Source organism: Sceloporus occidentalis, unplaced genomic scaffold (assembly GCF_023333645.1).
Source record: "Sceloporus occidentalis isolate IW3139 unplaced genomic scaffold, rSceOcc1.0.p SCAF_25, whole genome shotgun sequence".
In the NCBI taxonomy this organism is placed as follows: domain Eukaryota; kingdom Metazoa; phylum Chordata; class Lepidosauria; order Squamata; family Phrynosomatidae; genus Sceloporus; species Sceloporus occidentalis.
The window spans coordinates 1,608,063-1,671,451 of record NW_028317005.1 but is presented as its reverse complement, the minus strand read 5'-3'; the positions used below and the strand labels follow the sequence as shown (position 1 = coordinate 1,671,451).

Here is a 63,389-nt window from a genome sequence, read left to right as displayed (position 1 = left end):
TGCCCCCAGGCTTGCCACTCTGCCCCCAGAAATGCCTTATACCTTCCTATATGCCACTGTGCCCCATGATATGCCTTTTAACCCCCTATATGCCCCTCTGCCCCATGATATGCCTTATACCCCTATATGCCACTCCGGCATATAGGGGGTTAAAAGGCATATCATGGGACTGAGTGGCATATAGGGGGTTAAAATGCATTTCTGGAGGTATATATATATATATATATATATATAACTGCTAACAGCAATCACACTCCTATCAAGCCAAGGCAGCCAGTACATGCTGGAACCTGGGGATGATAGTAGTGTGATTGCAGCCTCCCTATGCCATGCTACCACCACCACCACCCTTACACATCCATGCTATCACACACACTCATTCACAAACATTTAAATACTCATTCATTCCATTAATCACACATACTTCACACATTAATCACAAAAACCCTCCCCCACCCCCTTACCTGATCGGCAGATCTCCCACTCGCAGACTTCTGCAGGGGTCCGGCTGTGCGCAACTTCTCTGGCCCCGCCCCCAGAGGAAGGAGGGGGGAGGTAGAGTTATGTGAGGACTGTGCTAGCTTCCTGTTCTCCTGCTGCTAGTTGCAGAGACGCTGCTCGTGACCAAAGCATGGTAAGCAGCACGGCCCCAGCAGAATGAGGTCTGATTAGAAGATGACCTCGATTATAAGGCGAGGGGTATTTTTCAGAGCATTTGCTCTGGAAAAAACCTTGTCTTATAATCGAGCAAATACGGTATATCATATTATCATTTCAAAAGAAAGCCATAATTGTTCTGAAAAAACACCAATATATATTGGTGAATAAAATGAGTTAGTGGCAATCACAGTTGAATAGAGACATAGCAAAAGCACAAAAACTGCTCTGGTCATTTAGTGCAAACATGGTAAAAAAACCCAGTCCTGAAGGGGTTAAATCATATATGTCCAAAACAATTACACTGATTGACTTAACAATGTGTCCCCAATGGTCCCTGTTAAGATATATGACACATATGTAGCTTCTTTTCATACTTTGTTTTATACTTTGTTCTCTTGGTCATTTCAGGAGCATGAGGTTGCTCTTAAATGAATGCTCCAGTGTCCCTGGCAGCCCCTAAACAATGAGTGTATGAGAAAGTACCTTGTACATACTTTCATATACATTCATTTAACCTGCAAAATCACCTGGCCAAAACATGCAGGGTCATTGGAGGATTAGAGGATATAAATGACTCTGCCTCTTTTTGGTTTGAGCACCCTATTAAGAGAATTGAGCGAGGCATACAAAACCTACCCTCTTTCCTATCACATATATTTAATTGACGTAGAACTCCAGCCGTTTTAGTTTGGCTAAGTAATACCTGCAATTGGGTTCCTTAACATGGCAGGTAAGCTTGTGTGCTTTGGCCTGAAAATGCTGTCTTCAGTGATGTTGCTGGGCGTGCAGAGAAAGAGAGGTGCTGAAACGCTTCTCTTTCTCTGTGAATACATCTGCAATACTCTAGCTTCTTGTGGTACTTCTGCAAAGTCTGGATCAGTATATGGTGCTGGGAGTTAAGGTGTACCACCATCAGTGTCTGGTTCAGTATATAGTGATGGCACTGAGCACGTGCAAGAAGTTAATATACTGATACCTCCTGGTTTCAGGGGAGGTCTTAAATGAGACATTAATGCATTAAAAATACTAAAGAACGCATGTACTGATTTGCATAAGTTAAATTGAACTCCACTGTTAATTTTACATGAAAAAGGGTCTGGAGTGGTCTTTTAAATGTGACAGTCATTGTCATTGCATCTATCATGTCAATGGGGATCTATCCTGTCAATTGGGATTGGATGCATAATATGGTTTATTATAAGCCATAAAGTGCAAGGAAAGTGCTGCCATTCTGTTAAAGTATGGAAAATTATGGATTAATTTTTTGTAAAGAACGATTGTCACAAATCTAAGAAAATGTAAAATATATTAATACAATATTACAAACCTTGGTATGTTTTTTTCCTTACAGGTAGCGTGTAATACGTGTATGTATAAAATTCCGAGAACCTTTCTTGTAAAACCTGCTTTCCTTCACACCAGTCACCATGTAAGAACATTGTGAAGCCAAAGTCAATTTCTTGTTGGTCTTAAGTAAATTATTCATAGCACTCTGGAGAAAACCCCTGAAGTGTATATTCTCCTGTTCAACCTCCATGAGGTTGAAGTCATGTGATAAGAGCAACTGGGCAACCTAATAAGCATGGAGGTGCTTATGGGGCTCTTATTGAGAATCTGTTTAACAGAGGAACTAATGGTTTCCTAGGCCATAGAGGAATCACTGCAAATATTTATACTCTGCCTCTTCTTGGAACTACCATAATTCAATGGCTTGGAGAGAATACTTATTACTCATGAAGGGATAGTTTGCATGTCCTGCACAGGTCATTATTGATGCCTGGCAGATGAAATTGAAGTGGTCCTTTAGAGAACTTGGGGGCACATGTTATACAGGTTGAGTACCCCTAATTCAAAATGCTTGAGAACAGAAATATTTCAGATAAGGGATAATTTGGGATAACGGATCTGGTTTGCCGGTATCGGAGTATGGTGGGAGATATATTATCCCTACTCTCTGGCCAGTCGCACGACAGCATCATGGCAGAGAAGCGAAAGACGAGCTGGAGGCTCTACGGGACTGCAGGAGAGGTCAGACACCAGCACCAGCTTTCCTGTCCCTCCAGCCTTTAGTATCCCTTATCTGAGCTGCCTTTGTCTGGTTAAGACATTTTCGGAAAAGGAATACTCAACCTGTAATCAGACCAAATAACAGTGGCATTAACTACCTAACTTTTTTATCTATGATGTGTTTTCCCTGAGGTGTTTTCCTGTTGTCTGTGTTGATCATGACCCCAAGACCATAACTTAATGGATAAAATAGAGTACCACATTCCTAACCTCCTTCAGTTGTAGACTTACACTTATGTGAAGCTGAAGAAACACTCTACACCAAGTGTCTCCGCAGAGGAGTTCTCCTCCCTCTTACTTGTGTAACAATCTATCCTGATGGTAAAATACTGATTGAGGTTCATGGACTACCTGCCCAAGTAGCAACCAGTTCAATCAAGAAACTAAAAGTCATAAGAAAATATTCTATAAAGCTCAAAAGTTACTAACCAAACCAAGAAACAAGGCTGAAAACAGCAAAAAGCCTGGTGATGAATGGTGCCAAGTCCAAACGTACCAACTCCAACGTTTGTTTCGCTGCAATGAGCTTCGTCAGGGGGCCCCCTCTACATATAGCAATAACAAACGGTCTAAAGACTTGTTAAAGTGGTTCAGCAGTTAATGACAGATATGCACCAACATTTAGCCATCTTAATTTTAGAACCTTCCGCCTATATTCCACAAATATTAACAACATTTTGTTGTTTTTTTAACAGTTAATGTAACACTTCAACATTTATAATTCACTTACTAGTGATCTTCAGCTCCCCAGAAAAGCATGAACATATAAATAGCCCAATAATAAACTTCATGTATGAATCCGTGCACTGTATGCACGGAATAAATAGAAAGGATCGTCCGTGGATACAGAAATGTTTTAAAAAACCCAAAAGGTGCGTTTGATATCCTTGATTAACATGCTACTATATAAACAGAAGTGAGGCTTTAAATAAAACAAGGATGTTTTCATATACTGTACGTCTGTGCGAAACGTTTGGCGGGTGTACCCAGTCGGGGTACAGGTCGTTCCCGTCACAGGCCCCTTGTCATAGTCACTCAGATCCTTACACTTGCTTGTTTTTTCTGCTTCTAACATCAACTTTAAGGACCAAAGGCTCACTTGCTGCCTAATAAATGCCACCCAATGACCTGTCAGTGGTCATATTGCTATGGCTGTATATTATAGGAAGAGTCCCACAAACCTTACCCTGTGCCAGCAGGACCATGGGTGTTTTGACCCTAGCCTGCACATGGCTGTGTGGACAGGCAGGGATTAACAGGTTTGAGGATCCCGAGATGACACTTTCACTCAGTATATGAGATCATGCATACAGTTTTTTAACCAAATTAAATTACATGCATAATAACAGATTATGCTTACGTCCCGTCCTGCGCTGGGAGACCCTCAAAGCTATGCACTGCTTTTGCAATATGAGACGGGCTGCAGGTCTGAGCACCAGGCACCAAACACTGATCCGTGACAGAGTCTTTCTTAATGGCTGGAAGGGTCCCACTTTTAAATTTTTTAAAGTAATACATGAAAGCCGATGTAAGTATCTGTATACCTGATTATGCTCATTAACTATTGTTTAGCTGTGGTTAGTTTCAGGCAGTACACCTTATCCTGTTCTCAGGCTCCCACCATCCCAGGTTCAAGGACATGTTTGACTGTTTTCAGCCACACTGCATGGAAATCATTTTGATTTAAAGTTCTTGTTATTCTATAATACAGAGAATAACTGAAAAACAGCATATTAACCCTTTCCTCAACAATTAACCCTTCACAAAATAAGGCTTTCGTGACACTATTAACCCTTTCACGTCACAATTCTCTTCAGGGCACTATAATGGGTTACTGGCACCACTAGGTTGAATATGTCAGAGAGACTGGCGGAAAAAAAAAAAGAACATGACTGTCCCTTTATATGTACTGAAGTTCTGATACAGAAGAAAGTTACTTGTTTCTTATCTTGGAACATTCACACACACACACACACACGCACCAATTATTATAGCCCTGGCATTCAATTCAGTAAAAAGGATTTGTAGAAGGACTCAGGACAGGAATTCTGAATCAAAGCCTGTGCCTGTGCGTGAATGATGGCGTCAGAACTGAGAAAAAAACATTGAAAAAAATGAACATTTCTGTGAAACAGCAGATGAAGCCCAGAGGGGTGAAAGTCTCTAATTTACTGGAACACAAACACAGTATTTTAGCAAACTCCATGTCAAGGCTAAACTACTGTTCTGTGGCTGTAATGTCAGGTTTTCTTGGTTTTGTCTAAAAGCGTATAACTACTTTCATATCTGTCTTATTACAAACTGTTCTGAGAAAAAATATAGTGTGTTTAATTCTTACCATAATAGGCATCTTGTGGAATCTGGCACCAAGCAGACCACTGCTGGCTACTTGACAGATACAGACAAGAATGAATTCAGATAAACCCCTCCACAGGAAAATGTCTATAATGCATCTGTGTTTGCTGAGCTTGTAAACGTTTCTATCTCTGGAAAATGGATAAGTCTAGCAGGTGAAAGTACGCAACATATTGGAGGGTAGGCACACATAAGAAGGGGTTAAGTTCTCTAATCTTGCTAAAGAAACAAACGTATACGTAGAAACATTTTGCCCTGGTGCACCTACTTTTGAGGGTACAACTCCCATTACCCTCATCATCATTCTGAGAGTAATTGGAGTTGTAGTCCACAAAAGCACAATAGCTAATTTTATTATAAAAAATTAGCAATCGCTATAATTACCATCATTTAGAATATGAAAGTGTGCCATATTGAGATACAGAGCTTCATCCCTGAGGCACGCCTTGAACAAAATATCTAAAAATTACACATTGATAAAGGAACTTATAAGACATTTTAATAAATACATGTTGAATGCTAAGATCTATGATCAGCGATATTTCCTTTTTTAGTAGGGTGTGGACGATGGCCGAAGGAAGATTCCTGTATTATGAGTAATACTATATGTCTAGGATGAGTGATGACACCTGTGTTTACTATTGTGTGTGTACCTGTTTGGGAGTCCACCATGGCCTGAGGCAAAGTACAGTTCACATCACCAATGATGTGTAAGATTCTGTGAAAACCCCTCTATATATATGGGATGATGGGTGACTAGAGCTTTGGGGTTTATCCACTAAAGGTACAGTTAGTTAGGACAGTCTGGAGTAGAGTTGTGTTTTAGCTCCTTGACTTTACTATGTATTATGAAGGTCCAACCCCGTGGTCTTCTGCTGCAGGAATAGCTTGGCTAGCCCTGTATGAAGTAGAGTAGAACCAATAAGATTTCTTCAAAGTCTCTTTACTCATTGAATTATGCATCGTGTAGGGCCATCTCTGCCTTTCTTGCTGGAGAATTTGCCAGGGATGGCCCTTCATAATGACTTTTGAAATTAAAACCACAAGTCTTCTGTAAACTGTTCTTGTAACTCTTCTGAATAGACCGCATTGTACTTAAATGCAATTCCAAAATCACAATCAAGAAATAATGATATTTAGGCACAGGAAATTTGATCAGATATTGCTAAATATACCCCATGGATATGATTTAAGCCTAAACAAGAAATGACATCATGCTCCGGAAAGTTCCCCGTTAATGTACACAATGCAACAGCTTTCAGAGATTGGAGGGATGTCGTTGTATTTGGGTTAAAAATATTTGAGCAAATGCGTAGTCCCGTTCTCTTGACTAAAGCCGAGACATTGTTACATTATTTAAAAGATTATAAGCCCTTCAAAAAGATTAAGGCCTGTAGTTTTTTCCTCACTTTTGCACCGTCATATTCTACAGCACAGTACAAAGGGTAAACATAAACAAGAGATGAGGAGAGCGCCACTCAAATAAGTTTACAAGATGGAAGTCATGTCTCACAAAAGTAGTAACTAAAAGGCTTCTTAAAATTTCCTTCCTTGCTTTTAAGTAAACCTTTAGACCATAATATGATAGATCAGCCAAGGTTTATTTACTTGTTATTTTTAGCTTAGGTAATGGTTTATCTTGGCGCAACAGCAGTTTTACCCCCGTACTTTACAGTTACCTGATAGCTCCATATAGCCATCCCTATAAGCATACCTGGGAACATCCAGGCTCCAGCTACCCAGATGAGGTTTGTGGGGTTAGTGCCACAGGCAGGAGAATATTGTTGAAAGGAAAGTGGGTAGGAAGTGGGGCATGCCGTAAAGTCCCTCCCTCGACCCAGAGTTTCAGCGTGGTGACCCGGAGAAGCAGCACTTCATCCAGAGTCTTTGGGCGTAACTTGGAGAGTTCCCAGCTTTGCTCATAAGCGCTTATGTAGCGCAGTGAAGCTAAATAAAATATATATATACATCTTGTCCTAAAAAAAATAGTTTTCCTAAAGTAAAGTGTAAACGGTTTATAAGGTTGTCACTCAAACCTAACTACAGCAAAACTGCTCGTCTACCTGGGGCAAAAATGTGTCGCAATCCGACACTCAAAGGGTTAGGAAAAGACAATTATTGTATCGGAAATGTACAGTAAGCTTAGGGTTATTGTTAAGGAATTGCGGCCAGTAAAGAAAAATACACATTATGGGGAACATCAGATTTGTTGGGGCTCAAGTGCATTCTGGGTTCAAGAAAAGAAAGAGCCAGATACTGTAACCAGAGTAAGAGTGCACGATTTTAAAGGCAAGAGTGCTTGGAGTACTCAGAAGATTGTGGTTAGAAGTACTGTACAAAAATGTGAAAAATGTGTAGTTTCAAACATGGATTCAACTATAACGACATTATTTAAGGTTGAGTACTGGATGGCGTTCATTAATTAAATATATTACATCACATTATATAGAGCACCGGTAGAATATGTAGGAGAACAATTAGGAGAAACATAACATAGCCTAAAAATTGACAATATAAAAAAACGATAATAATTAACACACATTGAGACATAATGGTGCAGAAGGAGAAGAGGACCCTGTTATTGTGAGCTTACAATCTATAAAAAGCTGATGGGGATTGAGAAGGGAACGGAATCATTATGATTTATTACACACCTAAAATAGTTCATGCAGGACAGGGCCAAATGAACAAATGGTTAGGGATGAGCTAAAAACGGCTAGTGGGTAACCATGTTTTTTTTTTTAGAATTTGGGCTACGAGAGGATTTTTACATACAATTTGATGGCCACAGTTTCCCAGAATAATGTGCATGAAGGTCCTTGGGCAGCAATTCAATCGTGACTGGGTCCATGCTATGTTCCCTCAATGAGCTTCATACTTCCTTAGATTTTTGGACAGCTTGCGTTGATCTTTTTATTAAGTCTACGCGGCAAATGCATTTTTTTAAATCAACCTATCCCTAATGTTTTTTATGGCAGGAATTGCTCCTGGGCTGAATGTGGCCAGTCCACCCAGTAAGCAGATTCCTCCTGTCTTGTGACAACATTCAGAGATCACACACACTATACTTCAGAGAGTAATAGTTCTAAATATACTTTTCTTTACATGTTGCATAAACATTAAAAAAATAGGGTTGTTTGTAGATATCTTGCACAAAACAAACTGGGGAATATGAATGCATTGGTGCTATACAGATCTGTAGAAGCCAACATCATATTCTGAGATATATATAATGTAAGTGTATAGTTATATTGCTTTAACTTGTATCACTGCCCCCTTGGTTAAATGTCGGTTAATTGTCAAGGCTTTTGTTATGGTCAAGTATGTTTTTGGGCTATAGCTATAGATCTGTTTTTGGAGAGAACCACACTGTTCACTAAAACCTGACTGCTCACCTCTTGATGATGGGCTTGGTTTCTCCACAGAAACTTCCTAAATATTTACTGAAACAGATACTGGCATCGATTAATAAATCACATGGAATGTAATCAGCAAACACAACTGAGATCTTAATATGGTCTAAAATGTTTTCTTTACTTGGAAAGCCCTCCACTCAGCTGCTCAACCATATGTTCGTAGACTTATTCCTCACAACTGCCACCTTTGCTTGTCATCCACCCCCACTGCCCACTCGTGCTTTTAATGTCTTACTGCGCCTTAGTCCTGGAATGTCATCTCTGCCTATGTCAAGAATTTCTGTCATATATCTTTTAAACTAACCTGAAAAACAACCTCACAGGCGGTTGGCTTGAGTGATTGAGCTTTCTACAACCAACACCACATGCATATGATTTACTACTTTCCATTTAGTCTAAAACTCTTTGGGGCAAAGATGTCCTTCTGTGTATTAGCTGATGTACCATTGAACTTTATAATTTCCTCCTGTAAGAAACACAGTGTATATATATAATCGCAAAATACACTAAATGGACAAAAGTATTGGGACACCTGACCATTACGCCAACAGGAATGTCTATGCATTCTAAATACATAGACATTAATATGTAGTTGGTCTCCCTTTTGCAGCTATACATGCTTCCACACTTCTAGGAAGGCTTTCAAAAGGGTTTCTGTGGAAATGTTTGCCCACTCATCCAGTAGAGCATTTGTGAGGTCAGGCACTGATGTTGGACGAAAAGGCCTGGCTCACAATCTCCGTTCCAGTTCATCCCAAAGGTGTTTGATGGGGTTGAGGTCAGGGTTCTGTGCAGGTCAGTCAAGTTCTTTCATTTCAAACTCATCCAACCATGTATTTATGGACCTTACTTTGTGCACTGGGACACAGTCATGCTGGAATAGAAAAGGGTCTTCCCTTCAACATCAGCTGAATGCTTATTGTCCAACATCAGTGCCTGACCTCACAAACGCTCTACTGGATGAATGGGCAAAATCCCCATAGAAACACTCCAAAATCTTGTGGAAAGCCTCCCCAGAAGAGTGGAAGTTGGGGACCAGATAAATATTAATGTCTATGTAATTAGAATTCAGTGGCATCAAAGTCCCTGTTGGTGTAATGGTCAGGTGTCCCAATACTTTTGTCCATAAAGTGTACAAGCGCTGTGTACTGAAATAAGGAGCTACAACAATGCCTGAAAAAGCCATAACTTTCCCAGTGTGTGATGGCAAGTAGCATGTAAGGACTGTTGTCTTAAATAATCCAAGAGCTAAATGCAATATGCTTTGAAGCTGGAGAGGACTTCAATTACGTTCAGTGTGAACGGAATTAAAGTTAGAACAAAGCACTATTATTTTGAAATAAGTTTCAACAGTCCTGAAAAGTTTCATTGAACTTTTAACCCCAAGAATTTGAAGCAATAATCTGAAAAAAGAGACTGTTTTATGAGTGGGTCTGTTTACCTCATCCTTCCAAACAGCCCAGAGCCATGTGGCAAAATACCTATGAACACATCTGGAATACCGGAGGGATAAGCACACTTAGGAACACAGAGTCAGTGTAAAAACAATGCCTGTTTCGCAAATGCGAAAATAGTGAATGAAAAATAAATAAAAATGTGGTACTTGATAACCTGGCTCTTTCACTCTTTATATTCTATTCATGATGTCTAAGAGTTTGTGGATAACATACTATACAGTGTCGGCTGTAAACAACCGCATGGCTTGTCTAGTCTGCCCCTTTTTATATCTGTTTTTAATAATTAGTATTTTAGTATAGCTTTATACACTCCAAGATTTTCTGAATTCCTTTATTGTATTTGCCTGTACTACTTCCACTAGACCGCCTTCAGAACTGCTGGGGCCCGATGACCCTACCATCAGCCCGCCCAAAGCCTATCCCACTGTCCCACCCATCACTCAGCTGCACCCCTTATGAGAACAGGGGCAAGTATAGAATTAGTGGTGCCTGGGTGCAGTTTTTCTTCAAGTCCCCCCTTTAACTAATATGCATACTCACTTTAACACCCACTCACTCTACCACTGTACGCTTATATTCACACAATCTTTCTCCAGCTCCTCCGATCCCCTTCCCTAGGCTCACCCCTGACACTCTAACACCATACACTGACACCCACACACATGCTAACACCAAATGCTAACATACATACTCATGCTAACCCAATACACTTACACCCCCTACCACCATTCCATTACACACACATGCTGACATCAAATGCTCACAAACATTAACACCATACACTCATGCACAGGCATGCTAACTATGTACAGCAATACCACCCAATCACTGACTATAGCACTATACATACACAGTATATACATATAGTATATAGGGCCTTTGGAGACACAGCCCGCACCACCTGCCTAGTGGTACGTTAGTGAGCTGGTGCTAGCGGCTCACAGGGGCCTCCTTTACACCAGTATCTCTACTACCACAGGGTTATGTAAGGTTCTGCTGCTGAGGCTCTGCAAGGGGGTGCATCAGTATCGATTGTACCCCCCTGATGGCAGCAATGACTAGGCGTTCATACCAGGTACCTACTAGCCTTTCAGTAATGTTTTTTTTTTTTTTTTTTTAACATTTACCCCCATGCCCTCCACTTTATTTAAACCCTTGACATAATTGAATGTTGCTATCATGTCCCCAATTCCCTTTGCTCTTCTAGAGTGTACACTTTAAGGTTTCCAACCCTTCCCTGGAGAGAAAAACATTTCTCTACAGTTACTATATGCATTTTAAGAGCTAGCAGCAGTCAGCTTCCCCTACATGAAGCGCTCAACAGGGCCTATATAATGGGGAGAATTATTGACTCTCTCATCTCAGAATGCATGGGTTGGTCCTTTTTACTTCATAAATACATTAGAAAATACTCAGATACTTATTGATTCTTACATTCACTGTGTTCTCAGTTGTGATATTGTACCATGTACCATGCCCGATTGCAACACTGCATAACATGTCCTGTCCAACAGAGTTAGATAATAGAGTGGATTGCATGCAGTGTAAAGTGGGATTAGGAAGACAAGAGCCGGATGACAAACAAGCCATCAGCGGCTAAAGGCCATTTTTCCAAAAAGTTCTTTTCACATGTGCATTGCATTTACCTGCAAAGGAAGAAGCAAGCCAAATAATACATTAGATGCCTTCAAAAGGGTTCTGGATATGTTTTTTTAGAAAGACATGACATACAGGGCTATAAATAGAATTAACATTTTAGAGCTTCTTGATCCAAGGAGAAATGCGATTGCCTTTTGGAGTCAAGAAGGAATTTTTCCCCTGATGGCAGAATTTGAAGTGGCTTAATTAGTTGTTTTTTTTGCCTTCCTTTGCATCAAGAGTAGGAAGGTTAGGCAGAAGGGTTGAACTTGATGGACTTAGATCTTTTTTCAAACTTATGTACTATGTAACTATGTAAAAGAAATTAACCAAAGAAACATTTTTGAATATTTTCTCACAAGGATTCTATAAATAATGTCTCTATGCCTGGGTACCCAATCATGTTTTGAGAGAGTTGGGTTTATTCACTAAAGCTAGAGTTTGCAGGGGAGCTGAGCTTTTAGCTTCTTAACTACTCCTTGAATTATGAAAACGCCAACAATCTTCTCTTGCAAAATTAATGGCCCTCTACAATGCATAGCTCTCTTAAATGTCACCTCGCCAACCAAACTCTGCATTATGCAGGACCAGCTCGGACCTTCTAGCAGGAATGACTCTCCATAGTACATAATGAGATTGGTCAATTTAAACTCAGACCTTCCTGCAAACTCCCACTTTAGTGTATAATGTCTTCTCTTCTCTTATGGTTGACCATGCTGACTGGGACCTGCAAAAGCAGAAGAGGTTCAGGTTAATACGATCAGAGCCTTTCCTACTGAAAGGATATGTAGAAATTTGACAAATAGTGTCTGTGACAAGCTTTTGGTAGACAGAGATTAATGGGCCTTCACTAAAATGTCTGACACACACAGTTTAATCACCCCTACCCCTGTCAGTTTATTGTGTAGAAGGGGAGGTTATCTAGCCCCTTAAAACTTACTCTAATGTATCCATTTTCACAGCAGTACTTGACACACTTAGATTGTATAGAAGTTTTAATGATTTTACAACTTTTTTTATACGTATATACCAGCACGATTATAATCAATCTAGACTTAAGGTCTAAAACCATGTTTCTTATTTGTATCAAAATAAATTAATATCTGAGAGTGACCGATTAACCATATACAACTTCATAAGTGTGATGCCCAAAACCAAAAATGTATATTTGAAAGTGGCAGACCTGAGATTATCTCCCCTGGTTATAATTCAGACATCGAGTTTGATGATTTTTTGTGAATTTGCTTTACGTGTTACAAAAGGAGAATCTTTGGCAGACATCAAAAATGTTTTTGACTTTTTCTTCAATATACAAATACTTCAAGGTATACATTCTATAACACTAGGAGTCTAAGACAGCTGAGTTTTGACAAATGGAAATACCAGCCTGTGTATTTTTACCCAGAGTTTACCTTTTGTTAGCAACTGTCACTTACAGCAAATGTTGTCACCAATTTAACTTCTTAGCCAGGCAGATGGCACTGAGTGGTGGTCAAATGTCTGTGACAACCCACGTAACATGTACATACTAATTATACATCTGTATCTTTGGATGGATGGATGTACAGACAGATACTTGTGGTGTCTGTATCAGATGTAAAATGAGATGTGTTGTTTGTAATAATTAATTGGAGCGGCATTTTAAGCCAAGCCACCAGATCTCAGACCGACTTTTCTGAAGCAATCACATACAGATGATTAAATACTTTAACCAAAATAATATTATATTCTGACTTTATTCTGGTTTAACCAACAGCTAGCTCTCTAACTGTTGAAGAACTACAACCTATGTGCTGTTCCACTTGTCTTATAACCAATTTTTTTTTAGGGTGGAAGCTGCTCATCCAGGTGGTTGTAGTTCAACAATATATATAGAGCTACCATAAAACTTGTATCAGCAAAGTGATACACATGCACAGAACTCTCTTCTATATTTGGTGTGAGTCATTCTCATACTTTGCAAGCACGCGCGCGCGCACACACACACACACACAAACATAATAGATGCATATTGTTAAAAACAGACATATCTATAACAACTCGTCTTTCGGGAGCAAACATGTCTGACCATGGACTCCATAGCCTATGACAATGCTTGAGCGGCGCCAATTCTCCTGTTTACCCATTGTGCAGTGCTGCAGAATATGATGACACTATATAACATATATACATACAAGGGACATTCAAAAAGTTTCTATGCTTTTTTTAACTTCTATTAGTTTTACTTTTATTTCAAAACAAATTGCATCAGTTTTCTTGGTTGAACGTGTAGCCACTGATGCACCACTGCTTTCATCATCATCATGATGAATGCTTCCACTGCATACTCTGCCGTTTGCTTTCGGGCTCATAATGGTGAGCCCAGGTTTCATCACCAGTGACTATCTTCTGCAGAAAATCATCACATTCTTCACGATAACGGGCCATGTGTCGGAAACAAACGTTGATGCAATAGCGCTTATGCTCCTCTGTCAGCTGCTTAGGCACCCACCTGGCACACACTTTACTGAACTTAAGGCTGTCATGAATCAGGACATAGGCAGATCCAACACTCACATTCCGCTTTCCTGCAACCTCTTCAACTGAACACACGTGTGAAGATGAATTTGTGCTCCCAGCACACCTTCTGCCCACCAAAAGCACAACATAACAGAACGCTGTTCCTCTTTAGCGCAATTTATAAGTTTCGCAGTCATCATCACCCTAGGGTGAAAACTCTTATACTAAACTGCAAGGGCAGCCGTTTTGAATGAAAATATAGTTTGTGCCATGTGTGTGTGTGTGATATATATATATATATATATATATATAGTGTGAATTTTTCACTTTGTCCAGGGTGTAAAAAATGCCCAGAAATGCATTGGTATGTAATTTAAGAAATGGTCACATAAACACACAGAAGGGACACAATTGTGAGATGTTTTATTTCATTTTTCATGCCGGTGCCTGCTCCCTATATCATACTTTGAAACATCTAGTATGAATGTTTTAATAAAAATTATTAGAGACACACCAGTCATGTGTACTTAAATGCATCTGATAGCTGATTGGTCCCTTTTAATTTTTCTAGAAAAAAAAAATGAGAAAAATAAAAACAAAAGGGTCATATAAACATGACATATGCAAAGTGAACAAATCACTCTATATATATTTGCTCGGTTATACGAGGCCTCCGTTCGTACCCACTCCCTCGATTGGAAGAACATGGGGAGGAGAAAAAGGTGCAGAAACGCTTTCTCTGCATTATTCTGGCCTCTTGGAGTACTTCCGCAAAAGGGCAGAGCCACAGCACTCAGAACAGGACCAGCCTCTTCTCGTTCCTCCAATCAGGGGAGAGGGTGTGAGTGGAGGCTCCGCGGCAGTACCTAGTTAACGAAGCCGATACCGGGGAGAAGCAGATGAAGAACAGAGAATAAGCAGAGCAGGAGACAGGGACACAAAAGCGGTCAGTGGACAATGGAGACATTCACAGAGAGCGTATGCCAGGGAGAAACGAAAGCTTTTTATTTCCCCCCCAATAAGGTCATCCTATATTCAGGCCTTTTCTTTTTTGCTTCATTAAGATCAAAGGTTTAGCGAGATCGAGCAAACATGGCAATTGGATCATAAATGCTTAAATGAGGAACCAAACTGCTTTACCAATCACACCATTTGACTAGTTTTCTACTTATTTGCATGCCATCAACATACTGACAAACATTTACTTACAATGTTTAGGGGCTTATGATCACACAGCGCATTGAGAGATAGCAAGTTGCATTGTGAATATCATCAGATTTAGTTAGCATAGTCTATGAAGCAAAATGCATGTATATAAATCTGTACTTCTAGCTCACAAGATTTGGTCCAAACATACTAAACTTAATACAAACTCTTGCTTTAGCGAAGAAAATGTAAACTGATTTTTGGAGGTTGCAGTTCTGTGCTGTGAAAAACAGAAGAGGGAACACAGCAGACACAGAAGCACACCAGGGGAAACAAGTTTATGGTGTAAATATTTAAAGTTTTTCACAATAGCAAGAGTTTGCAGGAGAGCTGCGGTTTGAACTCCTTGAATTCACTCTGCATCACAAAAAGCCAACACTCGTGAGCTTCTTCCGCAAGGGTAATGCATAGACTGCTTGAAAGTCACCTCACCGATTGAACTTTGCACTGGAGACTTGCCAGCTTGTCCTTCATCATGCATAAAGAACAGAGGGATTTAAACTGCATCCAGATAGCAAGCTCCCATTTTAGTGAATACATCCCAGTATCTTTAATTATTAATATTATACTTTAAATAACACTAATATTCCTATCCTTGTGAGAAGTATTTAAAACAATAGGGAGTATTCCAATATTTAGAATCATTATTGATCTGGGGTTCTCACACACAGTTAATCATCGGCAATTCACCTAAACTCATGAAACAAATCAATAACTCACTTCACATTTACTGTATTTAATATCTTACTCCCAAGTACATGAAGAAAAAAACCCCACACATTAATGCAAACTAGCACCTTTATGAGTCAGGATGATTAATCGATGCAGTTAAAGTCTGACTTAATATAAAAACCATAATCTGCACTGATATGGGGCGTCCCAATTTATTATTACACTTTAATATGACAAACAACCTAATACAAGTATTTAAGGGACACACCAGCAGTCATGTGCACTTTAATGCATATGATAGCTAAATGATCCCTTTTTATTATTTTTTTGTCCCCTTCCAAATGCATGGAGGGACTCGGCAGGTTTCTCCCTATGCATTTCCCCACTTTCCACAACCCCTTGGCCTGCAGGAGAGATCAAACACATCTCCTGCTTGCCACTCCACATGTACGTGTGCTGTACTCACTGCTAGCCATCTCGAGCGCTGGCTCATGCAATTCCAGGTCTAACAAGACCCCCTGTGAGCATGCACAGAAAGCGATCCCATTGGTTTCAAGCAGCCAAAAGCAGGAATAATTTTCTACAGGTTTAGAATGCATATTAAAGTACTTTAATACGCATACATGCAGGTGAGGTGGCATGGGACATACTGTTCTTACAAAATATATTATTGATCGATTCTGTTTTATGACATTCTTGCGTAAAACAAAGCTACAAATATCCGCTCTCTACTTGATATTGCGGACTATTCGTCGGCAGTGATTGGTCTTCATTTCTGCAAGAGCTTGTTCCAGTTCGTGGATGAGATGGAGTAATGTGGCAGGATCAGTCTGCAATACTTTAGTACTGACATCTTCATCTTGTTTGAGGTGTAGCTTCATGGTGACTGTGGGCTTTATCTGATGCCTCAGGCTTCTGCTTGCAAGCTAATGTGCGTATATAAGAAAGAAAACAAAAAATGAATGCTTGTATTTAGCCAACTTTTACTCATCTGTAGACCTTTTACCTTCACACATAGTCTCTGAAGACAATACAGCAACAAAAACTATTAACCACATATAACAGTTTAGAAATTATTTCATAGACAATCTAAACTGTTAAAGGTGGTTAGCTGTTTATTATATTGCAAACACTTTCTAACTTAGTTTACACAGAACCATAAAGTTTACAGACTATACATTAAAGTATAGGTAACGTAATTCATTTAGCCCTTTTGCAGGCAAGCAGCAGGGTTTGGATTCAGGTCCACCATAGAGCAGCAGGGGACGTGTACACTGGTGTAACTACAGGGGTCGTGACCCCTTCTTCCTTGTACCGGTATTTTAGTGGATGCGAGGAGAAACTCATGAGGTGAAGTCCCCAGGATGATGGGCTCTGTATGAGGAGGGCTGTTATGCTGGGTGACATCTGCTGACACGGTGTTATTAATTAATTAACTTTAATTTAATGTTAATACATATGCCTGGTGCACAGGGGATAATGTATGCCAGGACCGTCATTTGTTAAAACGGGTGGAAAAAAAAAATCGATCCGTGATCGATTTTTTCACTCAAACGGTGTTGCTCTAATGCCTCGACCTCGAGGCATTCAGCAACGCCACGATCGGCACTAGGGCCCATCTCTGGCCCCTCCCCGGGGCGGACCCGTTTTAAAAGCGTTTAGGAGGCGATGAACGATCACCTCCTAAACTTAAATGGCATCCAGCGACACCAAACACTTACCCCAGGATGGACTGTGACCGCGCCGGACAGCGGTCACAGCCGCATGCAATCTTCACCATCCGCAAGATGGCGGTGGCCCGGGAAAAAAACCCAATAAAGATGCAAATCATTGGAGCCCAGCTTTCTAATCACAGTGTGATTAGTAAAAATAAATTAAAAAATAAAATAAAATTAATAATAATTAGAAAAAAATTGTAAAAAAAACAGTAAAATGTAAAAATAATTTCCCTCTGATGTCACTATCAGGGGAACCTTCAAGTTGAAAAAAAAAAAATGTTAAATTTTTTAAAAAAAAGGCAAAAAAAATAAATATATATATATACAAAATATATTTTTGTGAGCAAGTCCTAAAATTAGCACATTAGCTTAAAACAATACTCGCATGGAAAGAGTTAAAATACTGGCATATTAAATGCCCATGGGGTGTCTACTTTTAAAAAATGTATGATTTGATGGGGTAAATTGAATTGGCCGGGTTCAACAATGTCCCAATTAACACGGGGGGAAGGATGGCCACACATCTAATTTCCAATTAGAAAAATGCACACGTACCAAATGTGGCCTTTTAGTTCCCCCAAAAAATGACAAACCCATGCATGTGGGGTATCACTGTACTCAGGAGATGTTGCTGAACACATATTGGGGTGTCGTGTGACAGCGGCATATACCAGGAGCTGTAAATTCATACATAACATAGGTGTGTGGGGGGAAAATACACACAAAAGAATACTACTGCAAACTTTGAAAAAATTCTGGTGGTAAAATGTGTGCATGCAAAGAGTTAAAATACCAGCATTTAAAATACCCTGGGGTGTTTAGTTTTCAAAAATATATGGTTTTGTTGGGCACACTGAAATGGCCCGGCTCAAAGATGTACCAAATAGGGCATGGGCAGTGGATCCCCAAATGCCAAAGTTCAACATTGAAAAATGCGCATGCCCCAAATGTGGCCCTTTTGCCCCCAAACAGCCAGGCAAAATCATTCATGTGAGGTATCGCTGTACTCAGGAGATGTTGCCGAACACATATTGGGGTGTTTTGTGACATATACGAGAACCTTTTAATTCATACCTGAAGTAAAATGTGTGTGACAAAAATTTTTTGACATACCATAAAGTTTGACAAAGGCTGATGGTAGAATTAGTGCTTGGAAAGGGTTAAAATACTAGCATTTGGAATACCCTGGGCTGTCTAGTTTTGGAAGATATATGACTTGATGGGGTAAATTGCATTGGCTGGCTTCAAAGATACCCGAAATGGCACATGGGGGGAAGAATTACCAGATTTGGAAAAAATGGCTTTGAAATAGCAAAACGCTACCTGTACTTATTGCCCCATAACGTGCCCCATAAAAAAACATTGGGTATTTCTAAACTCAGGACAAATAGTAGAATCTATTCAGCAGGTTTTTTCATTACCTTTTATAGATGAGTAAAAGATTTTTCAACTAAAAGTTAGTTAGAAAAGTTAGTTTTTTCTAAATTTTTCACCATATTTTATACTTTTTTAATAGTAAATAATATGATACAATCAAATAAGTGTCATCTAAAGAAAGCCCTTCTTGTCCTGAAAAAAACAATATCTAATGTGTGTGGGTTCAGTAAACGGGAAATAAGAAAATTACAGCTAAACACGAGCAGCACAGAAATGTTAAAACGGCCATTGTCACGAAAGGTACAAAAAGTAAAATCAGCCTTTGTCACGAAGGGGTTAAACATGTTTGCCCATTACAAAAAAACCCCAAAAAACAAAAAACACTTCAGAAGAGAGTTTGTTACCTGAACATCCAACCGCCATTCCATATTGTGATAATGAGGAAGGGATGGTTCCAGTTCACCAAGAATTTTCCGTATCTCCTTCCGGTTGTCCAGGTAGAACTGGAGCAGAACTTTATTCAGTTCCTCTGGGAAGCCCAAAACAAGCACTGAGTCCTGAAAATCAATCTCAGAAATCTGTGGGAAAAGGAGCATATTCATTAATATAGTATTCTGCCTTCAGATAAGAACCACTTGGCCCATCTAGTCTTCTCATTTTTCTTGAAGTAAGATGCATGTCTTAATCAGTCCTTGACGTTGTGTTAGATTCAGGAAAGCTTTATTAGTAAAGTATTTTTAGTAAAGTACAACTTCCTTCATCACATAAAAACCGGACCCTCTAGTTTTAGACTATGACCTCTTATTTTAACATTTCTCATTCGAAATAAACTTTCCTCCTATGTCAGGCCATTAAGTCTTTTCTATCACATCTCCAATTCTTTCAAACAAGCTATACATACTTGTCTTTCATGACAATGTTTATGCTGCATACCATTTTGGAAGTCCTCTTCTGAACTCTCTTGTGACATTTAATTGCACTGCAAGCTTACCTTAGTCCTCAGAAAAAGTGATTCCCAAAACTCTCTGTTTTGTTGTCACAGAATAGTGCCCCCGATGCTATATACATGCATTTAAAATAATATGTACAGCTCCCACAATCTCAACCATTCGACTAATTTACTTAAATCACTTGCCATTTGGCCTGTTCCATCAGGAATGTCTACACTGTGGCAGACCTTTGTATCATCTTCAAAGACATAACTTACCATTAAGATTGGTAGCAAGACCTTCCTCAGAATATACAACTATGATCTTCTGTCACCTGCCACTCAAGCATTGCCTTATCCATTCAACTATTTTAACATCCAAACCCAAACACTGCAATTTATCTATAAGTCTTCTATGAGGGACAGTGTCAAACACCTTTCAGAAATCTGTATCAACAACTACTTCTTGGTCTATTATGGACCAGGAAGTAGTCCATACTGGTCAAAGAAATAAATTAGATAGACAAGATTCCTCTGTAGTAAAACCATCCTGTAAATGATCTTGCAACTCATTTACATCATGTTATTTAACAACCTACTTACTCACCATAAGCTTGGAGCTCTCAGTGAGAAGGTATGTAAGGCCATCCACAGCCTGTTGGATAGATGTGCTGCTAACATCCAGCTTTCCTAGAAGACAGTTGCAGGGGAAAAAAACAAGAAAAACAAAAGCAATCTTAACAACTTATCAATGCACTTAAGATGGGTATGCACAAAGAAGTACAAAAGACTGAAAGAAAAAGAAGTTGCAGCAGCCAATCAGATGAACACTGATGGTTTCCTACCACACATGTGATTGGCTGCTTCTTCAGTAACTCCAAAAGGTTTGCTACTAAGCATATGCAAGAATTTTACATAGCAACGCTTCCAGGTTTCAGTAGAGGCAGCCAATGGAGAACTTTTATCAGATAGAAGGCTAACTAAAAAATACTCCAACTTGCATTACAATTACATAAAATTCTATGGTTTTTAACCAAAAAAAACCTCGAGGCCCACATGTTTCGGAAACATTATTGTTATTCTAAGTACTAACTGTAATGATTCCAGAAAGAGGGCATCATTCAGAATGCAGAATATATGAATATTATGCCCCGTTTATTATAGTCAGGAATTTGAGCTCTGTTTACCTTTATTAACATTTTGGTTGACCAACGTCAGAATAGATCACATAACGAAGTATCTGGGGCTGAGGGTTTAAAACTCCACCTTAACCGGTCGAATATGTCAGCTACTTACGTGCTGCTCCTTCATACACTTTGGGATTAGATCCTTTTCTTAGAAATTCTACAGCTATTCGGCCAAATTCTCCTACAACTGGTAGGGAAAAAACACAGAACATAAAGTGTCAGTAATACAATACTTTATACTGCATTACCCAAACTCTTAACACTGAATCACAACCTCATAACAGGTCAGGTCCGTGAGCTACAAATGATCAAACTGTATCACTGGTGCTATATGTACTGGAAGCAAGAAGCATAAAAACGTTCCAAGTAGAAAGACATCAAAAAATGCATCAACTAATCATTTTTATTACTTATTGCATTTTACATTAACATGTAATCGCATCAATATTTAAACCTTTCGGTCCCAGGTGTTTTCATAACCAAAAGGACCAAAATATATTTTGTCATTTTTACCATATTTTGTTAAACCATGAATCCTCTTTCCATACTTGATGAACCCCTACAAATTTTCTTCTATAAGGTAAGTGCCACCGCTGAACAACGACCCAAGTTATGTTCAGCGACATCCCCTGGATACAGTCATACCACAGATTCATATATTTTATGTTTCAAAGGGCCACATTCATTCATAGTACACCTATTCACAAGTTTTTCATACTATTGACATGAGGTTTTGGGGGAATTGATTTTATTTATTTATTTTTTACTTATAGTGGAAGGGCTAAGGGGTAAGTCTACAGCCTGATCTCCCATGTAGCGGCAGGGACACAGCAACAAAGTCATGACGCACCTGTACGTCCTAACAGGCTTCTTGCCAGAAGTTTAAGGATACACAGGTACGTTCAACCTGTGGCCCTCCAGCTGCTGCAGGACTACATCTCCCACAATGCTCTTTCAGCTAAGGGGCTGCCTGATGAGTATGGGAGACGTAGTCCTGCAGCAGACATCCCTGTTATAATAGAAGAATCTAGAAAAGATGGGGAAAACCTGTATGTGGAACAGCACTTTGGAAAGAGAAGAGATTAAAACATGAACATAAGAAATTAATACATAATTAACTATCCGTTTCTTAGCCAGGGGGAGATGCTATGTAACTGTAAATAGCTCCTCGCAAAACCTCTTGCTTCTGCCTAGGAGAAGACAAGACCTAAATCCAATTAAGGAAAGTAATACATCTTTCATGACAGGAGCAAGAAACCCCACAGCTTTTATGACATTCTCACATCCTGTACGATATACGATTTTCAGAGCACCAGACTAGTTTATAGCAAGAGTAATATTCAATAAATTCACATAGATCACCGATTGTATAGCATTGGGAATGATTACCTTTAGTCTCGGCTAAAATTGGTTGGTGGGGAGGCTCAAATGTATCTTTGATTGCACAAGCCAATTAGTGCCAATTTATGAAAAAACTTAAAGGGGCACTCCAGTCATATTTATAGCTGGGAGGTCCCTTTAAAGTTACATGGTGCCCCCCCCCCCCTTGCAAGCACATAGAGGATTCTGCAGAATCCCTTCCTTATGTATTTGCCTGCCTCCCAGTTTGTTTTCCCACCGGGTGGGGGGACATTCATTGCACATGATATACCCCCTGCCAGCACACCTGGCAAATGCTATGGATGAGAGGCTAGAGCAGAAAACTCTCCCGCTTATCCCAATGGGAGCACTAACCTGTTACTGACTGGCCGCTTCAAGCAGTAGTGAGAAGCCTTGGACCATGGAGGGGATGGGAAGTACAGTTTTTATTATTATTGTTACTTTGAACTAGGGCTGCAACAATTAATCGAAAAAATTATCGGCCAACTAATCGATTATGAAAATAATCATTAGTTGCAGCCCTACTTTGAACAATGCACATGAAAATAGTTATAAAGTACATTCTTGCACATTGTTTAGGGGGTGCCTAACAGGGCAGTACAACTTAGTGTAGGAATTAGAAGCCTGTAATGGTGCAAGAGCCATGGAAGTGTGTATTCATCCAAAGAAATATAAAAACGGCCGTAAACATATGAGCTGTCTGGCTTCTCGGATTTTCCTAAATCCAACATGACATATTTAGAAATGTGCCTATAAAAAAGGTCATAGACTCCCTTGATCAAATAAATATGCAGGGTTATAATAAGGTTTCTAAAACGCACACAACATTGACAACTCCGTTCTAGAAATACTAATCCAGTCTTCAAAACTTACTCTACATCGGGCCAATAAAAAGGTACCAACTTCGAAAGAGGACTATTTTCTAAGAGTAGTAAAAAGAGATGGTAGAGCTAAATAGAAAATAGCCGCGGGGGGGGGGGGGGGTGTTTATCTGCATGCGACAGCGACATACTGACAGCTACAACAACGTAAGTAACCCACGAAGCATTGATCTGAATTGTTGCGACTCTTTAAACTGAGCTGTGTCCCTGCAGAAGCTGAAGTACAGGAGTGACAGGACTCCAACTCTAACCATGGCGCCTGCTGGGACTGTCAGCAAAGTCATATTCTGAGCCTGGAAAGCTTTGGATGTTTGTTTATGTATTAAGAAATGTTCTTAATAAAATTGCATATTGACGATTTTTAAATAATTCTTCAAGTTAAGGTGGATTGGGGCCCATACTGTGCAATGATAATGGGAAAGATCATTTATTGCTGAAGATAACATATTTAGAAACAAAGCTCAAGTAACAAGCGGTATTCAACATCACTCTTAGGCATGCTGTAAAATAAACCGGCCAATAAGGCCAGTTTGAGTAACAGTTATATACCGTTTAACCCCTTCAATCCCAGGGGTTTTTGGTACCTCAAAGCCCAGAGCAATTTTGCCATTTTTGGGGTATGTCGGTTTAGCGATGATTCTCTTTTCCTGTGAATAGTGTACCCATATAAACTATATATTGTTTTTTCAAGGAGAGATAGAGCTTTCGTTTGATACCATAGTTGGATGATTAGCTGAAAATTTAGAATGAGAAATTTAGTAAAAAACTAGCGAAGATTAGAAAGATAAACTAATTTTTTTTTACATTTTCCCTCTGAATCCTCACAAAATTAGGTAAAGTGATAGAAAATCCCCTCCAAGTTTATCAATTCAGGTGTCCTGATTTCAGAAATACCTAATTTATATAGATTTTCCAGACTTTCCCAGCACCAGGGAGCATACTATAAGGTGTACAATTTTGTATAATTTTTATGCCTATGGCTTAACGGGTTTGGGGGTTGTGAACGGGGGCAGAAGGGTTATACTGGCTAGATGTTATGCTAGGGCAATGGGAAGTAAGTTTTTTTAATAATTGTTTTTATCTTTTTTTATATATTTTTTTAATTTTTTATATATTATTTTTACACAGAAATGGTTAGAGGTCCTCCTAGGGACCTCCTGAACATGCCAGTGATGTCACAATGACATCACAGCTCACATTATAATTTATTTATATTTATATTTAATTTTATTTATATTATTATTTTAATGATTTATTTAATATTTTTTAAATGAATTAACTTTTTTTTTTTTCAGCTTTTCCGTTTCAGGACGGGAGGGGGAGTGAGAGAGATGGTTTCTCACTCCCCTCCCCGCGATCCCCCTGCACCGATCACACTGTGATCTCTATGCAGGTTCTCACAGACCTGCATAGAGATCGCAGCGTCTCTGTGCCTCATCCTCCGATGACCTTCCGGGTTACGACAGCAGTGACACTTTTACCGGCTTTCATGCCGGAAGCTGTTACGGGAGATCGGGCAGCAGAAAGCCGGCGATGCCGGCTTCTGCTGCCAGGGGGGAGCCCGTGCAGCGGCAGGGATGTGTCCCTGAAGCTGCACGAAGGGCTGGACGTACCGGGACGTCCATAGGGGTTTCTTTGTGGGCGTTTTTTGGAAGTCCCGGTACGTCTATAGGGGAATGAAGGGGTTAAAAAGATTGGGGTCCCATAGAAATTGTCTTTGTTTTTGAAAGAAATGCAGCGCAGATGTTGTTAACGTTGTAAATGACTATTGTAGCTGATTTTTAATGGAACATCTTCATAGGCATACAGAGGCCATTCATCAGCATCACTCATGTGTTTCAATGGCACGTTGTGTTCGCGAATCCAAGTTTTTTTAAAAAAAAGATTGGCACAGCTAGAAACGTCTATATTTTCCATGACCAAACGTTTAAGTGGCAGCATGCATGGCTTGCATAAAACAGGCAACTGTGCTCACCCTCCAAAACTGAAAAGAAGAGTGCTTGGACCAATACATCCATTTTCTTCTGGCTGAGGAGGACAAACACAGGACTCCGTTCAAAGATGGATTTATTCGAGATTAACTATTTACCTTCCACACTTATTTTTAATGGACTGCAACACTACCTGACCGCACCGTTACATTAAAATGGCTTATTTTATTGACTTTACATGCTTGTTTGGCAGCAGATCTGTGAGGTGGCTCATCTTTGATGATTTTTAATACAAGGCATTAACTTGTTCACCTTTTAATTCGCTGCTTTACTTTATCTTTTGTTTATCTACTTTGGGGTCTTGCTCGGAAGCATTAGATCCACCTAACGTACAACCGGCTCTCCAGATTTATTGGGTGTTTGTCTGAAATGATTACTATTTCTGCTTGCTCCTTTCAGCAGTTTCCGTGCCTGTATGCCGAGTTCTGTTTGCATCCACAGGAGGACGGGACCACATCAAGAAGGTACTAAAAATGTCCCAGGCACCCTACATTAGTTTAATACGCGGAAGGGAATTACAGGATTATTTAATATTCAGAATTTGCCGCAGCCACATTATAAACAGTCGGGACGGCTGCCTGGTGGGACGGTACAAGCAAAGGCAGGTCAAGCTACCTCCAACCCGCTTCCCACATAAAGCAGGCCTTTACAACCGCCCAACAAAAATGACAAATGGAAGAAGAAATCTTCGCTCGCTCAAAGATGTCAAACACAAGACACCGCCACATTTCAACCAATCACATTAATATACGTGTGTGTGTGTGTATATATATATATATATATATATATATATATATATATGCCAGCAATGAGGAAAAACATACTGTTGGTACATAGAGCGAGTTCTGTCTCTGCTTTGATTTTATTAGGCTGATGTCTGTATACCGGCCCTGCTCTGGGTAGGATTTGGGACAGAGAGAAATCACAAAACCCTCCAGGGTGTCAACACATTGCATGTTTTTATTGCCGAATTTCACCTCCACTCGCTCGGTCACTGCGTTAAAGAAGGACCGAACCGTTGTCACAGCAGCCGAATGATTATCAGGGCCCAGCGATCCCGCCCTGACCCTGTACGGCGCTTCCCGTCACGTGACTCACCCGCGCTGTCCACCTGGGTAAGGATGCGCAGGTGTTCCCGGTGTTCGTCGCTCAGAACCAACAGCATCTTCCCCCCTCTCTCTGGATGTACTATGTGCACTGAAGCTTAGTATCCGGTAGGAAACAAACAGTCACCCGAATGTTCCGTATATTTATTTCCGTGAAATAGAACACCTGCGCCCTCTGCTGTTGAACGTATGGAAAAGTATACAGCGATGAGACTCTGTTTGTCGCGGTTGCTAAATAAAGTTTTACATTTTGAAACGTAAGGAAGCGTACATAGAATGTACTCCCTGAAACGTTGTTTTAATTAAACCGTTTAAACCAGAGCGAACTCAACAATGTCGAATCGTTCTGGCATGCGCAGTGCTCTAATGTTTGGTATTATTGAGGTTCTTTATGCTAGTGAAGGTTGTCAACAAACTCCTACGGTTATTTTCAGTCATAAGGGATCTACCCAAAGCAGTTTACACCCCGGAAGGAAGTGGGGTATATTATTACACAGGAGGTCAAAGTGCAAACATGTTATATATTACCTGTTTGCTCTGCTTTGATCCCCCTCTTTTTGCTCTTTTTTTGGCCTTTTTGCTATTTTTTTTGCCCCCTTTTCAACTCTCTCCTTCTCTTTTCTCGCTTCTCACCTATACCTCTTTACTCTCTTTTTTCCAGCTGTTTCTTTTCCGCTCTGTTTTTCTCCTCCCTGTTGCTTCTATTATTTTATTTTTTCTCCTCTCTACTTTCTCAAATAGTGTCCAGGAAATGCAAAAGGTGGCAACCTATCTACAAAACAGAATATGATGGTAGATAAGAAACAAGGGTCCATCTAGTCTGCTGCTTTTCCTTCTATGAAAACATAAATCTTAATCAGACCTGGGCCTTCTCGTACATTCATGATATGCCATCCACTTCTGCTGGGAGGCTTTTCCAGTCATTTAACCCCTTCGTGACAAAGGCTGATTTTACTTTTTGTACCCTTCGTGACAATGGCCGTTTTAACATTTCTGCGCTGCTCGTGTTTAGCTGTAATTTTCTTCTTTCCCGTTTACTGAACCCACACACATTAGATATTGTTTTTTCCAGGACAAGAAGGGCTTTCTTTAGACTACATTGTTTTGATTGTATCATATTATTTACTATTAAAAAAAGTAGGGCTGCAACAACTAATCGATAAAATCGATAATAATCGATAATGAAATTCGTTGCCGACGAATTTCATTATCGATTAGTTGAATCGATTATTATCGATTATAAAATGAGGGTTTTTTCAGAGCAAACGCTCTGAAAAATACCCCTCATTATATAATCCGTTTAGTCTGACTCACAGCAGCAGCTCCTACTTACCAGCCCCTCCCTGTAATCACTGTGACAACTTGCCCCGCCCCCTTCCTTCTCCCAGAAGGCCAGAACCACATGGCTGTGACACTCATCTAACTGTAAGTATAAAATTAATATTTGGGCTGCTGAAAGTTAGGGTAAGTGGGAGTTAATTTAGGGGCAGTTATGGTTAATGGGGTGTTTAGGGTTAATTTAGGGGAAGTTATGGTTAATGGGGTGTTTAGGGGCAGCTATGGTTAATGGGGTGTTTAGGGTTAATTTAGGAGCAGCTGTGGTTAATGGGGTGTTTGGGGTTAATTTGAGGCAGTTGTGGTTAATGGTATGTTTAAGGTTAATTTAGGGGCTGTTGTGGTTGACAGGGTCTTTAGGGTTAATTTAGGGGATGCTGTGGTTAATGGGGTGTTTAGGGTTAATTTAGGGGCAGTTATGGTTAATGGGGTGTTTAGGGTTAATTTAGGGGCAGTTATGGTTAATGGGGTGTTTAGGGTTAATTTAGGGTAGTTGTTTTGATGGGGTATTTAGAGTTAATTTAGGGGTAGTTATGGTTAATGGGGTGTTTAGGGTTAATTTAATGATGAGGACTGAGGGTTAATTTGATTAATTTAATAAAGTTAACTTAAGGTGCAGTTAGAGATAAAGGGGGGCCAAACTAAGGGGAATCTAAATCCTGGGGCAGTGAAGATTAACCCAGTACTTATTTAAAAAAGTATGATGTCAGTGTGATGTGAACGGGTCTGTGACTCTATGAGGGCACCATGAGATATCTGGGGGGTATAAGGCATATCAGGGGAGGACGGAGAGACATATCCGGGGGTATAAGGCATATACGGTATATAAGGCATATGTGGGGAGGGCAGTGTGGCATGTCTGGGGAGGACGGAGTGGTGTATCAGGGTGTATAAGGCATATCTGGGGCCACAGTGGCATATCTGGGGGTAGACTGGAGTGGCATATGTGGGGAGGGCAGCGTGGCATGTCTGGGAGGTAGTGTGGGATGTCTGGGGAGGATGGAGTGGTGTATCAGGGGGTATAAGGCGTATCAGGCACAGTGGCATATGTGGGGGTGGAGTGGCATATGTGGGAGGCAGCGTGCAGTGGCATATGTGGGATGCAGCGTGGAATGGCATATGTGGGAGGCAGTGTGGAGTGGCATATGTGGGAGGCAGCGTGGAATGGTATATGTGGGAGGCAGCGTGGCATATGTGGGAGGCAGAGTGGAGTGGTATATGTGGGAGGCAGCGTGGAGTGGCATATGTGGGAGGCAGCATGGCATATGTGGGAGGCAGCGTGGAGTGGCATATGTGGGAGGCAGCGTGGAGTGGCATATGTGGGAGGCAGCGTGGCGTGGCATATGTGGGAGGCAGCGTGGAGTGGTATATGTGGGAGGCAGCGTGGAGTGGTATATGTGGGGGGCAGCGTGGAGTGGAATATGTGGGAGGCAGCGTGGAGTGGCATATGTGGGAGGCAGCGTGGAGTGGCATATGTGGGAGGCAGCGTGGCGTGGCATATGTGGGAGGCAGCGTGGCAAGCCTGGGCTCAAACGTGCATAAATTGGGGGGGGCTGGTTGGGAAATAAAGACAAGAAATGTATTTTATCAAAGTTTTTTTTTATTCTGATGTTTGTATTTAACAATTTGTTTATTAAATTATTTTAAATAAATGAAAAATTTACATTCATTTTTTTATCCGATTAATCGAAAAAATAATCGGCCAACTAATCGATTATGAAAATAATCGTTAGTTGCAGCCCTAAAAAAAAGTATAAAATATGGTGAAAAATTTAGAAAAAAATGACTTTCTAACTTTTAGTTGAAAAATCTTTTACTCATCCATAAAAGGTGCTGAAAAAACCTGCTAAATAGATTCTACTATTTGTCCTGAGTTTAGAAATACCTAATGTTTTTATGTTTTTTTGCTTTTTTCTGCACGTTATGGAGCAATAAGTACAGGTAGCGTTTTGCTATTTCAAAGCCATTTTTTCCAAATCTGGTAATTCTTCCCCCCATGTGCCATTTCGGGTATCTTTGAAGCCGGCCAATGCAATTTACCCCATCAGGTCATATATTTTTGAAAACTAGACAGCCCAGGGTATTCCAAATGCTAGTATTTTAACCCTTTCCAAGCACTAATTCTACCATCAGCCTTTGTCAAACTTTATGGTACTAATTTTTTTTGCATTTGTTTTTTCACACACATTTTACTTCAGGTATGAATTAAAAGGTTCTGGTATATGTCACTATCGTAAAACAATATGTGTTCAGCAACATCTCCTCGGTACAGCGATACCTCACATGAATGATTTTGCCTGGCTGTTTGGGGGCAAAAGGGCCACATTTGGGGCATGCACATTTTTCAATGTTGAACTTTGGCATTTGGGGATCCACTGCCCATGCCCTATTTGGTACATCTTTGAGCCGGGCCATTTCAGTGTGCCCAATAAACCCATATATTTTTGAAAACTAGACACCCCTGGGTATTTCAAATGCTAGTATTTTAACTCTTTCCATGCACCATATCTACCACCAGTCTTTGGCAAACTTTGTGGTAGTCATTTTTTTGCATTTGTTTTGTCACACACATTTTACTTCAGGTATGAATTAAAAGGTTCTGGTATATGTCACTATCATAAAATATCCCAATATGTGTTCAGCAACATCTCCTGAGTACAGCAATACCTCACATGAATGATTTTGCCTGGCTGTTTGGGGGCAAAAGGGCCACATTTGGGGCATGCGCATTTTTCAATGTTGAACTTTGGCATTTGAGGATCCACTGCCCATGCCCTATTTGGTACATCTTTGAGCCGGGCTATTTCAGTGTGCCCAACAAAACCATATATTTTTGAAAACTAGACACCCCAGGGTATTTTAAATGCTGGTATTTTAACTCTTTGCATGCACACATTTTACCACCAGAATTTTTTCAAAGTTTGCAGTAGTATTCTTTTGTGTGTATTTTTCCCCCACACACCTATGTTATGTATGAATTTACAGCTCCTGGTTTATACCGCTGTCACACGACACCCCAATATGTGTTCAGCAACATCTCCTGAGTACAGTGATACCCCACATGCATGGGTTTGTCATTTTTTGGGGGAACTATAAGGCCACATTTGGTACGTGTGCATTTTTCTAATTGGAAATTAGATGTGTGGCCATCCTTCCCCCCGTGTTATTTGGGACATTGTTGAACCCGGCCAATTCAATTGAAAGTAGACACCCCATGGGCATTTAATATGCCAGTATTTTAACTCTTTCCATGCGAGAATTGTTTTAAGCTAATGTGCTAATTTTAGGACTTGCTCACAAAAATATATTTTTTTATATATATTATTTTTTTTTTTGCCTTTTTTAAAAAAAAAATGTAAAAATTTTTTTCAGCTTGAAGGTTCCCCTGATAGTGACATCAGTGGGAAATTATTTTTACATTTTACTGTTTTTTTTTTACTGTTTTTTTCTAATTATTATTAATTTTATTTCATTTAATAAAGATAAAGATGCATGGTTAGTACCTCCAGTTGCCCCCTTTTGACGCCCAAAAATCGATATCCTCTTTCTTATCTTCATATCCAAGGGACAGCCTCAGAAGCCCACAGGTGTCAGGACTGGCTGCCCGAAGTGCCCCTCTGGGGTATGGCTGCAATCAGGGAGCAAAGCTAGCCAAATGTATAGAGGCCCTGGTTGGACTATAAAGGAGTAGGAAGTGGGTATAGTAACATAGTAACATAGTAACATAGTTCATAAGGTTGAAAAAAGACCAAAGTCCATCAAGTTCAACCTATATACATATTGTGTCCCTACTGTGTTGATCCAGAGGAAGGCAAAAAACCCTTATGAAGCAGATGCCAATTGCCCCATACCAGGGGGAAAATTCCTTCCCGACTCCAAATATGGCAATCAGAATAAATCCCTGGATCAACGTTCTGTCCCTATTAATCTAATATCCATAACTTGTAATATTATTGCTTTCAAGAAACACGTCCAGGCTCCTTTTGAACTCTTTTATTGAGTTTACCATCACCACTTCCTCTGGCAGAGAGTTCCATAATCTCACCGCTCTTACTGTAAAGTATGTATGACCAAACACTGCTCCGCAGCCTGAAGATTGCTGGAGACATTATAACCAATACTGCTGTATTGGCCATACACACTCGGATGGTGGCCAAGGCCTTTTTTCAGGAACTAAAGAGCGTGTGGGTTTAGTTTGTTACCGGTTTATATAATCCAAAAAGTTACATTCTCAGCGGACAAGCAAATGCTAATGAAAACCAAAACTACCAACTGTGCAGGCACAGATACTCGGCACTAGTGACGTGAAGAGCCACATAGGTAACCCACCACTGTGTCACATTAGAGAAAATGATGAGATTCAATGATCCGTGAGAAAATCGTCATCACTACTGCTTTAATAGAGCCGCTAGCAATCATATTATTTTCCCTGCTACTGTCAGCATGAGATCAGAAAACTTTGTAACCAGACTGAATGCATGTTCTGAGTTGTTTGTGACCCTGTAATGTTTGGCAGTGTAAGCACAAAACATTAGGAACAACAAAATTCTTTTAATGGGAGAATTTTAACTGCTCCAGCAGCTGCATAGATAGCTCATTTGGCAACATCTGGATGATCAGTCACATAGCACCATTGCCCATAAGGATGGATGCCAATAGCTTCATCTGCTTTGACATCTTTTTTTAAAGTAATTTTGCAAGCTCCAGATGGCCAAAATACGCACCCACTTAATGAGCCACTCCGTGTTCGTGTCTACATTGTAAAAAATACAGATGCCATTGCAGATCAAAGGAAAGGGTAAAGTACTAAGGTGTCTGAAATTGACATCTGGAGCAAAGGTTTGCTTTAAATAGCTGTTGAAATATAGTTCAAATATACTCCAGTTTATATCTTTAAATTAGAATGGTCACAACTTTAGGAAATCAATTCGCCTTGTGGCTGGAAAGCTGAAGTCCAGAATAAACCTTAACATGAGCAAGTGTCTCGTTTCTTCTAGATTTTGAATGTTTGCTTTGGCTCTTATATACCGACTGATGATAAACAAAAAAAGCCACACATACTTCCCCACAGAAAGCTTAAAGGTGAATAACTGAGATAACTGTAGTTTTAGCCAGAAACTGCATTGGGAAATTAATCATTGTGATTTAATTTTATTTTTTCAGATCCCAACCTCTGACATATGGTGGATGGAATTGGCTCATATTATATAAAGCATGAGGGAAATACGATATAGTGTAATACCTTTTTTAAAAGTTGAAAAAGATTAAAAAGGCTTACTCTTAGCAGTGGTGACTACTCTCACGAGAGTCACTAACAATGCATATAATTAAACAATTCTCAGGAGTCCTGGATATTTTTCTTCGCAGGTAATTCACGCGTAGGTACCTCCGGATGATGTCAGGCGAGTTTTGCCCCTGCCCAGGGCTTCTTGTGATGTATAGAATCATGTGTTCATTGCTTTGCTTTTATCCCAGTAGGGCTCTGTTCATTGGTTGTGCTTCGTCACATTCAATGTAATCATCAGACTCAGCTGTCCGGTCATGAAGTCATCATTTAACCCATGCAGTGCTAGTTCCTACTGTATATATATAATTGTACTACAAGTTTTATATTAAATTATAATAATAAAACAATGATTCATGGTTTTTAAGAAAACACAGTGTTTTATTATTATTTCCCTTATGCGAAAGCTCCTCACACATTCACCGGAATATCGGGGTCCTCACCTTGAATTTGTGTTGGAATTGCTGTTACTGACCTTACAGGAAAAGTACTTCCGTTTTGAGCAAGATTGGTTCAAGCAAGTAGCCGGAACATCAGTGGGTGCAGCTATGGCACCAATGTATGCCAATGCCTTCATGATCCAAATAGAACATTCTAATATCTTGGTGAAGTATGAGGAGAAGAATGGACTGTATACCCCTTGATAGATGATATTTTTATCTAGTGGAGGGGCACGATAAAAGAAGCGGAGTTCATGGTGGATTGCATCAATAATACCCCAGGTCCCATAAAGTCCACTACTTGGACCTGGAGATATACAAACACCAACAGAAATTGCATTTCACACTCTACACAAAGCCGACAGACTGGAACACCATATTGCACGCCAAGACTGCCTATCCAATCCACCTGTTAAAATCCTTACCGCGATCTCAGTTCTTTAGGGTGATCCAGAATAATTCTGAAGAAAAAAAGGAGATACATATTTTCCAGCTGTATCAGAAATTTATGGCACGAGGTTACTCATGTATTTTGAGCACTTATATCGCGGTGATGTCACTTTTTGTTCTCCGGGTCAAGACCCAAATCCTCCTAGTCGCTTGACACGCCCTGCTCCCCGCCCATTTTTTCCTTTAAATGGGGGGGGCACCCACTGACACCTGGCGTCAGTGTGCAGTCCTGGCCGCATCTCGCAAGGGAGGGCTCCGGGTAGCCGGAGCCGAGAAGTTCCCAGGTATGGTTATATCCATCAACCATAGTTGCACCTCTTTCCATTCTACATTAAATAATTTGTCCCCTTTAACTCTGGGGTCTTGTTTGCTTTTCTTTGTGATTTGTTTAATTTAAGTTTAAATGGAGAAGGGCAATGTAGTTTAACTCCACATATTTTTTGTATCTCATCAAAAATCTGTTTCCACAGTGGTTGAATCTTAATATAATTCCACCAAACGTGTATGAAATCTACCCGTTAAAACCCACATATCCCCACTAAACATCTCGGCAAGCTTCGTAACTTATGTAACTTTTTTAGATGTTGGTATTGCAAGATTTTGCAACTTTTTAAAAAAAAATTATTAATTATGCATAAAAATACTGTATAAAGATTATAATGCTTTTTCCCTCTAATATAATTGAAACGCATCGTGTATATTGTAAAATATTATATACGCTACACATTTCACTTCACAATTCATATCAGAAACATATCGAGGTACAATTCATGAGACCCCATATATAAAAAACATAGTTTTATGTAAAAAGTATGTAATTTTTTATATATGAAGGGGTTTATAACAAAGAGGACAGGGCACCTGTCAAATACAAAATATGTCACTACATATTACTGATTGCAAATAATAATTTTTCTGCTCAACTAATCTCCCCATTTTAAATGTAAACTTTACCCTGTTGTTTTTCAGACTAGTCTTATGCCTATCCCATGCATACCTATAGGGACACTCAAATGTAGTTTAACGCATATGGTAGCTAAATGCCCTCCTTAAATTACAGTATTTGCTCTTATAAGATGACCCCCCAAAACTTAGGGGAAAAAGAAGAAGCCTGAATATAAGACTGTCCTATAGAATAAAAATTGTACTAGTAAATATGGTTTCACATGTAAATTTTTTTTTCAGATTTAATAAAAACAATGATTGAGAAAAATAAATTTTTTGTTTTTATTTCCTTTTATTTGCCAACCTGCCCTCCAGTTATGTACATCTGACTGCAGGTATACCACTCTGCCTCCCGCAGGTATACCACTCTGCCTCCCTGATCTGCTCCTAGAAATGCCTTATATCCCCTATATGCCACTCTGCCCCCACTCTTAAACCCCCTATATGCGACTCTGCCCCCCCTGCCCAGACTTACAAATGCATCCCCAGACTTTTCCCCCATTCTCCAGACTCCCTGGTGTCTAGAGGGGGCCACCGGGGCTTCTATGACTGAGCACCAGAATGTCATGTCACGCCGGCGTAGAAGACCCAGTGGAAGGACCGAAGAAGCGGAGGTTGCCTGCGCGCATTGAGAAGATGTTCACTGGCTGCCAGAGAGGAGACTCCTCTCTGGCAGCCGGTAAACATCTGTGCAATGCGCGTAGACAACCTCCGTTTCTGCCTGGCACTTCCGCTGGGGCATCTATGATGGTCATGGAAGCCCCAAAGGAAGTGCAGGCAGCAGCGGAGGTCGCCAGAAAGGAGTATCCAGGTCCCCTGCAGTGCTGCGGGCAATCTGGATCTTAGTCTTATAGTCTATATATATATATATGCATTAAATGCAAGATATACACATAGATAAGTCAGTGTATGGGGGTAATGTACCATAAAAACAATGCAGACACACCTATCTATGCTACACGCACTACAATCTAAAAACTTATCCACTCTGAACATTGACATTTTTATCATCAGCATATTAAAAAGGTCCACTTGAGGCAAACTGCCAACGCTAACAAGTTAAATAACACAAATGTGTACAATTAATTGATTTGCACGTGGCATCTGTAAACGAAAACCATTTGCCATGGCTGCTGCATCACTACATTTATTGAATGCAGTATGTACATATATTTAGTTACAGTCATGCATACTCTGCACATATGACATATCACTGAGCCCCTCTCCACTTAACTAACAAGCAAGAATCCACTTTTCCTTTCACTGGTGTCAGGCAGAGTTTGAAGCCCAAATTAATAAATTCATGAGCCAGGCCAAAAACAGATTTATTTTGTACAAGTGAGTGATTGGAAGCTGGCTGTCAGCTTGTCTCTTTTCTCTGTTGCCCTTGGACAATTAGGCTAGACAGCTGAAGGTAATAATAACTTTGTTAGTCGATACAGGAGAGGATTTTACGCCCTTCTGTCAAGATCTGCTTTCACAGCAGAACAACTGTAGAAAAGGTGTGAAAATGACCCTTTTACCACTGTTAAAGTTCTAGTATCAGTATGATAAATGTGATGTGCTGTATATTTAGCTTATGTGAGATGAACTGATCTACAGAACAGACTAAGATAAACATATGAGCAAACATGGGAGTACTTTCTGTAGTGTATACCATAAGAGTCTGTACCTGGGGAAATTATGTATATTATGGGATGGCACCTAATCCTGCATTAAGAAGATACTGTACCAGGGATTTCTTGTAAACTAATTTTAGTATGGTGCAAAGGATAGTAAGCTAAACCGAGAGTTAGTGAGGCTTAAGGATTTTGTTGGACTGATGGTCACTTAGGATGAGCACATCAAGACCTCCCCCGGGTTAGCCCCCCCATATTAAATTTTTTTACAAAAGATCATGGCATTTGTTAGATCATTGTTAGATCAGGTTTGATCAACTGTTTTTTTCGTTAGATCTACTCTAAAATAGGCAATATTAACAATCTTTTTCAGGGGGGGCTAACCCGTAGCCAGCCCCCCCTCAACAAAAATTTCAACAAAATGTTACTGATTATGATAGCTCTACGTTAGATCAGGTTTGATCAGACAAAATTTTTGTTAGATCTAGTCTAATTACTGAGATATTGCATATTTAATGAGGGGGGGCTGGCCCCCCCTCAACTGAAATTTGGATTTTTTTTAATGGATCTTGGTAGATATTCGTTAGATCAGGTTAGATCAACTGTTTTTTTCGTTAGATCTACCACGCAGGAGGCGGTATTCACAATCCTATTTTGTGTGCGGGGGATGGGTACACATACGGTCTGGCCCCCCCTCAACTGAAATTTTGATTTTTTTTTTAATGGATCTTGGTAGATATTCTTAGATCAGGTTAGATCAACAGTTTTTTTCGTTAGATCTATCACACAGGAGGCGATATTCACAATCCTATTTTGTGTGCGGGGGATGGGTATACATACGGTCTGGCCCCCCCTCAACTGAAATTTGGATTTTTTTTAATGGATCTTGGTAGATATTCGTTAGATCAGGTTAGATCAACAGTTTTTTTCGTTAGATCTACCACGCAGGAGGCGGTATTCACAATCCTATTTTGTGTGCGGGGGATGGGTACACATACGGTCTGGCCCCCCCTCAACTGAAATTTGGATTTTTTTTAATGGATCTTGGTAGATATTCGTTAGATCAGGTTAGATCAACTGTTTTTTTCGTTAGATCTATCACACAGGAGGCGATATTCACAATCCTATTTTGTGTGCGGGGGATGGGTATACATAGGGGCTGGCCCCCCCTCAACTGAAATTTGGATTTTTTTTAATGGATCTTGGTAGATATTCGTTAGATCAGGTTAGATCAACAGTTTTTTTCGTTAGATCTATCACACAGGAGGCGATATTCACAATCCTATTTTGTGTGCGGGGGATGGGTATACATAGGGGCTGGCCCCCCCTCAACTGAAATTTGGATTTTTTTTAATGGATCTTGGTAGATATTCGTTAGATCAGGTTAGATCAACAGTTTTTTTCGTTAGATCTACCACGCAGGAGGCGGTATTCACAATCCTATTTTGTGTGCGGGGGATGGGTACACATACGGTCTGGCCCCCCCTCACATGAAATTTGGATTTTTTTTAATGGATCTTGGTAGATATTCGTTAGATCAGGTTAGATCAACTGTTTTTTTCGTTAGATCTATCACACAGGAGGCGATATTCACAATCCTATTTTGTGTGCGGGGGATGGGTATACATAGGGGCTGGCCCCCCTCAACTGAAATTTGGATTTTTTTTAATGGATCTTGGTAGATATTCGTTAGATCAGGTTAGATCAACTGTTTTTTTCGTTAGATCTATCACACAGGAGGCGATATTCACAATCCTATTTTGTGTGCGGGGGATGGGTATACATAGGGGCTGGCCCCCCCTCAACTGAAATTTGGATTTTTTTTAATGGATCTTGGTAGATATTCGTTAGATCAGGTTAGATCAACAGTTTTTTTCGTTAGATCTATCACACAGGAGGCGATATTCACAATCCTATTTTGTGTGCGGGGGATGGGTATACATAGGGGCTGGCCCCCCCTCAACTGAAATTTGGATTTTTTTTAATGGATCTTGGTAGATATTCGTTAGATCAGGTTAGATCAACAGTTTTTTTCGTTAGATCTATCACACAGGAGGCGATATTCACAATCCTATTTTGTGTGCGGGGGATGGGTATACATAGGGGCTGGCCCCCCCTCAACTGAAATTTGGATTTTTTTTAATGGATCTTGGTAGATATTCGTTAGATCAGGTTAGATCAACAGTTTTTTTCGTTAGATCTACCACGCAGGAGGCGGTATTCACAATCCTATTTTGTGTGCGGGGGATGGGTACACATACGGTCTGGCCCCCCCTCAACTGAAATTTGGATTTTTTTTAATGGATCTTGGTAGATATTCGTTAGATCAGGTTAGATCAACAGTTTTTTTCGTTAGATCTATCACACAGGAGGCGATATTCACAATCCTATTTTGTGTGCGGGTAATGGGTATACATAGGGGCTGGCCCCCCCTCAACTGAAATTTGGATTTTTTTTAATGGATTTTGGTAGATATTCGTTAGATCCGGTTAGATCAACTGTTTTTTTCGTTAGATCTACCACGCAGGAGGCGGTATTCACAATCCTATTTTATGTGCGGGGGGATGGGTATACATACGGGCTGGCCCCCCCTCAACTGAAATTTGGAAAAACAATTATGGATTTTGGTAGATATTCGTTAGATCTGGTTAGATCAACAGTTTGTTTCGGTTGGAGGGACAACCCATATGTATTCCCATCCCCCCGCACACTATATAGGATTGTCAATACCCCCTCTTGTGTGATAGATCTAACAAAAAAAACAGTTGATCTAACCGGATCTAATGAATATCTACCAAAATACATGAAAAAAATTCCAAATTTCAGTTGAGGGGGGGCCAGACCGTATGTGTACCCATCCCCCGCACACAAAATAGGATTGTGAATACCGCCTCCTGCGTGGTAGATCTAACGAAAAAAACTGTTGATCTAACCTGATCTAACGAATATCTACCAAGATCCATTAAAAAAAATCCAAATTTCAGTTGAGGGGGGGCCAGCCCCTATGTATACCCATTACCCGCACACAAAATAGGATTGTGAATATCGCCTCCTGTGTGATAGATCTAACGAAAAAAACTGTTGATCTAACCTGATCTAACGAATATCTACCAAGATCCATTAAAAAAAATCCAAATTTCAGTTGAGGGGGGGCCAGACCGTATGTGTACCCATCCCCCGCACACAAAATAGGATTGTGAATACCGCCTCCTGCGTGGTAGATCTAACGAAAAAAACTGTTGATCTAACCTGATCTAATGAATATCTACCAAGATCCATTAAAAAAAATCCAAATTTCAGTTGAGGGGGGGCCAGCCCCTATGTATACCCATTACCCGCACACAAAATAGGATTGTGAATATCGCCTCCTGTGTGATAGATCTAACGAAAAAAACTGTTGATCTAACCTGATCTAACGAATATCTACCAAGATCCATTAAAAAAAATCCAAATTTCAGTTGAGGGGGGGCCAGCCCCTATGTATACCCATCCCCCGCACACAAAATAGGATTGTGAATATCGCCTCCTGTGTGATAGATCTAACGAAAAAAACAGTTGATCTAACCTGATCTAACGAATATCTACCAAGATCCATTAAAAAAAATCAAAATTTCAGTTGAGGGGGGGCCAGACCGTATGTGTACCCATCCCCCGCACACAAAATAAGATTGTGAATACCGCCTCCTGCGTGGTAGATCTAACGAAAAAAACTGTTGATCTAACCTGATCTAACGAATATCTACCAAGATCCATTAAAAAAAATCCAAATTTCAGTTGAGGGGGGGCCAGACCGTATGTGTACCCATCCCCCGCACACAAAATAGGATTGTGAATACCGCCTCCTGCGTGGTAGATCTAACGAAAAAAACAGTTGATCTAACCTGATCTAACGAATATCTACCAAGATCCATTAAAAAAAATCCAAATTTCAGTTGAGGGGGGGCCAGCCCCCCCTCATTAAATATGCAATATCTCAGTAATTAGACTAGATCTAACAAAAATTTTGTCTGATCAAACCTGATCTAACGTAGAGCTATCATAATCAGTAACATTTTGTTGAAATTTTTGTTGAGGGGGGGCTGGCTACGGGTTAGCCCCCCCTGAAAAAGATTGTTAATATTGCCTATTTTAGAGTAGATCTAACGAAAAAAACAGTTGATCAAACCTGATCTAACAATGATCTAACAAATGCCATGATCTTTTGTAAAAAAATTTAATATGGGGGGGCTAACCCGGGGGAGGTCACATCAAGCATGTTTTTCTTTTCAAAATACTGTCACCAACCAGTCTCTGTGTGAATCAAATTGTAGATTGTTCATTTTCACTACCCCTCTATTGTTATACCACTATCTGCTGGTGTGCTATAAATAAATGTAATTCAATATAATACTGCAACTGCCAACTGTGAATGCAAACACCTGCAATGTGCAGGTTTAATGAATTATACTACTGCAGGAATAAATCCCATTTGCTGGCCATGGGAGGCTAACCAGCAAACACAGAATCCATCAGAGGTTCTGAAATAGAGGGTATAAAGCATTTCATGCCATAAGTAGGAGCCCACAACATCCAAGAAGTACCAGGGAAGGTAAGGGTGAGGTGGCCATCAAAGAAGGATTGAGGCAGTGGGAAGCATAATTTAGCAGACTAGATGAACCGAATGGTTCTTATATGCTGACACATTGTAAATTTCTATGATATGTTTGGGGAGATCCTCTAATCTCTCTTGTCTGGACCAGACGAGAAATCAATGGAGGTCAGTGCTGCTGGGGCTCTCCGTAGCATTTACTGTTTGGCTATTTATGTACAGTCGGTGGCAACCTCTCACCACATACCAGTTCTGTGGCCAGTGCTGGTATGATATCCAGTGCTGCTATAACGGCATAAAGACATTTTGGACTGTATTGTATGTTTCTGTTATATACACCACCAAGCAGAGCTTAGCCGTGTCCATGATGTGCATGGCAGTACTATGCCAGAATACACATTATGTCAAAACCGTTTACAAAGATGCTCCTTCAGGCCATAAATCTGTCTAAAATAATGTGGTTCGTTAGAATATACTGTATTACAGTTTCCCAAAATTTCATTAATCACAAATGTCACTTAAACACCAGGCTTCCTTAGTCAAGTGAGCAAACATTCATACTGTGATATGATAGCTTTTATCTTCAGGTGTTCTACTGATCAGCCTTCTAGTACTTGCTACCATTTATATAAAATATAAAATGCAGATTATAATCTTTATAATTTCAAATTCTGTAAGCCCCACATTTAACATTAAAAGGAGTGTTTTACGGGTTGCTGCAAACATTGGGAATGTACTATTTCTTTATTTAATTTAGGTTTTTGCTTTCACACATGTGATTGATTTTTTTTGTGTAAAATCACTGTACCACGTCGATGTGGCTCACAGAGATTTAGCTACTTTATTCATTCTAGTCACACGGGGGAGCTAGAGCTCTTCCAGAGCTCCCAGTTCTTTCTTCACCCGAATTTATCACAAAAAGTATCGGTGAATAATTCTCTTAAGATCACCCGAATTTATCACAAAAAGTATCGGTGAATAATTCGCTTAAGATCACTTCAGCTTCTAACTGCATTAAAGATCTACGCAGATTTATTACGACTTTTTCTAGGTATGGATTAAGCATTATTAACCCATAAAATACTAAAGTAAAAATGTAACACCCTCGCGACAGATGACCTGAATAGCATGCACAATTGAAAACATAATTTTTAGACCACAGCACAAACAAAATTGGACTAACGTCTAATATCAATGTTCAGTGGGAAAACAAAAGCTTCTGCATATGTCTGGGTGCTAAAAATATTGTTAACATTGTGGATGCTCTGTCTCATCTTAATAAATACATTTCTAGAGTGTGAGGCCTCCTCTCCTCATCTGTACAGTAAGTCACATAGTTATGCTATATACTACTTTTTTTGTCCTGCCTACCAATTGTACAGCACTACAGAATATGATGGTGTTTTATATATATATATAACACCCTCCTTTATGGAGAAGAAGAAACTGACCCAGAGACTTAGGTAAACAGGGAAAAGAAAAAATGTCGGTGCGCTAAGCTAGTCACAGGCTCAAATAATACAAATGTATAATACGAGGCCTACCAAACAGGTGTAAGCATGCTGCAAAAAACAGTGTATTGGCTGTACAATGTATACAAAAAACAAAAACTGTCTGCGCTTCTTACCCTAATAAAGTTGGCAACAAATATATAAACATAATATAAAGGAGAGGTTTTGGTTATATGAATTGGCCAAAGCATAATTAAGCTCACCCGCCACGTCAAGGCACACTCTCAATAGGGTGAGAACCTACGCTCACCTCCTACATAGTGGGCACACAAAGCAGTTTATACTGCTACCAAAACCTTATTAATGTGTTGGGGGAGGTGCAATTAAACTTTATTATTTGTATTATTTGAGCCTGTGAATAGCTTAGCGCACCGACATTTTTTCTTTTCCCTGTTTGCACATATTTGAGGTTGTTGGCTCCTCATTAGTCTGGTTGCAGCTTGCTGTCCAGGGGTTAATAGGGAGGAGGTTTAATTGCACCTCCCCCAACACATTAATAAGGTTTTGGTAGCAGTATAAACTGCTTTGTGTGCCCACTATGTAGGAGGTGAGCGTAGGTTCTCACCCTATTGAGAGTGTGCCTTGACGTGGCGGGTGAGCTTAATTATGCTTTGGCCAATTCATATAACCAAAACCTCTCATTTATATTATGTTTATATATTTGTTGCCAACTTTATTAGGGTAAGAAGCGCAGACAGTTTTTGTTTTTTGTATCCAGAGACTTAGGTAAGCAGGACTTCACATGGAGGCCCTGGGTGGAACCCAGAGAGTCCCTATGGATGGACAACAGACGAAGAGTAAGGCTAAGAGTGCAGTTTTAAATGTGATCACACAGGTAATTCACTAGTTCCACTAGATATGTAACTGATCCACTTCATAAAGTTTGCATATCCAACACAGATGAGTTCAGGGAAACATTTTTTTAATTCTAGTTGGTAAAAAAGTACCATCTGATTAACATTTTGATGTCATGATTTATTCAACAAAAATAAAGCCGTGGATACGTCATGTGTGAAAAACTAAGTAAACCCTTACTGCTTCCATAGGAATTAAGATACTACGTAGGGTTTGTTTGGAAGGGTTGCCAGGAGAAAGCCCTTTCTCTCTAAATAATAACATAGTGGCATGGCCTGGGTTTGCAAAGTTTTATCTAAACAAACCATAGGACTTCTGGAACAATGTCCTTTGGACAGACAAGACCAACATGAAGGTGTTTGGCCATTTTGCACAGTGCTACGTTTGGTGAAATGCAAACAAAGCATATCAGCACAAACACCTCACATCAACTGTCAAGCAAGGTGGTGGAGGGGGTGATGATTTGGGCTTGTTGTGCAGCCACAGGACCTGGGAACCTCGCAGTCATTGAGTAGACCATGAACTCCTCTATGTACAAAAAGAATTCTACAGTCAAGCGTGAGGCCATCTGTCTGACAACTAAAGATTTGCCGAAATTGGGTCATGCAACATGACAATGATGCCAAGAACACTAGCAACTCTACAACAGAATGGCTGAAAAAGGAAAGAATCAAGATGTTGAAATGGCTCAGTCAAAGTCCAGGCTTCAACCCGATATAAATGCTGTGGCAGAACCTTAAAAGAGCTGTGCATAAACAAGTGCCTACAAACCTCAATGAACTAGTAACTGTGAGAGACTCATAAAGTCATATAGAAAATGATTCCTTCATTGCTGCTAAAGGTGATTCTACAAGCTATCAAATCATTAGGTGTACTTATTAAATAAGTCATGACAGTGTAAAGTGTTGTTGTTCATCTGAGGTTGTAGTACTTAATTTTTAGATTTTCATCTCAGGAACAGATTATTATTATTATTATTATTATTATCTGTTGATATGTTAAAATAATAGAATTCAAATAGGATGTGCTTTCATTTTTCACACAACTGTATACCAGGAACTGTAAATTCATAACTAAAGTACAATGTTTTTGAAAAAAGCACACAAAAATACTACCACAAACATTGACAAAAGCTAGTGATAGAATTAGTGCATGGGAAAAGTTCAAATACCAGCATCTGAAATACCCTGAGGCTTCAAATGTCTCAAACAGGACATGGGGGCAGGATGAACAGATGTCAAAATTCCAAATTGAAAAACTGAAATGCACATGTCCCAAATGTGGCCTTTTAGCCCCAAACAACCTGACAAATCCATGCATAGGTGGTGTACCGGTACTCAAAAGATGTTAATGAACATATTGGGGTGTTGTCCTTAAGGGGTTAAAATTCATACCTTATATTAAAATACATATTGCACCAAATGGCTTCTTCTCTTTTTGTGCTGTTGCTCTTGCACCCACCTCATGACTCCTAATAGGCCTGCTAACTCAATAATAAAATAAAAAGTCCAAACTTATTAGCATTCCAAGCATGGTTCATGGAATATAATCATTTTGTCTTAACCATGAAGTTTCAAAAGTAAAGGTTGTACCTGTGTTATAGTTCTAATCTTGATGGTTGTACTTTTTTTATGCTTATGTCAGCAACACTGATTCAGTACATCGACCCAGCAAATTTTTTAATTAAAAGAAAATAAAAGGAAAGAGAATTTTCGAATGGTGGATAATTAAGACACTAAAGAAAAAATCTGCAAAATCTTTTTCCCCTTGGATTCTTTTCTTTTGGACCTTGCAAGGCATCCAACACAGCTTAAAAGTTAAATATGTTACTGGCATACTGGGTATGCATTTTATTTATGATTGCATTCCAAGGACACAAATAAGACACAACAAAAGCATACATCTACTCATGGGCGTAGGAACCAGGGGGGGATGGGGGGGATAGATCCCCCCAGTAACTCATGCAGGGGGGGACTGATAATGAAGAAATCCCCCCCAGGGCCGTAGGAACCCCCCCAATAGAAACGCCGCAGGAGGAGAGAGGGGGGCCGAGCAGTCGTTTTCAGCAACCGTTCGGCGTCCTTCTGTCTCCTCTGCCCCAACTGCAGTGGTGGGAGCGTGAGGCATCTGTCTCGGACGTCATATGCCGGCGCTCAGCAGTGAAGCCGCGAATATCGCGGCAGAGCAGCGAGACAGAGGCCTCACACTCCCATCACAGGACTGCACGGTAAGTGACCTGAAAAGGGGGTAGGAAGAGGGTAGCTAGCGAGAAGGGGGGGTAGGGAGAGGGTAGCTAGCGAGAAGGGGGGGTAGGGTCAGGGTAGCTAGTGAGAAGGGGGGTAGGGAGAGGGTAGCTAGTGAGAAGGGGGCTAGGGAGGGGGTAGATAATGTGAGAAGGGGTAGGGAGGGGGTAGATAATGTGAGAAGGGGTAAGGAGGGGGCAGATAGTGTGAGGAGGGGGTAGATAATGTGAGAAGGGGTAAAGGGGGGATAAAAGTAACAAAAGGGGGGTAGTAAGCATATTGAAATAAAGAGTGAGAATGAAAATTAATATTTGGATGAATTGTGTGAATGAGTAAGAATGAATTAATCCACATGTGGATGAATTGTGTGAATGAGTGAAATAATGAATTAATGTGTGGATGAATTGCTTTAATTATTTGTGAGCTGGGCTGTTTGGGGACAAAGTTGGCTCACGCTGGGCTGTTTGGGGACAAAGTTGGCTCACACTGGGCTGTTTGGGGACAAAGTTGGCTCACACTGGACTGTTTGGGGACAAAGTTGTCTCACTCTGGACTGTAATTTGTTTGTGTAATCTGAGTGCTGGTCAGGTTCTATGTGGGGAATGTGGACACCAGGGCTGGCCTTTGAGGTGTGCAACCTGTGATCTATTCCTGTAATTTAGGGGGTTTCTATCTTTAATGCTGACTTTTTATGTGAATTCCAGTTGATTTATACCTGCAAAGCTGGTTATTGCGTTGATCCATATCTTCTATGCTATGTTTCCATACATTATTTATATATACCTGCAAATATAGGGTTTGTATGTCTTATTCAGTTAATCTATACATGCATGTGGGGATCTAATGGGGGAAAATGCTGTCCCCCCCAGATTTTTAGGGGTTCCTATGCCCATGCATCTACTGCCATTAAAATCACTACACAGATACACAAGGAGCTAAGAATATTTAAAAAAAGCATCTTCCCGAGCAATGCTCAAACATTTATAGTAGAGGCATCTTCAGCAGACACACATGACATATTTTGTTTTCTCTTTGAATATTAAATAATATGTAAATAGAAGAGTGGTTTTCAGATGTTTGCTGCCTTTTAAGCTACTTGAGCAGCACACAATTTGTTTTTATTTTTCAGTCTAGCAGAACTACAGGGACTTCTCTTGTACCAATTTTAGTGGTGCACATCCATTCTACCTTTTATGGAACTCAGGATAAAAATCAGTATCTTTATAATGAGCATTAATTTAGTGTGCTCCACAAGAGGACACTATATATGGGAATATACCGTGACACGCCACGCTGAAAAATAATACACTATATGGACAAAATTATTGGGACACCTATCCATTACACCAACAGGGACTTTTCTGACATTGCATTCTAAATACATTATACATTCTAATAACATTAATATGTAGTTGGTCCCCCCTTTGGAGCTATAACAGCTTCCACTATTCAGCAAAGGCTTTCCACAACATTTTGGAGTGTTTCTGTGGCAATATTTACAGATTCATCCAGTAGCATTTCATGAGGTCAGGCACTGATGTTGGACGAGAAAGCCTGGCTCACAATCTCCGTTCCTGTTCATCCCAAAGGTGTTTGAAGGGGGCGAGTCAAGTTCAGTCAAGTTCTTACACACCAAACTCATCCAACCATGTCTTTATGGTGTGAGTGACATCTTTGGCAATGGTGATTTGGCTGTAGTAAAGATGGCATGAGGGGAGCAGATGGTTTGTTTCAGAAGGTACAGTATATTTGGGATTTTTGGTAATAAAATGATACATTGTAGGGTTCTCTTAACCGGTGGGTTTTTTAGTGACCATGTAATGTAATCTGTGTCTAATGGCATAAATGAGGGAACAGCCAAGAACGTTGACTTTGCAGATCATACCATCATGGGCTGAGCAGGATAACTCAAATCAACTGGGCTATGCTACTACAGTTTTCATCTCTTTACAAAACATTTTGGTTGGCATATAAGGAGCCATCAGCATACCTGGAACTTCTGGGCTCTGGCTACCTGGAGCCTTCCCTTGCGGGACGCGGCCAGGACTGCACACTGACGTCAGTGAGTGGTCCCGTGATGTCGATGGGTGGTCCCGCTGACGTTGATGGGCAGTCCTGCTGACGTTGATGGGCCGTCCCTCTGACGTCGGGGAGTTCCTGATGACGGCAACGGGAAGCACCCCATTTAAAGGAAAAAAGGGGTGGGACGTGTTAAGACCCCGCTCCCACTACCCGGAGGATTCGGGTCTTGACCCGGAGAACCAGAAAAGCAGTTCCCGAAGAGTTCCCAGGTATGGCCATCAGAAAATCAGCAACCCATAGTTGTAGATTTATGTTGGCTTGCTATGCAATGTAGGAACCCAAGGCTCTTCAATTGGCCAGTTTTGTTCAGTTAACACTATGTTTAGTTTTGCTTTTAAATTAGTAAGCATTTCCAAGTTATCATTGCTTTGAATCATCAAATACTTTTTAGTACCTAGTATATATTTTATTTAATTAAAAACAATGCTGAAAACAATATACACTTCAAAAGTTAGCTGTTTTCATGAAAAATAAAGAAAATTCTAGCTGTGCTAACATAATTTAAAAAAGGGTTTTCTAATGAACAATTAGTCTTTTAAACATAAACTTGAATGAGCCAACACAACATGCCTTTGGAACGCAGGAGTGATAAAGGGCTTCTGTCTATGAAGATATTCCATAAAAAACCAGCTGGTTCCAGCTACAATAGTCATTTACAACATGAATATGTGACAGTATTTTCTTTTGTTTCAAAAACAGGGGAATTTCAATGTGACCACAAACTTTTGAATTGCAGCATAATATATACAAATGGATATATATATAATTTGTTTTTCATCTCCCTGTATGCTCCAGACTGAACCTCGCAAGGGTGAAGAGAGCCAATGAAAAACTTGATAAAACCTGTTATTGTGAGTGGGAAAATAAGACAAATATCCGTTAAGAAAGGAAGGGCAGGACCAGCAACTTTATCTGAAAACAGAAGGAAAAAATAGCTAAAGCTAACAGGGCTCGCATCTTTCCATCTTAAATGCATGAAAGATTTATTAACCAGATAAAACAGAAACCGGCAAGATGCATACATAACAGAGAGCCCTCTTGGTTTCTTTTTCTCTCGACATTTCACAAGAGAGGAGCAGTGGGTGAGGAGGAAATTTGAATGAAACAGAAATAAAAGACCTAGCATTTATATACCAAAAAATTATCCTCTTAGCGTTAAGCGGCCATTTTTCAATACCACATATGGATTCCGCCACCTACATAGAAATATGGTAGGTATTAACCATGCTATTTAAATTAATTATTGTGTATGTAGAAGTGTGTGAGCATGAATGTGTATGTGTGGGTATTTGCGTGTCATCATGAATGTGTATGTTTTTGTAACTATTTAACAAAATGAAGCCCAGGTTGTTATCGCTAATGACCCCAAATCATAATCAGCCCAGGTTGTTTTCACTGATGTGACATCTAACCGTGCTTAACTGGAAATATTGTACGATATTTAACCTGGGTGAATGGAGGTAATTTACAACCTCCTCCTATACGAAGGAATTATCAAATGCAATAGGCTAAGCTAAAAGAACTACTGCTACATGGCATAATAATGTATAATTGGAGGACATTTTTGAGCAAGGGTTACAGTTGACAAGATAGCATCTTTTTATAACTGTTTTGGGTTATTCCTCCATATTTTCAACTAGTTTACCATAAACAATAAGTTATAATGCATGGAAAGCAAGAAGCAAGTGAATATCTAGCTGTGATGGCTTTTAAGTATACCATTGTCAAGCTATCCCTAAAGAATGAAAATGTTTGTCAACCAGCCTGCTAAAAATCAGTACTGGTTTCTATAGCAGAAGCCTTCAACAAAGCTACAAAGGTTGAAAAGACAATAGGAGAGGTGATAATTCTGTAGCTGTCAAGTTTCTTTGTCAGGTTCTTGTCCAACATACATTACACATTGACAATACACCATAAATAGTGTGCAGGATGCCCCTCATGTAATTTTTTTCTTAGTATGTGTAGTAATATTTCTTGATAATAATAAATGGTTAAAAAAAAATATTAAAAGTGTAAATTCTACTGCTTTCATCCATTCTTCCTGATTAACTAGAGCTTCAAGCCATTCACAAAGCATGGTGATTTGTTCTTTAGGGAGAAGCAGTAAAGTATAATGTAAATGCTATCTCACCTATAATTAAGACAACACTCCAGTGCATCTGTAATATAGTATGAGCACTTTTTGTAGGAATGAGATTTATGATACATATGTTCTACCTGGGCCCTGGGGACAGTTAATGGGGTGTACATTATTTATGAATCTGCTGCTTACCTTTTTTTGCTTTTCATATTTTACTTGATATTTGGCGTGTCACAGTGTTTTAACCCTGCAGTTGTGGCAGGTTGATAGAGTGTCTGTACAAAAGAGTTGACCTGTAAAGGACTGGTCCAGGGATAACTACAGTAAGCAGCCCTGGCACTTTAAGGCAAGCATCCTCCAAATGACCTAAGTGTGAATGCAAGCTTGATATGGGGGCTACACTTTACATTTTTTATACTCTCACAGTGCGCGGTCGGTGTCGGGCAGCAGATCAGTTAAGTATGGGGTGCTGTTTCCCACTGGCCCACCAGGTATTTGCCGGGGTTGTCAGATGGCAAGTCGAGGCTTGGACTGGCTCGCCTAGTCTTGGTATCGTACATAGTACTAAGGGGTTAAAGGCTAAAAGCTATTATGAATAGCTCTGTGTTCAGAAATATAGAGTGATACATTAATACATGTAGAGATGGAGGCTTACGGTGTATGTTAGTGCTGCATAATGTGTGGTATAATAAAATCTGTAGCCTTAAAAGATTATGTGATTCAGCATCTTACTCAGATGGGTCGACTAAAGCATATCAAGAATTTTCTTAGAATATCTTCTCTGGGAAACACTTGTATAAGTGTTAAAGTTATTTTAAACTAGTTATGACCCAAAGTCATAAGCTTAGCAGAGTTATGGCTGTAGGAGGCCACTATATATATTTATAGTTTATATAAAGAAAAATAAACTAATATATATATATAATCATACATAATTATACAAAATATGATTTAAGAAACTTGCTTGCAGATCTGGCATGGTGGTCCAAATTAGTTTGAATACCTTTTCTATTTTAAGAGCTTGGCTTGAGATGGTAATAAGCAGGCCATTTATTACATGCAGGAGAGCTTGTATATCTAGCAGGAGCTTGGCTTGAGATGAAAGTAAGCAGGCCGTTTGTTATTGTGCAGAAAAACTACAAGAGAAGATTCCCTAAAATTCCTTAATGTATTCAGATCTACCACTCCTGCTAGGAGGCTGTTGCATCTACGACCCTCTCTACAAAGTAAAATGCATTACAGACCCAGACACGCTAACCTCACCTTCCAGGCCGGATCATGAACTTGGCTTGTATTCACACAGTGATATCATGATCACGACCACTTGTGTATTATTTTGCTACAGGTCTGTGTATACACGTTATATTTGCAGTCTCCCAAATATAAGTCTAAGGGAAGGTTTAAAAAAGTTAAAATCATAGTTTTATTGTAAACATATAAATCAAACATCTAAGGCTTACTATACATGTTTTCATATTTTGTATATGCCTGTGTAATCTCTGAGCCACAAAGCATCTTGTTTGTTTTGAGTTGTCCGTGTCAAGTGTTAAATTGAAAGGAAAAGTAAACTGACAACAAACCCATCAGACAAGCGACATGTTATATCATAAGCGCAAAGCATCTGAAAGTATCTGCTACACACCATTTTGCCAAATAATTATTTTCTATTTACATGAATTCATGTCTGATATCCACCTTAGGGTTTCACACTTGAATCTATGAACCTCTATAGAATAAACAATTGCCTTTTCAGACAAAATAAAATAACAAGTGTGAAGGCCTGGTTATTGATGGATTATCCCATTGACAGGGTTCTAGATTTTTGAGAGTGTGGCCATTGGTTGGATAAAAATGGCTACATGCTGCAAGAGCTTAGGGTACAGCCACAAGTACACCATTTATTGATTAATAGCCTTGCAGTGACGGGGCATATTTAAATCCCCTATACGGCCCTGGTACGTTCTCTCACAGCTACCAGCCATACCCAGGTAGAACCAAGACAGATAATGAGGTTCACACCAAATATTCCTTATCATTGGCTTGATATCCATGGAATAAAGATACACTTTGGTATACAACAGATCCATTGAACAACAAACTCTTCTGTTAGTAAACATGGTATAGTTAATATCATACTATCAGCCAAAATGTGTTTATTTACTTATAAGATTGTTTGTTCTGTTTTTTTTTGTTTTGTTAATTTTTGTATATATTGTATTTGGTTGAGTTTGACATCTCCATGTACTCTGACAGAGATGTCCTATGTACTCAGCATAAGTATTTTTAATTAATGGCTAGTTTCTATTATTGTATTTTTTACTTAGATTTTCATATTGCAAGCTATAGGATTGTTTTTAATGGTGGAATTCCTTTTTTTTAGTTTAGTGTACCATTTAATTATGTAAAGCAGACAATGATGATCACTATGTGGTTATCTTAAGTGGGCTTTTAGCCCTTCTAACTAATTTGCATATCCCCACCCACTATTGTATAAGTGTATAAGCATGATGTTAGACTAGCCCAAATACTGCTTCTCAGCCAGCTAAGACAATGTTCAGTAAAAGGACTACATACAAATAGGCAAAGTCTCGCCGAAGAAAATGGTTAAGTTTCATATAGCCGATTGTCTGCATCTTATTATCCAGCGACTAGGTTGTTAAGAAGGTTAATATCTCTCTGACAGGTAATGATGAATTTAGCCCCCGGCCACAATAACTGTTCTAACTGTAAATGCAATGTCAGACATGAAATGAGAAAGCGGTCATAAATACAGAAACAAACAGTTAACTAAATGCTAAACCAAACAGCCCAAATGTGATTCTCGCAAGAAGCAAAATAATCTCATTAATGCAGCATTCATTATATCAGACTTGTCATCATTAATTCTCTGTAACCTGCAACTTGTATAATGGAAAATCAATGTCATTTATTTTAAGCTCCTTATTAGAAATGAATATTTATTTATTTAAAGCGGCTTAGCGAGAAAGAAACATTGATGCAAACATCTCACTTGCGATACACAGAAAGTAATAAATATTGGCATTTCCGTGGGAGGGCAAAGGAACTATTTCCTAATTTAAAAGAATAATAACAAGGCCTAAGAAAAAAGAACAAAACACAGTTATTAATGAAACAATAATGTTCATGCCATAAAGAGAATATTAGTGAAAGCTGTATAAATCTTCTTGATCAGAACCGAACACAGTCACAGGTGGTTGTGAATAATTAGGGGTTTAACGATTGATAATTACATTTTCAACCTATCTATTTCTTATTTACATTTTTTTGAAGAATCTGATGGAGAACTAGAAACATATACAGTCTGTAAAACTACTACATCTTGGATAGATGAAAGGGAAATCCAATGAAGCTAATAATACATGTGCCGACTTAGCAGCTATGTATTAGCCCATTTGTTTTCTAATCGTGTTTGTCCCTGGGGTATGTAAAAAATCGGTGTGTGACCTTGAATAACATGCCTAACTGTATTATACAAGTGTAAATTAAATCAACACTGGCAGTGTTCATTATCAATATGTTACATATCCTTAATTTCTTCTGGTTCCAGAGCTTTACTTTTATGGTAACTTTAAATTGATACCTAACAGAAAGGAGTTAAGGCAATCATTTATTCGCCATATTGTAAGTTATCTTGGCAGTTTTTAACAACACATACAAATTCCATCAATCAATTCATAAAAAAAAATTCCTTAGATGTTCCCGAGGACCCTTGACCTGATTAATATATTTTTTTAATACCAGGCATGTTTGAATTGTCTATATAGTAGTCATTTTAATGCACTTGAGAGTGACATATGGAATTTGTATGTGACATATATCTCTCTGACAAAAATACCCTAGTGTTATTACCATCTAGACCAGCGGTTCTGAAAGTTTAATCTATGAGCAGGCATGTGGCCGCTATCACACTTAAAATGGTAGCCTCACGGGACCAGGCTGGTGGCCATATATAAGAAACACTGATCGAGACTATTGTTCCCTTACGAAAAAATTACTGCAGTTTTTCTGAAGTAATACTGCAGTTTTTTGGACATGAAAAAACTGCAATACTGCACTTTTACTGCAGTATTACTGCACATTTACTGCAGTTTTACTGCATTTGTACTTCACTGTACTGCAGTTTTACTGCAGTTATTTTTGTACGGAGGTACAAATGCAATAAAGCTGCAGTACATTGAAGTACAACTGTAGGTTTGCAATATAAAAAAAAAAGTGCAGTAAATGTGCAGTAATACTGCAGTACAGTGAAGTACAAATGCAGTGAAGTACAAATTTCATGTCCAAAAAACTGCAGTATTACTTCAGAAAAACTGCAGTAATTTTTTCGGGTTGTAACGCAGAAGATTATGGACTGACTTTTTTTATTCTTAACTCTGCAATTAGCACTTCTTGCACTGGAATCTTGCCTTGGCGTGTCACCTACTTGAGTGGCGCTTAGCGAAGTTTTCCGTTTCACGCCAGCATATATTCCTTTGTGGGCTTTTGTAGAGGGTTGAAGATCAATAGATTCAGTACCTGGATAATGATGCTGATACCGGGAGAAGCAAATGAAGAAAGAAGACCAGGGACATGGAAGCGGTCGGCAGAGGAGGTGAGAGATAGAGTGAATAAGTGTGAGAGTGTGAGAGGGGTGAGTGAGTGAGTGAGTGAGTGAGTAAGTGAGGGCAAGTTAAGTTTTAGTCAGCTGTGCCGCAGATCTGAGGTTTAAATAAAAGGTAGTAGGTACAATGGAATATGTCATGAAAAAAACTGCTAAACCATTTTAAAAGTTTAAAACAACAAATGACCCGTTTCCAGTTTTCCCTGCTCTTGTTAAAGTCTGGTTATCTAAATGTGGGATATTATCCTTGTTCACTAGTGCCATATTTATGTCATTGCTGAGGGCATTCGTATATTACAATATTTTGCCAGTTTTCCTCACAATAATTAAAGCAATTTGGGAATGTTTAGCCAGAAGTTTAATTAGCCTCATAATGAGATTCATTAGGTGCATTATATGAGATTACAATTTATCTTTGCTTCATTAAGCAGATATTGGAGGGAAAGTTTTGTTTTGTTTTCTCTGAGCTGATAAATATTTATATTCTATGTATAAATGTATGTATGTATGTATATATATATATATATATATATATATATATTCTATGTATAAATGTATGATATATATATATATATATATCTATCTCAAGGATCGAAGCTCATGGTGGGTCTACCACTTGGCTACTTATGCTAATGCAACCCCCAATGCTTTTGGGGGTAAAATGCCCCACAACACTAAAATACAAACTATATATTCCCTGAAAGCACATCACCTGAGGACTTAGCTGTCTATGTGGCCCATCGCAAACACAAATCTAATGGGAACACAGAATTTCTGAGGGCTTTCTTTGCCTTTTCACGTCAGGCATATTTTGGGATGGATGTTACATCCTAAAATACCAGGAAAACACACAAAAAATAATCTTTCATTTCTACCAAGCACATGGTCACCACAAGACACCCCCAAATCAAGTCAGTGCAAAGTGGTTTCACCTTTTTTTTACAGTTAAGCCCAATTCATGATTTTGGGGATAAAACTACTCCTAAACATCCAAATAACCACAATAAACTATATGTTTCTTGAAAGTACATCCCCAGAGGGGTTCAAAGACACTCTACTGACATTTCTAGGTAGACAAAACTGCAACACAGTGTACTGAAATTTATTCCTTTTACCTTTTCACATTTTTGCACGTCATCGCACATTTTGGTGGCACACTTTAGCTCAAAAAATTACCTTTTCTGCATGTCTAGTACATGCAAAGTAGAGTAAACTAGGAAGATGACCTGTAATTATTTGGTGTCATCATGCAGACTATCTCACTATTTAAAGTCATTATCAACACAATTAGGTGATTATAAAGGGGATGCAGATGCAAGAAACAAACAAACAGGAAAAATATGCTTCCAAACGAAAATCATTTTTGAAGTCATACCCAAAAAACCCTCACTATCCACCACATCCAAATAAGAATATTATGTTTATGTCAAAAGCTTTGCATCTATCATGTGCTTGTGGCAAGTCTTATGACTTGATTAACCGAAGCCAGATGATTGCTTTATTTAAATGCACGTGAGGAAGCTAATCGCATCCCTCTGTCTTCTGCAATAAGTCAGAGAAATTTTTTAAATGCAAGTTTGATGCAAAGTTTTAAAGAAGTCTTATCTCCATTTCAATTACCGTATTGGCTCGATTATAGGCCGAACCCGATTATGGGCCGCACCGTTAAAGTTTGGTGGTATTTTAAAGAAAAAAATATGTTTAAAGAAAAAATACACATAAGTGGAATAGTAAAACAGTATTTTATCTAATGAACAGGAATACATGCATTTTAACATTTTTGGTATCTATTATACAGCACAGTCAGCAAATATATTATATACATACAGAAATATGGAAAACCCATAGTCCCCCACTTAATTCATTATGTACCTTACTTATAGATACGCCACTCTGACCCCCAGATATGCCACTCTGACCCCCCCAGACTTACCAATGCATCCCCAGGCATTCCTCTGTGCTCTAGACTGCATGGTGTCTAGTGGGGGCAGCCAGTGGACGTCTGTGCGATGCGTATAGACAACTTCTGCTACTGCCCGGGACTTCCGCCAAGGGTTCCATGACTAAAATAAAACCACCTAACCGGCACCGGAACTGCATATCCCGGGTGTCGGGCGATACATATTGCACATCTCTGCGCTAAATCCCGATTATAGGCTGCACCCCCACTTAAAGGGGGGGGGTGCGGCCTATAATCAGGCCAATACGGTATAATAATGTTCATGCTAATTGGACCATTCTTTTGGTTGCTATTGTAATGTCCCTGCTTTAAAAGCTTTGCACCAGAATTGCCCTTTCTTAACACCCTTAACATGTCAGATAATAGATACAAGTCAGAATGTAATGTTTTATTTTCCATTATTTGCATTTAGTGTATTGCAAGCAGGAATGCAAGCAGAACAATGGAAGGCCTGACAGACAATAGATATATGGAAAGATTGAGCTTGCCCGTTCCATATTCCTGCAGTGTATCACGGTTGCAACAAATAATCCAAGCTGAGACCATTGTTACTTTTTCATTTATTCTTCATCGTTAATCTTACAAAATTCCTTGAGTTACATCTGTGAGCAGCTGTTAGCATCATAAACACCACAGCTACGCCATATATTTCAACTAAGCTGTTAACAGAATAAGTGCACCTTTAAAAGCATAATAGCTGTCTAAACATCTAAGACCATATATTGACAGGAGATCGCTTCTAAAAGCATTGGCTGTTGCTTCTGGAAGCTGAGCATTTACAATCTGCTGTCTGTACATCACTAGCCAGATTACAGCGATGAAGGCAGGGAGAAAGCAAGAGCTCCATATGGCTAGTGTTTCTGTGCCATTGGCTCCAGAGCATTTTAACTTTTTAATGAGAATTTAACCATTTCTGAAACTGTTTTTTAAGAAAATACATTAACCAGACTTAGCGCATCCAAAAAACAATTGCTATTGATTAACTATAAAGAGTTGTATCCTGTTAGCCATAGAAAGAGAGAAAACAAACTTGGTAAAGATGATACCTTCTTTATGACGTGAAGAGTCCTAGATAGTCTCAAAAGTTTGTTCACTTGCTGCCTAATTTATCTTGCCCATTGACAGGTGCCATCATAACAAGATTATCTGTGTTATTCAAGTTACCTGTCAGTGCTCATGATGTTATGGCTGATCAGTGGGTTTTTTTGTTATTTAAAAAGTAGTCAAAACATCCATTCCTACAAGTTCCTACAATCTGCATTAGACCATGTGGTGTTGCCAGTCAGGAGGTAAAGCACCTCTTTATTTGACCGATGCCCCCCAAAAAGGCACAAGAAGTCTTGATCCAGTTCCTGATTAAAATGACCCATAGGACTATAGGAAACGAATAATCTATAAACATTTTTGTATGCATTTCATTTTGATAACAAGAGCAGTATAGTTCATCTACTATGCAAAGATCAACCATGAGCAGAATGAGAAAGATGAGTATTGCCATTTAAAGTGAAGACTGAACAATTTTTAATGACAGTGTAGATGATAGCAGCTTGCTTTACATTAGCAAGTTGCCATTACTCCTGTGTGGATGAGCAGTTTGTGGCATGATTACATTTTGTAGCTGAATATATTTGGTAGCAATTCCATATTTTATAGGTTTGTATCAAGTACAGTGATTCTTGCCATGAGCTGTCTACCTGTTTTATGTATAAATAAATCAGCAGGGTCTAAGTTGTGAACCCATCTGGCTAACACACCTGATTTATCGTTGAGAAATCCAATTAACACGTGTTATTTCTTATATCTCAGGCAGGGAAGTTATCATACAAATGAGAACTTTTCAGTGTATTTTTTTCCATAGCCAGTTTTTTTTTTAAGATAAGGGAAGCACATTGATTAGATGCATTATAATGAATGAAAGGCAAAACGTACACGCTGTGGGTAGTATTAATACATGAACTTTTCTTTATTATGCAAAAAGCATCGAAGGGAAACTTGTATAATGCATTATGAACATACCTAGGAACTTCCCAGGATTGGCTGCCTGGAGCTCTCTCTCTTCTTGGGGCGCAGCTTCATGTGGAGGTGGAGCTATCAGAATGTGGGCGTGGCCACCGGCTGTATCCTTGCCCGGAGAAAGGGCTTCACCTGGAGACTCCGGGTCAAACCCAGAGAGTTTCCAGGTATGATTATGAAGAAACCTTAGTGTGATTTTCAAGCAAGTAGAGTGAGGTTAACTGTGAAAACTTTAGGCACATGGCAGGCCTCCTTCATATTTCACCCACCTCTATATAATATATGTTTCTTGTTCATGTAATTTGGCAAAAAATGGTAGTCAGCAGAATTGGGCAATCTATCGCACAATCACTGTGTTTCCGTAACCACTAACCTAAAAAAAGGCCAAAAGAACAGATAAATTAGTCAATGAGGAGAAAAAAACAGAGTGAAGGAGATCCATGTATGACAGATGGAAATGGAGGTCACAGAGACGATAGAAACTATCCAAATCATTAACCTTAATAGCCTTTTGTCTCTTGTGAAGAAAGGTCCTTCATCTGCATTAAGAGCTTACAGACGCTTGCCAGAATACACACTTTTTAAAGATCACAATAAATAATACAATTGACAATTACCAAAATTGTATGCCAGCAAGCAGAGACACACTGAGATGTATCTTGGGGAGCAGTTTAATATGTGGAACATTGATTGCACGTGTAAATGCAAATACAGTTTTATGGCTGTGTTTTCAAATTGCACTTATCATCTTACATAAAAAGAAAGGAAAAAATTCATTTTTTAAATATTCATTCTTTCATTCCCTGCCTATTACATAGTTATTAATAACAGTGCTCTGTCGTAATGATCTTGTACTACATTATTATTTTTGGAAATAGTAAATGGTGTTGAAAAGAGTTGAAGTTTCCAAAAAAGTCATAATTTTAGAATTCTTTTGAATAATTACACTGGTAAGCACATTAATATGGCTGGAAATCTACTCTATTAAACAAAAAATGTGCATGCAGGTTTTAGAGGTCATGGGAAAAAGACGATACCCAAAACTCATGAATATGACCTAAAGATAATTTTGAGGTCAAAATATTGCAAGACTTTTGTCTATTACCTGAGATGATATGGAGGCAATCTGCTGTGCGTTGGTGTAGGACAAGACTGGGGATAACGACTTGGCCCTGGCACTTTAAGGCCGGCAGCCACCAATTGTTGGACATGACAGGCCGCATGTTATATTTTTATGCTCATGTTACATCCAGCCTGTGTTTCATCCACGGCCAGTGTTATATCCACAGACATGTGTTTTTGAATTGTATTCACTGGGTGTCCCTGCCATAATAAAAACAGATAGAAGAGGAACAAATCTTGTTTGTATGAATGGTAATGGAAACAAAATTTCTCCATAAATTTAGAAATTACTTTGGGTAAGGCTTTTTATCAGTGGATAAGTGTTCCAAGATGGCTGAGAATCGTGTTCACATTCCACATCGTGCAATGTTAAAGTGGTTGCAATGGTAAAAGATATCCATCTGGGAGCTGCATGTACCCCATTTGACAGCTGCTGGCCTTAAAGTGCCCCTTAGTCATGCCCTGTTCCAGGTGATTTGACCAATAACCTTTACATGTCTCAAATGTCTTTCTGTTCCTAAACATCAAAATGAAAGTAAACGGAATGAGATTTGATTTTGATTCCAACCATCCAGAATAATGTTAGAATGGAGACTTCACATCAGAAATGAAGATTACCAGCATTGGTTGACAAAGTGTTATTCATTTTGGGACTAATACATATAATCTAGGGGAGAGTTATTTGATGGTAATGGTACATAATGTGTATGTATATTATTATTCTTTAAAATAATAATAATTCACGATGGCTGTGAGCTGACACAGAAATGGCAGTTCTATTTCGAAGAGCCTAAATTAAAGTTCACATTCCCAAGGATCGGTATAGGAGAGTTCGGTTACATATCCATATAGTAGAGAATTTTTTTTCCAATCTGTTGTTAGCAGGCAAACAGTTAACACAGAGTCAATGGTCAATACAGCAAAGAAATTAAAAATTGCAGTAGATTTTTAAGAAAATGTAAAAATAACAGCATACCTAATAACAGAAATACTTCATGTTGCTTAATTTCTTTGCGTGGCTAAATTTGTATCTCCAGCTGCCATCTGAATTTCAGCTCATAGTCTAACTTTATCCCAACACTCAATACCCCAACTCTCCATAGAAAACCAGTAATTTGTATTTATGCATAAGGTAGCTGTGTGATAATGTGCCCAAACGTGTTACTGACTGTAATTAAATACATTAAAAGTCATTGAAGGGGGAAAAACAATACTTACCTACTTTCAGTAACTGCTGTTCCTTTCACAGTCCTTGGCTGCCCTTGTATATCTTTCATTCTCAACACAAATAAAAACAGAGATACATAAAATTGGCAGAACTCACAGGGTATGGTTACAAAAAATTGATGCGTTCCCTAATGCATTCTATGATGTAAATTGAAGCTGTGTATTGTCTAAAGTAGGTGCGATATACGAAAAAGGCAGCTTATCGTAATTATTTATGACATTCAGCAGTGTTGCAATCTCAGTAAACGGCCCATAATGCTATGACAAATAGGCCCTGCAGTGCTGAAATATGGCTGCAGATAGTTCTGCATTCAGGGGGAAGGTGACAGTATTCTTTTAAAACAGATGGCTTTGGTCACTTCCTGAGGTGACATGGTGACACGTTCATCCTTCTTGACAATGAGGTTTACACGTTGAGCTTTCTGGTCTATTCTATATTGAGAAAAAAAGGGTCTGGGTTTAGATGTTTCTAGAATCCACATAAATCAAAATCATATTTAAATAAGGAATGATTTAGAAATATTAGATTAAATAATCAATCTACTCTGCATCAGTGTATTCAAGTAAGACATTTCACATCAATAAAAGGGTAATGGGTTAAAAAAGAAACTTGGAGAGTGTTAGAATGATAGGACCATCCCTACCCTTGGGATATTACTAGTAGCCTAGAGTTTTAGCTCATGAGATGCTGGAAATTCAGTTTCCCCACCACCATTCCTGAAGCAATATCACTTTTATTTAATTGGTAGGCGATGAAGGACTATAGTGGATTCATACAATGCACTTGTGATGGTAAAACAGAATTGCAATAACAATTTTGCAGAAGTAAAAAATCAGCTAAAATGTAATTTTTAAATTTAAAAAGTATTTTTAAATTCAAAATGATGTATGTTGATGCTGTAGTACCTGCTGACTCCGTGCTCCTCAGTTTAGGATAGCACACATGATTTTGATTTCACTTAGTGCTTAAAAACTGCATAGCTGCATTTTTTGACATATATAAATCATCTCAAATTCCTATTAATTCTGGCGCTGTGACAAAAAGTACCATTTTGCAAGACCCCTATACTCATTGAAATGGCTCCTGAAAATGTTTTTGTTAACATGCATTCTATAGGAATACAGAATAATAACAATTATTATTATTAATAATAAATAATAATAACAATTATGGGTTTTAAGAACGTTTAGAGAATTGGGAGAGTTTTCTTGCAGGAAAGCTTGTTGCCCCGGCTCTGCAGTGCAGCTGTAATGCACCTAACGTACTGTACAATGATCCAGAAACTGTAGAGAGAGGGCATTGAGGTGCACTGATCTACTTAAACTATCACTAATTTAATGTCACACTGTTAATCTTCAACAGATTTCAGATGTGTTCTTTGTAACCTTAACTAATTAATGCTGACCAAAAAATCATCAAGCTTTTGATTCTGAACAATCCAAATCCATGAGAGAGATCAAAGAAATATAATGTTGAATGTAAAAAGAGAGCATGAGATTAATGCTGGCATTTGTTAGTGTCTGATAAGGCAAGACCTCTGCACAGTTTAAGAGGGGCACTCCACAATTTTCATGTTGTCCCCCCTTACAAATGATAACCCCCATATGCATTTGTTTCTTTATCCACCCCCAGCTAGACGGCTCACAGGGGGGTTGTCCTCTGCAACGGCACCTTCTCCTACAGGTAAGTCTCTTAGATTTTTTTCAATATGTGGTCAAGAATACATATCAAAGTACTTACAAATAATTTAAATATGCATTTTTGTAGGAGGGGCCGCATTGGACACTAGAATGCCCCTTTTCTGAAAAGAGACTGTATATTAAAAATCCAGCTATAATACCGCCAGCTTCTACTTCGGTTTAATGCAAAAATAATGCTATATGCATTTTTCTACATTATTCAATGACTAAAGTGTGATTTGCAACAAGGTTGTAAAAAAATGCAGTAAGCAACTCAATGACCTTACTAAACTGCATACAACCATCATACATTTAACGGTGTAAGCGCAGAGAAAGTGCTACATTCAAACCATTGGAAACCCTTACTTGAAAGTGATACAGAATGGTGCTCAGTTTGTACAAGCACCTAATATTGATACATTTTTGCATGTTTTGACACCATAAAATCTTTTGTCTAACCTCCACTAGCCCTTGACACCATACAAGAAACGATAACACAGACTGGACATGTGCAGGCAAGCAAAAAGAAGCCAAAGAAATGACATTTAACCTCCTCAATAAGTACACTTGGTTTTCAAGTTCTGTGAATGCTAGTCTTTAATAAGCATTAATTGGAAGAGACACATGTTTCTAATATAAGTTGGCTGGGAGGCCAATTATAGAGTTGGCTAGGTTCCCAGAATAAGTTTCCCCGCCCTCCCCCCAAACTAAATGTTGTGCAGGAGATGTGTTCAGTCAAACTCATCTCCATTCGCATGATATACTAACCTGTGGTCAGCTCCAACTGTTACTTGGG

At 39.2% G+C, this 63,389-nt stretch overlaps 1 protein-coding gene across 1 annotated transcript; it reads right to left on the bottom strand.

Moving 5' to 3' along the window:
* Window positions 1-16,698: 16,698 nt before the first annotated feature.
* On the bottom strand, window positions 16,699-26,597 carry LOC149300241 (COMM domain-containing protein 2-like). The gene is made up of 5 exons (XM_089485453.1): window positions 26,531-26,597; window positions 21,290-21,367; window positions 20,601-20,683; window positions 19,470-19,643; window positions 16,699-16,896 (listed from the first exon to the last, which is right to left on the bottom strand). The coding sequence occupies exons 1-5, from the start codon at window positions 26,595-26,597 to the stop codon at window positions 16,699-16,701; spliced, it is 600 nt and encodes a 199-aa protein (XP_089341579.1).
* Window positions 26,598-63,389: the final 36,792 nt, after the last annotated feature.

Bases quoted from the DNA above. Each gene is read 5' to 3' on its own strand.
- LOC149300241 (XM_089485453.1), bottom strand. From the start codon at position 26,597: ATGCTGTTGGTTCTGAGCGACGAACACCGGGAACACCTGCGCATCCTT. The intron at 20,684-21,289 runs GTAAGTAGCTGA...ACTGTCTTCTAG, and splicing joins AGTGTATGAAGGAGCAGCAC to GAAAGCTGGATGTTAGCAGC. The intron at 16,897-19,469 runs GTAACAAACTCT...TACGCACATTAG, and splicing joins AATGGCGGTTGGATGTTCAG to CTTGCAAGCAGAAGCCTGAG.